Here is a 72,089-nt window from a genome sequence, read left to right as displayed (position 1 = left end):
CTCAAGGATTTGATATGTGAATGTAGTATAATATTAGGTTGTGGATTTACCAAAAATCTTCATAAAGAGAAACGGCTTTCGTCATTAGAAAATTTATGCCGCAATCGACTCATTTAGAGATCGGATTTTTATTTTTGATCAGTAATAAGATTTGAGATCAATTATAAAACATTATTCTATTAATAGCAGAAAGAAAAACATGCTTTAGAAATATATGTCCCTTGATTTACAACAACGTGTGTTGAAAACTTTAATGATTAGATTTCATTTGTTGTTCAAAAACGTGGGTGTGAAAACCATAATGATAGAGTTCAGTGGTTGTTCAACAACGTAGGTGTGAAAACTATAATGATTAGACTTTATTAGTTTTTCAACAACTTGTGCGAAAAGAGATTATAAATTTCAGCAGTTTTTTTTATCAAAGGATGTAAACGATATAGAGGAGAAGAAAATAAATGGACATTATTTTGCTTTAAAGACGTGAGCGCCCAAAAGTGTATAAAGTAGGAGGAAATAAAGTTACAATTTAAAAAAAAAAAAATATTTATATTTTGGGAAAATATGTAGAATTTTTTAGATTCAATATTATCAAGAGAAATTTAGATTTAAAGGACAACTACAAGCCAATGGTTATATGGGTGTACACTTTATTGAGGGTTGAGGGTAAAGAGGTTGTAGAATTTGACATAAATATATAATTATTTAGCATATTTTGAATATGTATTATAATTTTAAGATTTAATTTAGAGAAAAAAGTGAGCAATTATATTTCGAAGATTATGTAAGTAAGAATTAGATTAGAGGCGATAACCTTATACATTAAGACAAAGTGGACATATTATATATTTTATTGATATATTGGATTAGAGAATGAATGTAAGAAAAAGTGATAAGAAAGTGATAAAATATTTCAGAAGTTATAAAGGGTTAAATAGATTATTTTATGTATTAGATGCGAATACCCGATATCCTTAAGAAAAAGATCAATGAGAATAAAGATATCTTAAGACAAAGTCGATATCCTGGCAAGTGCAAACTGTCGTAGAAGACTCGGAAATCTAAAAGATCGATACAGTTATAAGAATTAGATGGAAGGGGCTAAACAATTACAAGAGAACGTTGGAAACAAGAGACTAGATAGAACAGATGTTCAAAAAGTTCACGTTGCAATCGTTAATCGCTGACCAATATAGCCAAGCGTTTACTGAAACTCTAGTCTAAGATACGAAAGTCGACGATCATAGAGACAAGAATTCGTGGAAACAATAGTATTCGCAGACAAATTATCGCCAGTCATTTACCGAGAAAAAGCGTTAATCAATTACAAGAGAACATTTGAAACAAGAAACTAGATAGAACAGATGTTCGAGACACTCATGCTGCAATTGTTAATCGCTTACTAATATCGCCAATTGTTGACGGAAACGATACGAAAGTTGACGATCATAGAAACCAGAATTCTTGGAAATAATCGTTAACAGCAGACAAACTATCGTCAATCGTTTACCAGATAATATGCTAATCATTAATTACCAGAAACCGTTAGAAACAAGCAAAAACTAGGATAATTTACCAAAAGAATCAAAACGGAATATAATTAAAAATAGACTAGAAGATTCATCGTGAATCGTGATAGCAGGCGTGAATCGAGTTCGTCAATTGCCTATAGAGACCAATAGATAATCGTTTACCAGGGGTTAAGAAACAGAATGATTCAAGAATTTCAGGTTGTAATCTGATAAAAACAGTCCTTAGAAGTGAAGAATACTAGATAATAGACAACCATCGTTAGAACTTAGATTTGGTGGATTTACAAGATCTGTAAAGTCAAGATTGAAAGAAAGGAGGTCATTCACAGAATGAGGGGATCTAACTTAAATGGAAGGGTGTGGACGCTGGCCGTGAAATTAGGCGTGACCCATCGTGTCACGGTGGGTCACGGTGTGAGTGTGAATAAATTTTGAATTCCAGGGCGTGACTGGGCGTGACGGGCCTTCCCAAAATTTTTCCCGGGCGTGATCGGGCGTAAACATAAATTTCCCGTGAATCACGGAAATTTTAATTTTTTAAATTGTTTTTTTATAAATATAAATTTGCAATTTTATAATTATATTATATATTTTCTTATTTAATTTAGTTCTTTTTAAAAAAGAATAATTTATGAAAACTAAAAATCTTCCGCATTTTATAAACAACATCCGGTATCATTTAGTTAGTTCTATTTTCTTTTTATGTTTAGGTGTTTTGTCACGAAACTTTATGCTAAATTTTGCGTAAACTTTTTACAGAAAAGTCAGATATATTTTATTTTTAAAGATCTTCAATCTTTAAATGCAACAGAAAGTGAAGGATTTTACACGCTAGGCCAAGAGATAAATGTTGGTGTTACATATGGATAACAAAATATAAAAGTTGTGAACCGGAAAACTCTCATGAATACTATAGGTCCAAAAATATACCATGAAATAATTAAAAGCATGATCAATAATAATTACTTGTCCATAATCACTGATATTTGGATGGATGACTATAAATTTTTAACCATTATAGGACATATTATCATTAAGGATTTTAAATTAAAAACATTTGTTTTGGCTACAAAAGCAATGGATGAAAAAAACGTCAAAATAAAAATGTAATCAATTCAATTTTAGGAGAATATACAGAAGTATAAAATACTTAAATAAATGTGTTGTGAGTGATAACGGAGCAAATCTTATAAGTGCATTCAAAGATCACGAAATGCTTGCATGTATATGCCATATACTAAATAATATTATGCATTATATTTTTGACAATTGTTTAACTGAAATAGCCATAAATATAAATGGTGTAAAAAAAATAGTACAATATTTCAAACAATCTACAGCTAATAGCAAACTAAGCCACACCCTTAAACAAGATGTAATAGCGAGAATAACTAGATGGAACTCTGTATATCATGAAAGTTTCTTAAAATCATATTCTGAAAAGGTGTACTTGTTTAGCAAGCAAGAATTAAATAGATTAGCCACAATAGATATCAGCATCATACGCGAGTTAGATAAATTTTTATCAATATTTAAAGAATGCTCGGATAATCTGAGAGCAGATTCTCGTCCCACAATAAATGAAGTTTGTCTATGGAAACAAAAATTAATAAAATTTTGTTAACCTTCTGAACGTGGTACAATAATAATCAAAACCTTAAAATATAGAACAAGATTTCTTTTAAAAGATTATTATGCAGCCACTACATAAGATAGGCTTAATTCTAGATCCGAATTTCATTAACTTAAGTTTTTAATAAAAGAAGAGGAAATGAATATATAAAACAATCTTAAAAATGAATTACATGATATGCATAAGTCAATGTCAACTATCATTTATAACTTTCTTAACTTATCCTAAACTCATAAAAAACCGTATATTTTAAATGGTCAATACCAGCTATCACTTTCCTAATTCATCCTACACTCATAAAGGACCGTATATTCTAAATAAAAAATTTAGAGAATTTCTAGATGATTCTGATGAAGCATCAACATCACCGATGAAAGCTGTGAGGATGCTTAAAAGATTCATATAAGATAAATATTTTGTCAGCTGCAAGTTCGGCTTCTAGTCAAAGGTTATTTTCTGTAGCCTATCTCTTATTAGAGGAAAGGCGTACACAATTGAAATAAAAAAAGATGGACATTCTTCTTTTTCTAAATAAATTTCGATTTATAGATTGTATTTATTTTTGTTATTAATATGGATTATGAAATTAGAGAAATAAATAGAATGAATTCAAAAAAGTGTAAAATCATAGCAATAGTTTTGAAAAATTTAAAAACACCGTGAATTTTCGGGCGTGACGGGCGTGAATCAAAATATTGCTTGTCGTGAGCGGGCGGGTCGGGTCAAAAATTTTTTAGTGGTAAGCGTGAATTTTTTTATTGCCACCGTGAGCAGGTGGGCCGTTAAAAAATTAGGCCAGCGCCCACCTCTAGTTGTGATTGCATTATTTTTTTGAACTTATTTAAAATCTTGTGTATATAAATTAGAATATTTACGTAAAATAGTTTTTTTTTAAATATAAAATTGAATATTTAGTGTTCATGTAAAATTTGAATAGGTATATTGTTAATTACGAGTATTATATTATAGAAAGAAAAGATATTTGGTTTATATAAATTTTTGAAAGTTGATTTTAATAAGAAGAAATTTATTATGTTATAATCGGATGATGTTAATTTTATATAAAAGACACAATTTTTATAATTTAATGGACTTTTTTAATTTTTTTTACTTTCACTTAATTTTTCGCATATAATTTTTAGTATTTTATACTTTTACTTTTTTCTTTTTTTTGGTTATGTTTTCCCTTTATATTAATTTATAATTAATTTTTGGTATTAGTATTTAATAAAGGATTCAAAACTATAATTTTAGTATATATCTTTATTTATATTTTATATTTAGGTTCCTAATCCCCCAATTCAAATGCCAAACTGTGACAAAGAACTGTAAATTTTTCTAAATCTGATCCGCATCTAATCCATATGACATAAAAATCAAATTAACATAATTGTTTTGATTGTAATCATAATATTGATATTTTTAAAGGAACTAATACACTAGTAAGGTCCTTTATTTGGCACCAATCATCTTTCAACAAAATGACTTCATATGCTCCTATAATAAAATCATTTCAGAAATCTTTCAAACTTAATAATCGTTCTAGCATCATACAAATTGAGGACCAACGTGTTGTGCATTATCATTTAAATAAAAATATTATTACACAATTCACTTTAAAAATAATCAACTATTTCTATAACATAGCATATTAAAAAATTCACATGATAAAATATTATTACCTACACTAATTATATCAATCTCTAAATAAAATGGAAGTCCAGGAAGAAAATTGAAAGAAAAACGCGTAGATAAAATAAATGATTCCACAAAAAAAGTTAATAAAATTTAAAAAAATTTAAATATTTTTATTTTAAAAAGTTTTTATGATACCTAGAACCCTTGGACCTTCCACTTTTAAAAAGGGTCCGGGTTCTAGTTCAGCTAAAATACGAGGGTCCATGATTTTTCAGGGTCCTGTTACGGGTTCGGATTCACATCCCTGCTAGATACGCCACTAATTATATTATATATTTGAATGATATTTAAGATATTAAACACTATTTATGGTATTAATTTAGCTTTAACCTTTTTTAACTGAGCACATTTTGCTTAATTTTTTTGTTTGACGCCAATATATAAAACTTTTAATTTTTCCACGCAATTTTTCTCGAGAAGCTTAATTTACTATAATATAATTATTAAAAACATGAAAACTTATTTACGGTTATTGATTATAAAATGTTTTATAATTATCGCGGTTATTTTAAAGAATGTAAGATTTCCAAGATCCGTTGAAAAGTCTAAATAAATTTTGTATTCGATTTGTGGCATAGATAGATCGATGCAGCCTCTATATAAACACTTGAAATAAATTATTCAGACATTAAAGTTAACTTATTTCTAGGTAAGGGGTCAAATTCTATAACTTTATCTGACTTATCAAGTATACGATATATTGGCGAATCTAGAAAAAATAAATTTATATAAATTAATTTTCAGCTCCTATTCTTTCCCTGCCAATCCTCTCAAAATTTTTATAAATTTATTTTTATATATACATATTCTTTGGCCATAAATTTCCATTTCGCATATCTTATAGTCAGATTTAGTATTCATCAACACTTTGATTATATTTCCTACACAGAATTTATTTTGGAAATCACTATAGTAAAATAATTAATAATAAGTTCGATATAATTTAACAATTATTTATTTATTTTAAACCTAAAGTGATAAATTGATTTTATTGATCTGGCAAAAAAATGTTTGCATATGCTTTCAAAATATTTGGGTACTTTGTCGAATCCAATTGTGAGTGAAAGATTATTGTATATAGCCATATCAATTTCTATCACTTTAAAATAAATATAATGATAAAAAATTAAATTAATAATTGAAGTTTTTTTTTATGTAAACCGAGAAATTAACAAAAATAACTATCGATATAAAATATGGTCTATATTAAGCTTATAGAAATTTGTTATCGGGTTTTTTCGGGCCAATCTGTATTTATTTTTATCTGGTCTGATCCGTGAATTTTATTTTATACAAGTTGTCCAGCTTGGCCCGGTTGGTAAAGGAAAACGATATAAATTTGCCTAATTATCAACTTTAAGAACATTTTTAAAACAAATATCTTGCTGTTGTCTGGCCCGCCTAGAAATTTTTTAGGTTCGGGTCGGGATGTGCTGACCTCTATATAATATTAAATGATGATAACCTGCATAATTATAAAAAAGCCTTCTTAGTATAAGTTCAATATTATTATAAAAATTATTTTCAAATTTAGAAGAGATTTTTTCAAATCGAAAAAACTCAATATTTTATTTTAAAATTGAGTTACTTGAAAATTAAAATTAATTAGAATTTTATTCTTTTTTGAAAATTTTGCCTAAAAAACCAAATATTATGAAAATTATGATTTATAATTATTATAAGTATTTTTGTTTCTTATATTTATGTTACCTGCTAGAAATGTTTAAAATCAAAAAATATCCGCTTAAGTTTTTTAGAAATAGTCGACATCTGTCCCATTGGGACCCGGGGCCTGAATTTTAAAAAAACATATAGGCAAGAAATTTTAATTTCAAACTCAAAATATTTGTTTTATTCTCTTCAGCAATAATTTAGATAGTTTAATAAAAACTATTTTATTCAATTTATTAGAAAATATGATATGAAAATGAATATAAATATTTCCTATCGCATAATTTTTTTAAATTTTATTAATTATAAAAACATTTATAAATTATAAAAACATTTATAATTATGATTTAAAGAGCAGAATAAGAAGGAAACAAACAAATATTTTTCGGACCACGAGTTGGACCTGTATTTTATTGATGTTGTCACCGTTTGATGGGCCTGACGGGTCACAGGACTCTATGTTAATGTGCATAATAAGGCAATAAATTTCTTTATTTAAAATGTATTTAAAACATTTGCTAACTTAAAAAATACTGCAATTTCTTCTTCTAATAATAATAAATTTCAGTATTGTAAACAAAATGATTGCCTAAATGCACTAAAATTGTTTTATATTAAATACAATAAATTTAATTTTTGTATATGGGCCTGGACTAGGCTTGGGGATTTTTTTAATATCAAATATGAGCCGAGCCAGGCCGGGCCTGAGCCTAAATTTTTTTCTGCAGCCTAAGCCGGGATTGATCAAAAAATTAAAGCCTATGAAGGTCTCTATATACGACTTCCTTTTCTGTAAAATCCTCAGGTATGATGTGTATGGTATAAGTTTCAGGGTATTTGCTTGAAGTGAGCAACGTCCACATGGCAGAACATTTGCCGGAGGCAAAGCCCTCTATAGCCTATACTTATCCCACTGAAAAATATTTTGCTATTGAAATTAGCAAATTTCAACGTTATTACTTACCGAGTTTTTAATTATAATAGCCTAATTAACCTTCTAAACTACACTAAATAATTGGCAAATACTATTTATTCAAAATTCATAGAAATTAATATAATTATTATACATTAGGCACAGGAATATTATAAGGTATAGTTGTTGGTCTTATAGTATAATTATTTTTGGAAGCATTATGACATAAATTTTAGTAAAAAATAAAAATCAATGTTTTGCGGGAAACTTCTTTGTCTTGAATGACTATGATTATATGCAATACTATGACTAAGCTAAAAAAAAGTGGGACATTTACAAAATCAATCAAGAAGTTTGATAAATTATAAAATCTGAGGGATCATCAAAAATAAGTTTTTAGTTTTATTATTTTTTAAGAGAGACACAACCTTGATTTTAATTAAGAAGTTTGGAGCACAGATAATACTTTTAAAACTAAAAAATTATCTAATTTTTTAGTGTCATATTCATGGATATGCTGATTAAATTTATGCATTTCAATATATTTTAACCTGTGTAAGAATGAAGTATTAGATGGTATATTAAAAATGTTTCAAGGTTAGGCAGGGTTTCCTTATCATCATCGACTAAAATAATGATCCAATACTCGTCATCTTATTATAATGTTTAATGTATAATTGTATTTATAGAGAAAAATATATAAACTTTTCTTATATTCTGGCCAACAATGGGGAACATTTTCAATTATACCATTTCCAGGAATATCATAACCTATTAAGCTCGAATTTTTGCCGATGCTAAATTTGTTATTCGTCATCAACATTAAATTGACTAAAGTTTCAAATAAAAAACATTGAATTTTAAAGAAATATATAAAATATACATTTTTTGGTTCCAAATATCTCGATTTTACAAATTGATAGCATTATATCATTTACATGAAAATATTTTATGATACCGTTCCTACCAAAAATATTATTCCTGCAATTTATTATTGTTTTCAAAGTGGATGTTTTGGTATATATCTTATTGCAAAAACTAATTAGTTCTTTTTGATGATCATATTTCGAATCCAAATATCCAATTAGTATTTCCATACGTGTATTTTCTTTTACTTATAATAATTAATGCATGAAAAATATTTATTGCAACACAGTGATTTAATAAATTTTTAAATTTTATCTGATTATATATTCACACTAACCATCCCATATTTTATTTTTACCACTTGATGCCCCCCATCTAATACCCGGGATGGAACGCGTCCCCAGTTCTGCCGGAGATGGGATATACTTCCATAAAGATGGTATGCATACCCATTCACCTCGCCTCCCTATCCTAACCTTTTCATTTATAAACTAAACAAATATAAAAGCTTTTCATGAGCGTTTAAAAAAAAAAATTTATATATAAAATTAATGAGCCTCGTAATACTTACATCTCTATTCATTTTACCTATTTACAAAGAGTTCAAACGTTTTTATCTGATTGAGATATCTAAGCATGAATTTTTCGTATAACCCACATAGTCACGAGAACTTTTCTAATCTTCAAATAATAAGAAGAAACTTCTAAGTCCAATATAAGTTATAATTAGCATTATAGTTATTTATTGAAACTATAATGTTATTGTCAATTAAAATTTATAACACTCTAGAAAAGATCATTAAATTAATTTTTAAAAATTATTTAAAATTTGATTCTCAATATAGTAGTACTTACAAATTGAGCAGAAACATTTGGCATTGTGTTTTTATATAAAACGCTTTGTTGTTTAAATTGGTGCGGTATTTTAAAATAGTAAAGCAAAAAAAACATAAAATATTTTGACTTGTTTAACGTAAAATAAAATGTTTATCAATGCAGGTCATAACATTTGAAATGCATCATTTGAAAAATATCCCAAAATTTTAATTTGTTTATACCATAAGACTTCATTTATAGTTATAGTAACCCCAATGATAGTTAAGAGATGCTATTTTCATGACTAAGCACTATAACTCTCAGAGGCGAACTGGTAGCTCAAGGGCATCGTGGAACGTGTTTACTTCATTCAAACCTTACTTATTCTTGTGGACCGATTCCGGGAATGATATATGTTATCTATTCATTCTATGGACTGTTCCATTTATAATTTATTATGAATACAGTCACACAAAATAGGCATTAATTCACATATAGAAATATAATTAAAGCCTTAATATTTCATTGAATTCAGAGATATAATAAAAAAATATATATAATAAATAATTAAAGTAGATATATATATAGAGAATTTAGCTAACAAATTTCGCATCGAATTCACAAACAAACATTTATAATATTAATTTGTAAAAAATAGGTATATTTTAACAAATTTTGAATGAAAAAGAAATATAACGATGTTAATGAAAAAAAATAGATAATAAGTTTCATGTTTGATCATGATCTCTGTAACCAATAGAAATCAAAATTTTAACTGAAAGGCTGAAAAATTTTTATTTCTAAAGGAATAGCTTTAAGGTCTCCAAAATAGTCATTTTAAGAAGTCCTTTATATGACCACTTCACCCAGATACTTAACATTAATTATTTTGTAATTTTATGATAAATATTATGCACAAATGGTTAATTTTAAAATGACTCACAATTTTCTCCATAATAAATGATTATTTTAAATACATCAACACTTTCTTTGATATCTGTCATTCTAAAAAATATCCAAGGATCTCGAAAAGCTTGATTTTCCGTACATATGTTAATATTATTATCGTATATAATTTTTGATATATTAGAAAAAATCAGCTCCTTTATATTGATTATAATAATTTTATTACTTTCAATAGTATCGTTATCTTGAGCAAAACAATGATGCTTATAGCTAAAAAATGAATGATTAATATTATTTAGTGTATATACCCCAATCGAAATAATAATAAATAAATAAAATAGTCAAAATTAGTGTATGGATATTTCATAAAAGTAATAAAAAATTGTAATTTTTCTAGAAGACAATATTATATTAATTTTTCGGTTTACATTTTCGTTTAAAACTCCTATTTATTTATAGTAACCGCGAAATATCGCAATATCGCTAGACGCATAATTATAATGAGACAATTCTTGAATTGTAAATATACTTTTGTTTTGATTATATTTATAAAATTATTAAAATACAGTATAATTTTACAATTAAATCGAAAAAGCATTATAAATAACTTTATATGCATTAGACAACTAATAATATGAAAAGTATTAGATAAGATTAAAAGAATTGGGAAATGGGTGGGGGATTAAGGATCTAGTAAGGAATAGTTATAGATGGGGGGTAAAGGAACAAATTATAGGAAAATCAAAGAAAGTTATGAGGGAATCCATAGCAATCATATGTTTTGGAAGTAGAAAAGGGGGAGAATATTTAAAGGTGTGCTTTTCAGATCTTAAGATAACATTTTAAATTAATATAGTGAATTATAGTTTTCTATGTGGAGTGTCTGATGATGAGAATAATTTGGATAAAAAGTTACCGATTTCAGGTGATTGTGATAACAGAGCAGGGAATTCTGATAAGAGACGTGAAGTTGAAAAAGAGGGATAGTAAATAATTAACGACCTCAACACGCTGTTGAAGGATGGAGGAAGTAACAGGCCTTATTATTAAATTATTCATAGAGAGGATTTTTGAAAACCTAGGTAAAATTTTGAGGGACTTTTAAATAAAAGTATAGGAAAGCTGTATATGTAATTATATGAAGGGGTAATTTCTGCTAATATAAAATCATTTAATATCTAGTAACTTATAAATTATATTTATTCTAAAATATATCATTAAAAAAGTGTAGGAAAGACCGGGGTAAAACGATTGATATTTTCTATTTTTAGCATAATATTTTGAAACATTAACAAAACTGAACAGATTATATAGTCAAATCCCCCATCTAGAAAATAAAAAAAGTGTAGCTCTCTATGTGTAATAATTTAGGAGCTGTGATTAATTATGTGAGGTGGGTCATTTTGGTCCCAGGGTAAAGTGACTATGCATCAGGGTAATGTGGTTAAAATAAAATTAAACATAACTATATTGTTTAATTGAACGTAATATTGCAATTTTGACATTTATTCATTACTTTTAAATATAAAGTAATAATTAAAATATCGGAATGTAAACAATTATATCCAAAATAACAGGGTTTGAGTGTGCTCATTTTAGGGGTTCTATGTCAATTCAGCGAAACTTTTATCGCGAAACACTTTTTCGCGAAACTTTTATCGCGAATGTCGTTTATCGCGAATGGATTTTATAGCGAAACTTTTATAGCGAATCCATAAAAGCGAATACTATTCCGCGAATGCAATATCGCGAAACAAATATCGCGAATTTTTTATAACGAAATCTTTATAGCGAAACCTTTATAGCGAATACATTATCGCGAATACAATATCGCGAAACAAATATCGCGAATTTTTTATAGCGAAACCTTTATTGCGAAACCTTTAATGCGAATACATTACCGCGAAACTTTTATCGCGAATCAATAATCGCGAAAATTTTATAGCGAAATCTTTATCGCGAAACCTTTAAAGCGAATACATTACCGCGAAACTTTAATCGTGAATCAATAATCGCGAAAATTTTATAGCGAAGTTATTGCTAATAATGACTAATTTATTTTGAATCACTTTTTTATAATTAAATTATTTGAATAATATTTTTTTAAAATAGGTTGAAGATTGATTCACAATGATAGTTTGTAATTTTCTTTTAACCTTAAAAAATTTATATAATGATTAATAAACTTAGATCTGGTTTATGAAATTTGTTATTGAAATACACTTTTTCGCTATCCTATCCTTTTCTTCGAACTTCTTATTTTATAATAATCGCGCACAAGGAACTCAGCTTTATCAATATATTAATCAGTTAAATCTTGATATTTACTGGCGAAATTGATATCTGGGTAGCATTCCTATTTAATGTCTGATGACCTAATTAGTGTTGTTAAACGGCTCTTTTTGAGCCGATTTTTAAAAACGACTAACTCAATATTTCATCCTGAATAATATTAAGCAAGACTGAAGATTTTGTTTGTAGAAGGAACAAAGGTTTGAACATCTATTAAAAAATCTCAAGGCTTAGGCAATATTTTTCTGGCTAAAATATTGAGTTAGCCGTTTTTAAAAATCGGCTCAAAATGAGCCGTTTAACAACACTAGACCTAATATTTATAAATTTATCAATCAATTTTGGCCAGGGTTAGCAGTCAGTCAATTAACCAGTCAAATGACTAGATTTTGACGGGTCAATTAAACGGGGGAATATTTGACCTGGTCATATAGTCAAATATTCTATAAGATCTGAATATAAAAATATGTTTGAAAAAGAAAAAACGATATAAATACATGTGATCACAATACTGCTATTTATTGAGTTCCTAATATTAAGGAGAGCATTTTACTCATAGTGAATTTAATGAAGTATGTAATATAATAAGAGAATTAGGCATACTACAGGTGGTGATCAAAATATTTCAAGTTATATTTTACGATCTTTATAGATATCTTTTTATCTTTTCTGTTTATTTGGGAAGGGGGGGGGGCGTGATTTAGTATAATATCTCGGCATGAATCTCATTTAATTTAAATATTATATTTTGATTTGGGTTCTTATTGAATAAATAATTTTAAAATATAATAAAAATATAGCCACACTTATAAAAATTAACAAATAATTAATGACATAATTGATAAATTATAACTATTAAAAAAAAGTATTGCCGAAATTTAAAAAAAAAAATTTTCTCGTCTGGCTGGTGCCATTCCCTTGGTTATAAATTATAAATATTTTTGCCATTCTTTCCTCTTTATTTCAGAGTCTTATAAAATACAATAATAAAAATTTTGTTTGTTTTTATATTATAGGCTCAAATTTTTTATATTTGCATTATTTTTTGTGACAAAAATATAGGAAGGTCTACTTTGGTATAAAATTTAGCAAGCTACATACCGACTCATTCGTCAAGATACAGATTTTATGAGGGTATTTAAAAATTCTTTTATATGTGATCTTTCTCTACCACATCAATCCTACGATTAATATTTCAAAAATAACTACCTTTCGTCATGCATTATAAAATTATTATAAATTTCATATTCCTAGCCCTTGAGTCATATAGTTGTTTTCTCTTACAAATATGATGACTTTTGATGAGCAACATTATTAGTAAAATATTATTATATACTCAAGTATTACACTAAGGGCAAAGGATTACATTTTCCTTTTATTCATTAAAGCATGTAAATTTTTTTATATTGGGATGTTTTTGTCCGATGTTTTTTTCCCATGGTTATTTTTAACCAGTCTTTGTCCAAATCAGTGATTCTTTTAAAATTTTACACTTCAGTTATATATTTAACAAACAAACTATTGGCTTAGACGATATGATATGACAATGCTCTACTTTTTCCTTCAATAAATAAAAAAATCATTTTTTAAAAAACTTTTTATAATTAAATTTATTTTGTAAGGATATTTATTCTAAATGTGAATAAGATATCAAAAAATATGGCCTAAAGGGATCTATTAAAATAAGATAATACGCTATACCATTTCCTATTTTAACTTAAGAAAAGGACTGTGGAGAATATAATCAGGGGCTTGTATACATATCTATAAATGATATCAACCCTCTCAAAACTTTTAACCACCTACCAAATAAAAATAATTAAAAAAAGAAAATACAATTCATCCCTTTCCAATTTTATTCAAATAATGATAATTATTTCATAACTAACTATCCCCCCTCTAATTTCAATGATGCCCCTCTAATGAGTTCGCACTTCAAGTTACGATGGAAAAAAAATTGCTTGAATTAATTTTGTTATATTATAGCTCTAAAATTCCTTAAGGTTCATAATTATTTAAATATTGGCATTTTGTTAACTTTTTTAAATATACTATATTCTCATTTGATTTGATAACAATGTAATTGAGCTTAGGTGGCTTCATGTGCATGTCATTGAATAATAAAACTAAAATTAAAATACATCATTTTTTTTGGTTATATTTTTTTAAAAAATATTTTTATTTACCCGCGAATAGTGGCATTAAAAATTAAAAAATCTCGCTGAATAATAATAAATCTAAATTTTTTTATGAAAACTAGATTTAAGAAATTTACGTAAGAAATGTATATGAGATGTCTTACCTTTTCACTTATTACAAAGAACTTATAGGAATTTTAAGTTATTTTCTCTAAAACATCCACCAATAATTTTAAAATCATTCTTCGCTAGGCTTTATTTTAATTGTATGCGGTTTTAGATGAAATAATTAAAATGCTAATGTAATTATAAACGATTTATTATTAATTATGGAGAATATGGTAAGAATAACTATTATCAGCTTGGATTTTACAGTTTATAAAATCGTTTTTAAATAAGTGTTCTGAACAGTGGCGTAGACAAAGGGGAAGAGCTAAACTTCCCTCATTGAATATGATTAATGATAACTTTCTTGTAAATTGATAAAACTCCTTCCATAGTCTAAAGAAAATTCTTATTTAAAAAACAACATAAAAAAATCTTACAAATCTAGGAATAAACAATACCATCATTTTATTTTATAATCCATTTTTACAATCTTTTTACAAATTATAATTATAAAACGGAACGCTTCTCAGAGAGGTTAAGCGCACTTAATATTACGTTATTAAACAATAGCTCAACCTATTCACTTGATGAAAATAATTAGCTATCCTAATTGTTTTAAATTTTACCATAACCAATCCTTCTCATTTTGATATAACATTTTCCAAAGTTGCCGCAAGTTATGTCATCTGTCGGAAAAGTTTCCAAGCTTAATTTTCTTTTGGCTAAAATATCGAGTAGCTTTAAATCCTCATATTTTGAAATAGGAAAAAAGTTGATTTTATAAATAAATATAGTAATATTTTTTTAAGATATTTCATTTAATTTTTTTTACTATAATTGCTTTCTTTAGATTCTTTGTTTAATCTTATAATGTTTCAAATTTTTGAAATTCTAATACTTTTTGGTTCATACTTAAAGGTTTGCTATTGTCTATTTCGCTTATTAAAACTAGTTTTTGTTTATTGACTGGAAAAACTGATTTATGTAATACTAAGTAATAATCTGGCATTTCATATAGTAGAGCTTACCCAAAAATATTTGTTTGTTTTCGCGTGTTGTTAATCTTGGCAATTTTATCTTATTTTGTCAGTAAAAACTATCTACCAAATGAATTGAAGAATCAATGCAATAATTATTGATTTAAGTTCCAGATTTATTGCTTCCAGAAATTTGGTTGATTTTACGCTTTAATGGATGATATAGATTTTATTTTTCTTATAGCACGGTTGCCTTTTTGGGTGTGAAAAAAATGACTGAAGAATTAATAAATATTAGCGCAAACCAGCTATTTTCCATTCTATCAATAATGCCTGAATTAGGCAATTTTTCTTATTTTGCTAATAAACTTTTTCTTTATACTGTCTAAATGAATTAAATTATAATTAATAAGGAACACCGATAAAATTTTCAGAATAAATTATTTCAGTCGCTTAAATCATAGATTTGCCAAAATTTTGTTACTAATAGTTTTTTTCCTTTTACTAGCTATTATACTCGTTTAAGTACTCAATTGGTACTAATAAAGCAAGAAATATTGATATATTTTACAATTAGTTCGTAGAACTATACAGTCGCCAATTTTAACGGCGATGATATTAAGTATATAAATCCTGTCTATGCCACTGTTCTGATACACAAGTTGAAGCGATAAAGAAATTGCTCAGAATTATCAAATTATTATGGTAATTATAGATATAAATATCTTAAACATGATATTTAAAGAAGTTCGAATATTATGAAAGAATTAAATAAAAATGTAAATATAAGCCTTCCTGGGAATATCTTTATTTTCTTGATTTGGAACATTTTCTATTTATTTTCAAAAAATCCTAATTTATTTTAATTCCATTTTATTAGAAAAAATGAGTAAAAGTGCTTACAAATTGAGAAGGAGCGTTTAGCGGTGTTTTCATAAAAACGCCTGATTTAAATTGAACTGGTATTATTTTATAAAATGATGAAAACTATTATACGTTTTTTTAATTTTTATATTGTTTAGTTAGACTTGTGAAATCAGCAAAAATAAAAAACTAAAATAACTGAAGATCTAATGATTTATTTCCAAATTTATTCTTCATAAATATTACAATGCAATCCAATAGAATATTTTGAATTTTTTTTTGATAATCATAACTTTGCAGTTATTTCTATTTATTAAAATGCGAAAAGAAGAAAAAGGAGAGGTCAAAATATTCAAATAAATTAGTTACTATTATATCAGAAATTTTTCTATAAATGACATAAAGCACAAGGGGGGGGGTTTAACTTATTCTGGTAAAAACTTAACCCAAAATGTCCCCTCCATACTTACAACCATGAGTGAGTGAGACCAGAAAGAGTAATGTATTTTGTATCCCATCAGATAAATGTTACATTACATGCTTATTAAATAAACAATACGTAATAAAATATTCTTAAAACATTCGCGTTTATGATTTAAGAAACTTCGGTTGGTAAATTGATATTGAATATATCAATTTCACTTAAAATGAATTCGTAATTTTAGAAGTCATGCGCTCGCTATAATAATTTCGCGCACATACATTCGCGATAGAAAATTCGCTATAAAGAGTTGGCGATTAAAGTTTTGCTATAAGTTTCGCTAAAATTTATTCGCTCTAAAGTATTCGCGGTTTAGGTTTCGCGGAAATAAATTCGCGATAATGAGTTCGCGATCAAAGTTTCGCTATAATGTATTCGCTATAAAGAATTCGCGGTTAAAGTTTCGCGGAAATAAATTCGCTATAACGAGTTCGCGATCAAAGTTTCGCTAAAATTTATTCGCTATAAAGTATTCGCGGTCAAGGTTTCGCGGAAATAAATTCGCGATAATAAGTTCGCGATATTGTCTTCGCTATAAAAGTTTTGCGGAAAAAATTTCGCGGAATTGGTTTAGCGATATTGCCTTCGCTATAAAATTCCTTCGCGATAAACGACATTCGCGATAAAAGTTTCGCTGAATTGACCTGATACGCATTTTAGGTACATCGTACATTTTAATTATTCTTCCTCTTTCGACTATTCTTAAAGTTTTATTCCAAATATTGCAGATATTTATTAATGTTCCTTTTTGCTCAAAAATATCTTTTTATATGGTGTAGAAGTTAATATTTCAAACTTATCCTTTTACACCTTAAATCAGATAGACATTTTAACCGTTTTACCCATAACAACTTTACCCCAAGGTGATATATTTATTTTGCGTGACTTCTAGTTAAACTATAAACATCAGATAAATTTTATTTTATAGTAATGGCCTTAAAGAACATGTATTCAAAATTTTAAATTCTGAGCCTTAATATATCTTGCTAAAAGCAAAAAAAGAAAATGAGACGGTGATTTTATAATTTATGTGTTAAAATTGGTTTTTTGGCAAAAATGTCAACCCGAGAATGTTTGTCAAAAGTTGAAGATAGATAAGAAATTAAATATCAAATACATAAAGTCCTTATCCTCAAGGTTAAGAAATTATTCGTCTTAACATTATTACCCAGTCAATCGCTTTACCCCGGTCCCCCATACATTTTTGTTCATTCATTGCCAAATGTCTTTTATTTTGTAATATTGTATGTTTGATTGACTAAAAATAAAAATTATAATGGTTAGTCTCTAAATGAATGAATATTTTCAGTTGTTAAAAGATACTTTTTAAATGGATCTAAATATAGATGCATATACAGCTTCTAAAAATGAATCTATATACAGAGATATCGTCTAAAAACGTGGTATATGTCTTACTTATATACAGGGTCTGCGTTTTTCTCATAAAGAATGATGAGAGTAGAGCACAAAATACGTAAATAAAATTTAAATATTTTTGTTCTCATTTAATTCGTGCACCATATAAAAAAATAATAGAAAATGTCAATACCTCTATTTTTATCCTCCTTCTAGTAAATTCTTATTTAAAACGAGCATTTATTTTTAAGAAAATTTTTACATTCAACTTATAATTTATTCATTAAAAGTTAACGGAATATCTATAGAATTATTTTAAAAAATTCTAAATAAATTTATTTGCTTTATATAATTTTGTGCATCAATAGCATTGTTTTTAATAAATGATGGGCATCATAGCTAAGCAAGAATTTATAAATTATTACATGATAAAAATATCCTTCACAATCTAAAAATGATATCTATAGATTTAAATAGGAAAAAAATAATATTTAATGAAAATTTATATATTTTTTTTATATAAATATATATATTTTTTTATTATATTAGTTTAATTTATTAATATATAATATTTATTTAAATTATGAGAAAAAATGTTTGCATTCAAACATTTTTATTTTTAAGATAAAAACGCGTTAGATAAAAGTATATCAAAATGTATGTATAAAAGTATTTAAAAACAGATATAGATACCCTTAAAAGTATATAGAAACAGATACTTTTTCATAAAAGTGTACAGGTATGCCATTATATTTAGACATTTTAACAACTCTGAATATTTTATTTAACTTTAATAAGAACAAATTAAAATAATGTGGTTGGTTATATTATAATTGTATAGTGACAGGTACGTACCCAGGAATTTGCTATATAAGGGATGGGAGGTGGGCGGGGATAATTACATTTTTCTTCTAGTTATTTGTGAATATCTTAAGTTTCATAACCATACAAAAAACTATAAAATAATGTGAATTAAAAAATATCAAACGGATATAACTGGCGGTATATGAAAAACTATAAAATAAATTTGGATTATAAAATATAAAGTGAATATAACCACTATAAGAATCCCTTAAATGACCCAAAATAGAAATTTGAATTTTTCGAACCTTTTTAAAATTTATATATAAAGTTTAAAAAATTTAATTGTTGGAAATATAAATTAATACACAAAAAGTTTCTTAGGAATAATTGTATTTTGTATGTTATATATTTACAATGTAAAATCCAATCTTTGTTGGGATTTAGCTAATTTTTCACTTATCTCATCCTTGCTTGTCATGAATATTCAAAATATCCAAACCTTTCAATCTACTTTCAGAAGTTGTACCTCTTGGTATATTTTTCAGAGACCTTCAGGCCCGGCCCCCGGGCCGGACCGTATTTTAATTTTTTTAATTATACCCGAGCCGGGCCCAAATTTTTTTTTAAAAAAACACCCGATGCAACGTGATATTTTAACTTAAATTTAAATTAACTCCCTTTATTAATACTGACATTTATGATTGATGTATGAATATCATTATAAAATTTAGTGTGATATTTTAACTTAAATTTAAATTAACTCCCTTTAGTAATACTGACATTTATGACTGACATGTAATTTGAAAAGTTTCTATTATTTAGTAATGCTGACATTAATGACTGACATGTAATGTTAAAGAGTTTCTATTACTTAGTAATACTGACATTAATGACTGACATGTAATGTTAAAAAGTTTCTATTCTTTAGTAATACTGAGATTTATGACTGACGTGCAATGTTAAAAGTATGTATATTGCAATATTAACACTTATGACTGGCAGGTGATGCTTAAAGTTCATATGTTTAGCATATTGACGCTTATGAGTGTTAAATAATTAAAATTTTCTAATATTGAAATTTATGAGATAGATAATATTTTAATGATATTTAGTTATATTAACATCTATGTTTTATTTTCAACCTTTTTAAAATTTTTATACCTATAAATAATTTAAAAAACCTCATAGCTTAATTTTAAAAAAGTTTGATCGAAATCTATATACACATGATAGGTTAAATTTATTCATATTTAAACAAAATTACATATCATTCATCAAATTATTCAATATCGTACTTTTTATAAAAATATCTATTAATAAAAAATATAAAAAGCTATATAATATAAATTAGAATTGAATAGGACTTAACTCATCGAAAAGATGGCTAACTATTGTTGTTTTTTCTATAAAAATAACTATTAATAAAATATATAAAATGCAATGAATATAATTTAAATTTGCAATAGAATTCAACTTATAAAAAGGATGTCAAACTATTGAGGTCCATGAAGTTGGCCCCACACTTTTGGATTTTTAATAGTTTATCAGTTGGACTGATTTGTACCGTTTTCAGTTCGATTTGTACCATCACCGTTTTTGAGAGATTCAAAGAACCAAATGGGGGGGGGGCAACTTCACGTCAGCCCCCCAACTTTTGAACTTAAAAATTAAAAATAAAAAGTGCATAGGTCGATAGAGAATGATTTGTACCGATTTGTACCGTTTTCAGTTCGATTTGTACTATTACCGTTTTCCAGCTATTGACCGTTAAAAATATAGCGCCAAAAATAAAAAACACTCAAATTTTATTTTTTTTAAATTTCTTAACGTACAACGATAGAGAATTTTTTTCTCTTCCTAATGATGCCTCAAATTAAGCTTTATTTTATTATTTATTTCGGAAATCAAATTTTAAACCTTATATCATAACGTGAAGTTAGCCCCCCCCCCCCGATATTCAAAATTTGAGATTTTTCAAATTTATAAAATGGGATTGATTTGTACCTGATTTGTACCGTTTCAAACTCGATTTGTACTATTACCGTTTTCCAGCTGACCGTTAAAAATATGCCGCCAAAAATAAAAAACACTCAAAATTTATTTTAAAAAATTTTTTTTTTTAATGTACAACGATAATGATGCCTCAAATTATGCTTTATCTTTATTATTTATTTTGAAAATCAAATTTTAAACCTTATATTATAGCGTGAAGTTAGCCCCCCCCCCGATATTCAAAATTTGAGATTTTTCAAATTTTTAAAACGGGATTTGTACCCGATTTATACCGTTTCAAACTCGATTTGTACTATCACCGTTTTCCAGCTATTGACCGTTAAAATGATTAATATTTAGGAATTATGCTAAGAAATCATAATTTTATGTTAAGAAATCCTAATTTTTCCTTTAGATCCTTATTTTTCTATGTCCATAATGTTTATTAAATTAACCAAAATTAAGTTTCAATTTTTTATATTTAGCTTCAATTTACAAGTATGATATTTTGAACATTTAAATTATTATATACTTATCTTTATTAATAAATAAATATGTTGTCCAATTTATTTTGGCCTAAACCAATGATTTAGGAAACCTCTTGAAGTATATTGTTTCAACCCGCTATTTGGGGCATGTAGGACAAAGTTTTCACTTTTACAAAAAATAAAATTTTGATAAAACTTTCAAAAGATTTTTACGTTATAGATTTTAAAATTTTCTTAAAATATATAATCATTTTTATGTAAATTAAATTTTATAGCAAAGTTTAAAAACTCTTTTATAATTTCGGAAAGTTTTATGAGTATTATAATATCTAAATTTATTAAAAATTGGTCTTTTATACTGGCTTACAAATAAAATTTATTCATAAAAATATTACGATGATTCCGTTCCTAAAACTTGTTCTTATTTTTATTAATTCCTTATTACCTGAGCCCAATTAATATAGACCTAAATTTCCTTTAAAATTATTAAGATATATTACTGAAATTATAATTTAATCCTGCGCTGTAAAGAAGATACATATAATTTTAACCGGTTTACATTTTATTGGATCGGTAGACCACCTATAAAAATTTTTTAAAATATATATAATTTTTTTAAGACATGGCACCTATTAAAAAAAATATTAACTCGGAATTACTTATTCTCAAACAATATGTTAACGATTTATATCAAGAAAATGGAGAACCGCACCCATCCGCAAACATATGGTGTCAATTAAGTGCAGGTTTATCATACTCCAAGACTCCAAAATATCTTTATATGCTTATTAAAACTGATAGATATAATATTAGAACACAAGTTGACCCATCATACTGTGAAAAATATTCAAAATATCTCCTTGATAATAGCACTTCTTATCATGAAATAGACAAAAATATACCAAGCCAAAATACAGAATCATATACTAAAAAATTCATTATGACCCTATCTTCTGATGAATGGAATAAAATTAAACCTATTAAAAGAATCTATAACAATAATACCACAAAAAAAGGAAGGCCATACTCTGTTTTGCAGCCCGGAATATGGGCTGATATTATACAATCTCATTTTTGGGATGTTACAAGATTACCATGTTCGATACAGTTTATTAGGGCAAAGGTGTCTGATATTGGCCCATATTATGTCGCGATAAAAGGAATATGTTCCAATTGTTTTAAAAGCGATTATTCTTGTACGTCCGGAGTTGGAACAGAGAGTTATAGTGAAATGCGTTTATAAAGACCATTTTAGAGAAGGTCATGAGCTGAATAAAAAAAAAAGGTTAGCCGGCGAGACACGGGAAAATTTTGTAAATGAAATTATTAAAACCAACTCACCTTGCAGCGTCTTTCGTACCGAGTTAGCAAGTAAATTTATGAAATTCGGTGATAGAGAACCCGCTCATCTACCCTCAACCGAGGTTATTAGAAAAGCCAAATCTATGGCGGTTATGGCAAATCGCTACGACGAAAATCCCATTTTCGCATTAGCATTGGCAAAAAACACGATGCCATATATTAACTCTATTCGAGATATAGGTTTAGACAGATTTTATGTCCATTATTGGAGTAGGGAGCAAATACAAGTTTATAAAGCTTATTGTGTAAAAAAATATTCAAAAATATCTCTAGATGCCACTGGTGGTGTGGTACGCAATATTGATAGACCGTTTGGGAAAAAATCCGGTCCTATATTCTTATATGATATTGCTGTAAGAGATCCTCAAACAACATATCAATAGTCGGTGTGCAACATGCTTTCTGAAAGGCATGATATAAAAAGTATAGCCATTTGGCTAAAATTTTGGTTACGAGATGGAGCCACAGTGCCCAATAAAATAATAACTGACATGTCGCTTGCCTTGTTATCGGCTGTTTGCATTGCCTTCACAGAATATTCATCCCTAAATAATTATATAATGGCCTGCCATTACTTTATTTTTAATCCCTCATTAATAAAAAAACCACGTTGTTATATCCTATGTGATGAGGCTCACACAATAAAATTAGTAACTACGTGGAAATGTCTTAAAGGAAAATCACGTCGTATAAGGGAATTTTATATAAGGGCCGTAGGCCAAATGATATGAGCAGAGGATATTGAAAATCTTCGAAAAACTTTATATTCAATATTTGTTATAGCAAGTGAGACAGAAGGAAATAATATTCACAATCCTAAAGAAATTACTCAATGTGAAATCGCAAAAAGTTGGCTTAAAGAAAAATTTGCCTTTGGAAATCTTAATATAGACTTTTTAAAAAATCAACCAGAAAAGGAGAATGATAAAATTGAGGAGCCCTTATATGATATCGATTGTTTCATTGATTCCCAATCAGGTAATAATAAATTCGCGTAATGGGGTTCTGATCTTCTAAAAGAGGCTAAAAATACATTAGAAGATCAAGGAGATCATGACAATATTCAATATCTACCTGATATAATTACCCCAATTTTACACCTTCTAAAACTATTACCCTTGTGGACTGCGATATTGGTCAGATATTATAAAAATGCAAACATCACAGCGTCAAGTGCTTTATCAGAGAGCAACTTTAATAATATTAAAAATAGAATATTTGCTAATAAAAGTCTTTCAATAAGAATAGATGATTTTGTATTACATCATATAACCTCCCTCGATGCTACGATGAAATTAACAGCAGCTGGAGCTAAAGATATCCTAAACCTACCTCATCCAACAATAGATGGAAATTAATCTCTTGACGTTGTAAGTATCTTTTTTTATAAAAAAAACATTTTTAATATATGACGCTTATCTAAAAATTTTAAAAATATTTGCTTTAAAAAATTAAAATGTAGGATTGCAAAGTTTTTCCTTCATCAGTTATTGCATCTATGACCTCTAAGAATCCACAAATAGTCCCAGAGGTAGAAAATATTTATTATATAGATTAGAATTATAATATTGTTTTTTATAGAAATTATCGTCAACTCTTTCCTAATTTTCTATAAGACATGTAGTTTCAAATCCTTTTAATAACGGTACCATTATCATTTTTACAAATCTAATCATTTTATCAATAACTTAGATGCCAATTTGAAATTCTCTCTACCGACTGATAATATTTTGGAATCTGAACCATTTATAAACAAAAAATCTACAGAGGTAGATGTAAGTTTAATAGTTATTTTATTTTTTAAATTTAAAAAATATTTAAGCATTATTTTGATAACGATCGTGATGATTTATCAATAGTTTCCTGCCAAACAGAAAATTCTAACTCGGTAATATAGTAAATCTTATTAAGGTATAATATTTAAATATTTAGAAATTAACTACCAATCAAATATCAAGCCCCTTTCAAATAGCCTCACTTATTGGACCTGATAAGAGTGTAAGTACTATAATTATTTAGATTAATATTAAATATATGATTTTATATTTTCTAAAATCAGAATGGGATGTATAAGGAAAAATTTTTTTTTATTTCATAATTAAAATAATCCATTTTTATTAATCATTATAAAATAATATTTAATTTATAAATATAACAAATAAATATAACAAATAAATATAACAAATAAATATAACAAATAAATATAACAAATAAATATAACAAATAAATATAACAAATAAATATATCAATGATTAATTTTAATATGAACAATTACTTAAAATTTTTTTATTAAGCCGCACAATTAATATATTTTCAAAATTCGTCTCACTCAAATATCTATAAGGAGATAATATAAATTTAATTGTTGAAAAACATCTTCGCGTACTTGGGTAGCTGGCATTGCCAGTATGATATCAGATTTGATGTGTCATTTATAATACTATATGTAAATAATTTATATATTAGATTTAATTTTTTTCTAGGCATTATAATTTATAAGTTTAAATTATTTAAAAAATGTTGTAAAATGGCAATATACTAAAGTTTATAAAAATTATGACTGACGTTTATCAATCAAATGTAATTGATAATAATTTTAAAACAATTTGAATATAATTAAAATTTTTGTATACTACTAGTAATAACTTACACATTATTTTATAAGCATAAAATTAAGAGACTCGAACCGGTTCAGAGGCATTTTAGCGGTTCAGTTTAGGTTCGGCTATAAATTTTTTTTAGGTTTAGGTTCGATAAAAGATATCGGTTTTTAGCGGTTTAACGGTTCGGTTCAGGTTCGATTTGAATCCCTGGTTTAAAATTTGATTTCCGAAATAAATAATAAAGATAAAGCTTAATTTGAGGTATCATTAGGAAGAGGAAAAAAATTTCTATCGGTGTAAGTTAAAAAAATTTTTAAAAAATAAATTTTGAGTGTTTTATATTTTTGGCGCCATATTTTTAACGGTCAATAGCTGGAAAACGGTAATGGTACAAATCGAGTTTGAAACGGTACAAATCGGGTACAAATCAATCTCGTTTTAAAAATTTGAAAAATCTCAAATTTTGAATAGGGGGGTGGGGGGGGGGGCTAACTTCACGCTATGATATAAGGTTTAAAATATGATTTCCGAAATAAATAATAAAGATAAAGCTTAATTTGAGGCATCATTAGGGAGAGAAAAAAAATCTCTATCGTTGTAAGTTAAAAAAAAAATTTTTTTTAAATTTTGAGTGTTTTTTATTTTTGGTGTCATATTTTTAACGGTCAATAGCTGGAAAACGGTAATGGTACAAATCGAGTTTGAAACGGTACAAATCAATCCCGTTTTAAAAATTTGGAAAATCTCAAATTTTGTATATCGGAGGAGGGGGGGGGCTAACTTCACGCTATGATATGAAGTTTAAAGTTTGATTTCCGAAATAAATAATGAAGATAAAGCTTAATTTGAGGCATCATTATAAAGAAGAAAAATATTCGCTATCGTTGTAAGTTAAAAATTATTTTTTAAAAAAATTTTTTTGAGTGTTTTTATTTTTGGCGCCATATTTTTAACGGTCAATAGCTGGAAACAAATCGAGTTTGAAACGGTACAAATCGAGTATTGAGGCATGAAGAGAAAAAAATTCTCTATCGTTGTACGTTAAAAAATCTAAAAAATAAAAATTTGAGTGTTTTTTATTTTAGACGCCATATTTTTAACGGTCAATAGCTGGAAAACGGTAATAGTACAAATCGAGTTTGAAACGGTACAAATCAATCCCGTTTTAAAAATTTGAAAAATCTCAAATTTTGAATATCTGGGGGGGGGGGGGGGGGGCTAACTTCACGCGATGATATAAGGTTTAAAATTTGATTTCCGAAATAAATAATAAAGATAAAGCTTAATTTGAGGCATCATCGAGAGAAAAAAATTCTCTATCGTTGTACGTTAATTAAAAATAAATAAATTTTGAATGTTTTTTATTTTTGGCGCCATATTTTTAACGGTCAATAGCTGGAAAACGGTAATAGTACAAATCAAACTGAAAGCCGTACAAATCATTCGCTATCGACATATGCACTTTTATTTTTAAGTTCAAAATTTGCAAGGCTCTCGTGAAGTTGCCCCCCCCCCCATTTTGTTCTTTGAATATCTCAAAAACGGTGATGGTACAAATTGAACTGAAAATGGTACAAATCGGTTTCAAATCAGTCAAACTGATAAACCATTGAAAATCAAAAAGTGTAGGGCCAACTTCACGGACCTAAACTATTGTACTTTTTTATAAAAATAACTATTAATAAAAATATAAACTACAATAACATTTAACAAAAAGATGCTTACCGATTATCATCTTTCAACTAAATTGCAATAAATATAATTTAAATTTGCTGAATAGAATTCAACTTATAAAAAGGATGTCAAGTAACTATTAATAAAAATATAGAGTACAATAACATTTAACAAAAAGATACTTACCGATTATCATCTTTCAACTAAATTGCAATAAATATAATGGAAGAAAAATATTAGAATAGATCACATTGATATAATTCTAACAAAATGATTGTTATTTACATTGCATAAAAATAAATAAATATTTTCTTTATTAAAAAAAGTTATATTCATATATTTTTAAAAAATTACCTTTGTTCCCCTTTATATAGTGCTTTAAATTACTTATATTAGTCTTAATATGTAAAATTTTTCCTGTTGAAGAGGATAATTCTACATTGCCTAAATATGTATAAATATTTTGTTAAAAAATAATAAATTTACTATTAACAATTTTAACAATTGTATAAGGACCTACCCAAGGCTGCAACATTTTCCCTCCTTTCCTGTCAGCCCGAAGATAATTCCACATAAGCACTTTATCATTTATGTGATAAAGTGCATTCTTAGCAGCATTACGAGTTTTATAATCTCGTTGATGCTTAAGCTGAGCCTTTATAATATTTTTTGCTGCAGTCTTGAATATGCCTTACATATTGTCTGCCCTTCTTTGGAAATTGCAGATCTGTTTCAGGTTCTCTATCATCCTTAAATAATAAATATTTATTATGTATAATAATTTTATACAAATAATGATATATATATCATATCCCACAGGGCAGTAAAGCTTTCCTGCCATACATCATCTCATATGGCGTAAATTTTGAGGATTCGTGCCTTGATGTATTGTAGGCAAATACAATACCAGGGAGAACCAGGCCAATCTTTCTGATTCCCTTTTGTACACTTCAAAAGGGAATTTTGAAGAGTACAATTGGCTCTCTCTACCATGCCATTAGCCTGAGGATGGTAGGCACTTGTCACTCTCTGCTGGGTTCCCACGAGTTTGTGATAGACATAATTGAAATGCTATTGTTTTTTAAAGTTTTAAGCATGTTAGAAAAAATTTGTTAAAATTTAATTTAAAAATATTTTCCTATCAATTGAAAGAGATGAGTATATTGGTACTGCTTGATGTATAAGTTTTTAAAGTTATAAATTCTTTCTAAAAGTGGTGCAAGCTTTTTGGCTTGTATCAGGTTAAAACTGGGCAATATTTACTTCCTGATTATGTTTTTAAAGTACATTTTAGAAGTGTTGCAAGCTTTTTGGGTGATATCAGGCTAAATTTAAACAATATTTTAAAACAATATTCTATTAATTGAAAGAGATTTTTATATTGAGTACTGTATCCTAGCTTATAAATTGTGGAATTTATCAGTAATATTCATAAATGTTTAGAAACAATACTTAAACCAAAAAAACCAGCTTATAAAATTATGTTATAAATAATATAAATATACCTTTCAACTAGTTTATCTTATGTCTTGTTGATTCCAAAGTGACCTGATAATGACATTTCTGTGAGATTTGTCCAGCGTCTACATGAGCGGGAGGGGTAGGAACAGTTTGCATCCTATTTTTTTGAGGAGAGTAGAGGGTAGTTGGCTTTAATGGGGGTAGGATAAATTTTTTTGGGAGCTATCTATTAAATTTGAGATGAAATAGGAAAGTAATACTTTTATTATAGAACTATTATAATACAATTCATCGACCAAATCTATTAATTGCAAACAATCTTATACATTGTTTCCCAAATTCAACTATCCTTTTAAATGTAATTTAAAAGGTTTAGATATTTTATCAAGCTCATAATGCTATAATAATGAATTCATTGTAAATAATCGAGGTTTTAATTGAATTTATCTAAAAAATAAATCCTTTATATTTACAAAATAAATCCTTTGTATTTACAAAATAAATCCTTTGTATTTACAAAATAAATCCTTTGTATTTACAAAATAAATCCTTTATATTTACAAAATATTAATATTTGGCAGATGGGAAATTTTTTAGGGGGGTGGGCAACTGTTTTTGAAGGGAGTTTGCATCCAGTTAAAATTCTGTCATGTAGACGCTGGATTTGTCTCACATCACATCCTCCATGGAATGAGACTAAAAGTTTTTGTTGTTGGCTAAAGAGTGAGATAACTTCAGCATTATGTAGGTAATGGTATAATTTATCATTCTCTAAGAAAAACTTGGAACATTTGACTCTAAGGTTTCTTTTTAACCCATGATCGCCGATATAGGAGGTTGGGTAGGTTTTGCATTTAAGGTAATTATAAATATCATTGATAACATTGAGATTCACTATTTAATATTTTTATATTAAAATAATAAAATTTGTTACTTTTTGAATTAGGATGTATGTTTTCACAAATTAGATAAATAAAATTAAAATTCGATTCAAAATTTAAATTTGAAAATCATATTAAATATCAAAAATTAAATTTACAAGAATTTCAGTAATATTAAAAAAAACTGCATGATCATATAACTCTCCCTATCAATTTACATTGTAACTAAGATCTTAGTTATTAATCAACTCCCTCCTTAACACTATTCATCAAAGGGGGAGTTAATCTATCATAGTGATTTCTTAACTTAGAGGTATGTAATAAGGGGAGTTAATGAATCACGCTACAGTTTACTAATGGGAGGAGTTGCTAATATATAAACCCTTTTAATACATTGGGAATATAATCGAGAAGGTGTTTGAAATAATGCAGAGCATCCATAGCATTTTTTGGGACTATATCAACCATAGTTAATCTTATAAACATAGTTATTCAGCTAATAGGGCATCATAAGATACTTTAACATCTTCACTATAAAAATCTAACAAAATTTTTTTTCTATCACCATCTGAAAAAGATTGGATAGGCTTTTGTGGAGGTAATATTTGCATATGGCAAGTGCTGCATGATGAATTAAAAACCATTCATTTATTTGGGTTATAAATGTATCTGTATTTAAGATATACTCTTCTACTGATCCTATATTAATGTTTTGAAAAGCTTGCCTTATTGCAAGTGGAGGGAGACAAATATTAAACACGTATAACTTTGCTTTTTACTCAACAATAACATAAAATATGAAATTCTTCATCAACATAGCCCTCATTTCCTTGAGTTCTAATAAATGCTCTCCGCTATACTCATCTTCTTAATCAAGTCAATGTCATGTTTTTGAAAAATACATAAATTAGTTGTATAATTAAATAATACATTCTAATGAGAAAAAATTTTGGAATAAGCATTTAATCGAATAATTATTTTGCTTCTGAGGAATTTCTTTCAGGCCATTGTGATATTTCAATAATAGCAAATAATTGGTTCTTCTAACTCCATAAAACTGTTACTGCTTTATGGCGGAGACTTTATCTCGTTGGAGAAGGTTGCAATTTTTTTCTCCCTGTTGGATAAGAAGTTTCAGAAATAATTATTATTTGACTAGAAATTGAAAAAGGTAGATAAATATTACGCCACTAAAAATTTGAAAATAATCAGTAAATATTACGCTGGAAAACTTGTAATCAAAATTGATTGATAAAATAACTTAGTAGATAAATGTGATAATAAATGTAATTAAATATAGTAAATATTGACAAATATAAAAAATAATATTTTTGAAAAATATAGCATCTGAATTTTTTGGCTTTGGGGAGGGGGGATTTATCCCCCTTCCCCTTCCCCCTGCGTTCGCGCCTGCTAATAAACAATGCTAGGTAATTTATAAATACACTTTTTAAAAAATCATATGAAAATAACTGACATTAAGACATGATTATTGATATGATTACTGACATGATCAATCGACCTATTTTTTATAGTCAGCTACAAATTTTTAGAAACATATGTTTTTAATGTAGGGATTTCTTTATAATTTGATATGAAACTACATTTAGTTTTTAAGTCTTCCAATTAACTTTCAATGAATGAATCTGTTACCGAAGAGGTTATATATAAGTAACATACTTGTATAATAATTTTTTGTAGGAATTTTATGATGCCTCTGAAATATTTACAAAGTTTTTCATTTATTATTTTTTAATCTAAAAAATTATATAGTTATCATATGTCTTTACAAGAATCAATATATGAAACATGTTTGGCACTTCAACTATTTCTTAATAATAAATACAATCTTGCAAAGCAAATTTTGAAACCACAGTACTTATCAATCAACTAATAATATTATATAATATATTAGCATTCTTAACAGTATCTACCATTCCTTAGGCTATAGCACATTATTATATCTTCAAGCATTTATGACATTTGACACTGTAATTAATCATTTTTACATACTAACTTTTGACTTAATTTTATTAGTTATTAATAAAGATTAGGAATGACTTAGTTATAGCCAATAAAAATATGTATAAGATAAACCATAATAAAAAATGACTATAATTAAGAAGTGGTTCCACTAGCCTTATCTCAGGGGACTCCAAAACTATTTTTTTTTGCATTTCTGAATTTTTTAAGCTAACAGTTTCAAAATGACATTTTTAAGCTCTTTTAATGTGAGCTCACCACCCCCCCCCCCCTCATCCTAGTGACAATACTGTGATTAATAGCCATAGTCAATTTAAATAGCTTTGGCTAATAGTTTTTTTTTATTTAAAAATCTATAAGCCATTACTTAATCACTTTTATTTTATATAAAATAAATCTCTTTGTTTTCATTTTTTAGTAGTCATTAGGGATATTCTATTTAAAATTAATCTGGCTATTAGACAGTTATTTTTATAACTTCAACAATACTTAAATTTATTGTTTGGGCTCAGTTTTGCTAGTTGGTTAATATTAGTTGTTTTCCATCTATAGTTATGGGTAATAATAAACCTTTTTATAATTTAGAAAGCTTATTCACATAACATTTACTTATATTACCCCAATTTTCCAATAAAAATACAATATTTATAATTGTTTAAATTATAATTAACAAGCTGGATCCAATTTTTTAAAAAACCTGGTTGATTCTTTACCATAGCTTAAAAATAATTTAATAATAGAATGCTCAATAGCAAGGATTTTAAAATTTATATTTTCCACCCTGAGCCAGCCCTGCTTTTTGAAATATTTTTCTGGTTTGGGCTTTTAAAACACATTTTGCCCAGTCTAGATTTTAAAAATTTTGTCACTATAATTTTGTCTCTATTTTGAAAATTGTTTCAAAAGGAGATTGAAAGTATGAGCTCTATGAATGTAAATGATACATTATATTATCAGACTTATTAATTGATATAATTTATATTTTTTTAAAAAAAATTGGCCATTTTAGGCCTAACTTTTTTTGGGATTTGTGATTGTATTTAGGCATGACCCAGATTGAATTTTTAAAATTGTACTATGTTAGAGGCAAACCACCTACATTCCGTACTATGAGACATAGGACAAAAAAACCCACAGACAAAAAAAAACATTATACTAAAATACCTCAATTTGAAATTTGTTCAAATGCTAAAAAAAGGAACATTTATTCAGTGTATTTTGGTTTGGGTTATGTTTATCCAGGACATTTCTATTCATTATTTGTTTCAGGCTTGCAGGTCTTTAATTATTCTTCTTCAAATAAATATAAATAAGACTTGACAGTATAGTAAATTAGTATTCATTATTATATATATATAAAATATATATTAAAGTCCTATAAGGCCAACCCATCAGTCCAGCTCATTGACCAGTGATAACATTAATATGAACCCTGCCAGTGGCCCAAAATAATATTTTTGTTATATTTCCTTCCTATTCTTCTTTTTTTTTGAAAATGAATTTAAAAAATAAGAAAAATTTTTAAAAAATCAGGTGGAAAATATTTCAATGTTATGCATTAAAATTTAAATATTCCAATAACTTTGACAATTTAATGATACTTATCAATTTTATTCTATTTAATACCAAATAATATGATATGAAAATGAATAGTAAATAATAAATATTTCCAATTTGAGAATTCTTTCCTATAAGCTTTTAAAAAAATTCTGACCACCACGGGCTGGCCTTGATCTAAAAAATACTTTGTTGCCATCCTGTCGGTAGGCTCTCACCAAAAAACTTCGATTTCGTAGGTCCATAATTTATATGGAGCACGAATATAATTAGTTAATTTAATAAAAAATATAACAAGTTGCTAAAAAGATATTTTCGAATTCTTACTTTTGGCAACGATAGCATGGAGTGACAAAATAAATTAAATTAAAGTAAATATAAAAATTTTGGAAAATAAATTAATAAATAATGTGGGGGAAACTTGTAACTATGAAAATCTAGAAATTGTAAAAGACAGGATTTAATATTTTAATGACTGCTTTATTATTAATCTAGGGATTATTTATTATTATATAATGGATAACTTTATGACTAAATAATTAGAGCCATACATGGACTAAACTACACCCGATCTCATCAAACTTTGAGTAGTCAGACTTGGATAGATATTCTTTCGCTCAATCAAATTTCGACCTTTATTTTAAAATTTATTGAACCAGTCGTAGATCTTATTTTTTGTTTCTTTGCTGGTTTTATTTTATGAATATTATTTTCAATTATAACACTATTATTATCCTTCAGTGCTTAAAATTTTCCATTTTCGTTAAAATATCTCGTCTGTTCAAGTCCCTAAAAAGTTGAATTGTATCGAATTCGGTATTGTTTATAAAATTACCCCCCCCCCTCCGCATACCCACAGATAAATTTAATCTGTATGGCCTGCAAGCGGATCGTCTGGAATTTTAACAAGAAAGTTATTTTTTCATTTATAAATGCGTTATTTGAGGCTATTTTAACAGAACTGTTCCGCCAGGATTGGTTACATCCAGGGTTTCCAGATATTTTTCACTCTAAAACTTGAGTATTTCTTTTATAATAATTTTTTGAGGGTTTCGTTCCCATACCCCCTAATTTGCGGGACTTTGGTCCTTTTTCTTTATTTTAAATATATTTTTACTTAATATTTATAATCAAAATTTTATCTTATTGTAAGTTTTTTTGAATAATTTAAAAATTATCCAAAAAAAATTTTTAAAACTTTATATTTGTTTTTAAAAATATTTTGAAAAAATTTAAAAACGTGAGAAAAAGTGTGATTATGTTAATTTGCTCAAAAAATGTGATTGAGTAAATTAAATGTTCAAGAATATAGATATTAATAATAAACAACAATGAAATTAATTGTGAATTACCATGCCATAATTAGGCCAAAATCAACTGGGGAAGGGGGGGGGAGATTGAAAATTTTTAATAAACCCTGGAAAATTCCCCCAAATTAAATAAGAATATTTAAATGCAGAGCGGGTGAAAGATTTCATGAAGGAAGAGACCCTCACTCCCTCCGTATTAACACCACAGTTCCAATAAATTTCTATCTATCCCATAATTTGTATCTGTATTGCTCCTTTAAATATTTTGTAGTTCACTTTACCCTTATATTTTTAGAAGACCAATATTTTTGATTTAGTCCTTTTTTAAAAAATTCGGTTAAGTAGAGGTTTTTAACAACACTACATCGGATAGCTTTAGTATTATTTTATTTAAGCGCCATGCGCTTATCTCCAACTATGCTCAAAAACCTTTTACGTATGGATCCACGACGTTCCTGCCTTCTCCCCCCTCCCTTCAAATATCTAATTTTATTTAAATTAAAAGAAGAAAATGAATATTTATAATTATGTAATATATTAATTTAAAATTTTGATATTATTTTTCGGAACATTCTGGAGAAGTTCTGATTATATTTTATTATTAGAAAAATGAGTAACTAAAGGTATGGCAAGTTATAAGTTGAGTCCATATTTATCTTCATACCTATTAATAATTTGTACAAAAGAGAATAAATTAAAAAAAATATCAACCTCTTAAAAGTTAAAAATAATGAAAATAAAATGTATATTTTAATAATTGATTTATATAAATCACGGCATATTTTGAATAGGGACAAAGGGTTTCACCCTCCCAAAAATTTTTTAACCTTCCCCTTACCCCCCAAGTCGAAATATTTATATTTATACACTTTATTATATTATATTATATAGTTCAAACGGTCAATAGAGATATTTATATATAAAACATTATTTTGGATGGAGTTAATTAATTTTCAAACTACAAAAAATTAGAAAGATTGATTAATAGTATAAATTTTTATTTAAAATAAAGTAAAAAATTTTGACATATTATGCTAAAAACAAAGAATACATTCATAACGAGGGAATTTTCTTATTGGACACGAGAAATTTTGGAATAACTTAATACATATGATATCTAAATATCATCACGTGATCGTAACGCTTAACTATAATTTTTGAACCAGTCCTTTCTCATTTCTTCCTTTTTACAATTATATATGATCTATTATGCTTCCTCTTTTGAATTCTCAACTTATGTATTATACCACATTATCTATAAACTTCTTTTTTTTTTATCGATTTTTTTAAAAAAAATTTTAAAAAATTTTCAAACTCAAACAACAAGTAAGGTTATATTTATAAATCATTATCAGTATTAGCTTGCATTTTAAAATTGTTTGATATAAATTAGTTGTATAAAGGAAATTTAATTGATATAAACTTTTAAGTTGTTTATATGAACTATTATTGCAATTCTCTCTTTTATAAGTAGAAATATAAAAAAATCTCTTATGTCCTAAAAACGGTATATCTTGGATTGGACACATCCCTAGGGCGCAATTTGGATGTCACGCCCGTCCGGTCTTAACTTTCTCGTCTCAATAATGTTTTTTAATAGAAATTTAATTTTTTAATACTTTATAGTTTTATATCCATACTAATATAAGTTATTAAAAAAAATATATACAATTAAATTCAAAGGAAAAAAAGATATTAATCAATAACAATGTTATATTTCATAAAAAATAGATAGTCAGTGAACAAAACACTTGTATTTTTTAAAATTAGATTTATAAAAGGCCCATTTTTAAATATGTATGAGCTTGTAGACTTAATTAAAGGGGAGAGATGTTGTAATTAAAGTTTTATTTTGTTTTAAATTTTAATATAATGTCAAGAATATGTCAATAAATGGAATTTTCGGATTTTGATGAAGATGCAATAAAAGAGATTCTTTTGTTCATTAAGTTACAAAATATATAATATTATAATAACCTCTCTTTGTCTCTGTTTATATTTGTTACCTATGTCCATTAATAAGCGCGCAAGAGATTATGAAGAAATATATAAATATTTTAAAAACATATATATAGATTTCATTTTTTTTAAATTCAGTTTTTTAAAATATAACTACTATAATTTTTTTTTATAATTTCAGTTTTTAAAAAAATATTCCTTTCTTTTTAGTTTTTTTTTTGAAAGATGAGATGCATCCCAATTACGCTAACCTTGTATTGGACGCGTCGCAGCTAATTTTGGATGGGATCGGGATACATCTATATTTAATATCATAAGATTTAAAATAATTTTTTATAATGACTAGACGATGGCTTACACGAATATCATTATAAATAAGTAATATTTTTAAGATTTTAAACATTTTTTTCTAAAGCCTCGTTTATAGTAAGCGCGCATCGCTGGGTATTTTTCAAAAGCAATAAATAATAGATAAAATTTATGATGAATGCGCGATGCGATGAAATACATCGTTTTATGGATTATAAATTTTACCTATTATTTGCTTGCTTTTAAAAAATACTTAGCGACGCGCATAAGGCTTTAGATACAGGGGACAAGCCCCCCTTCCTTCCAAAAATTTTTTTGGCCCCCAAACCTGGTCCCTCGAGAAATTTCTGGTTTCGAAATTTAAAAAAAAAATTATTTAGTTATTAAATTTTAATTCACCATTAACGATTAAATTTAAATGAAAATACGACAAAATTTTTAGAAAAACATTATTTATTTAATTTATACAAATTAATAAACAAGTTGTGCAAACAGCATGATTATTCTTTATAAGTGGAGATAGGAATCATTAATTTACAATATCTTTTTGCTGAAGCATTACTAATTGTATTTTAAAGCAACTTAATGAATTAATTATTAATTTATCGAATAGGGATATGATGTGCAAACGTCATGTCTAGCCGAATTGGAGGAGTAATAAAAAAAGTGCCATATATACAATGCTATAACCACAGGTTGCATCTTGTGGTTGAAAATTGGTATAATAATATTGTTATCAGTTCTAATTTTTTAATATCAAATGCATTATATAATTTTTTTCAGTCATTTTAACTTATCCTGATATACAGGCTATACTCTTAAGAGAGTTTTAGACCAGAGGTGGACTGGTCATATCTCATATCATTTGGAGGAATTTTGAGGCTATTAGTGAAGTATTATTTTACTTTTCTAATAGAACTTTTAAGAGGTTTCCAATCGATTCAGTCGAAGCCTCTGGTCTTTTATTTCAATGCGTATATAAAAATAATATTATATTGATCATTTCAATTTTAATAACAATATATCTACTAAATAAGTATCTACAGTCAGTAGTTACTAATATAGTGGGTGCTAAAAATTTATATTCCACAATTAATATATTAAAAAATAAAAGAAGTGATAATTTTTTTGGTTTGATTAGAATTAAGGCTGAGTAACTTTTATCAAAATTTAATCTCAGTCCTCAAAAATCATCAAAGGGCGTAAAAGGCTTATAAATATCTAAGGTTTTTTAGCCGATACCAAATCCCATTTCAATTGTGAAAAGGATTTCAATTGGATTCCTTTAAAATAGAATTATTATAAAATTATTGATTACTTTGTGATCGTTTTTAGATATATTTACACAAGATGGTCTATTATGTAATACATCGTCCCCCCTTTATTTTATATCAGATAAAATGGCCCCATTAGAATCATTATCAAACTTAAATATGGAAACGTTACATCATGAAATGAAAATAGTTAAAGGATTATTAGCTGCAGAAGTTAAAGAAAGATAATTTTGAAAATATCGTAAATATTATGAAAAAAATATCAATCTTGCATAAAGAATTACTCAGCAGCTATCATCATGTAACAACGGCTTTTTTTGTGAGGCTTCATTCTCTACACTAAAGAGAGTTCTATCGAGCACTAGAGAATCTATGCAAATAAAATTTAATATTAATGACAAAATAATACAGAATTTAGCTTTTAATTCATTTGTGTTAAAATTACAAAAATCGTTGTTTACAAATTTTTAATAGAAATATCAAAAAAATTGTATGAGTGCCTAACTTTTTTTTTATTTCAAAAAATATTGGCCCCCTGTAAACGGTTGCCCCCTCCCTGGAAATTCCTGGCTACGGATTTGGACGCCCATTGCCCAGAAACGAGACCTAACTTAGGCTAAACATATAGTTAGTGCGATATCGTCTCAAAATATAAGTTTTAGTGCTTACAAATTTAGTAGAAGCTCGCTATGTTTAAAAAAAACGCTTTTTTATTAAAATTATATTTTTAAAAATTTAGTTGAAAAATATAAAAAAAACAATTTCCCTTTTTTTAACGCAACCGTTTACCAATCATGTTGCCATTTGGAATGAATTATTTGAAATTTACCTTACGCAAGCACTTTACTTTGTAAGTAATATTAGATATAAAAATCCAAGTTAACTATGGCGATAGGAAAATAGATATCGCTCTCCATCACAATGAATGCTTGATTCATTGTCTGATATCTATTTGATAGCGATGTGGCGCTATCATCCCGCTTATTCAGCTTTATTCAAGGTCTACAACCATGATTTATAATTGTATGGAATGTCGATTCGATAATTTCATAATGAAATTACATCATTTTAATATGCATATAAATTATTTTTTAAATTGATTTTATTCTTTTCGATATGCCATTAGGTTGACCTAGACAACGCAAATGAATCATTGAGGATATCTTTAGAGGTATGCCAGAAATTTAGGCATAAAAAATCTTTCACAACTTCTTGGGGCATCCGCAAAAATGACTTTAATAAATATAGCATCGGTAAAATTATACACGCATATTATTTTTAATCTCATTATTCTAACTTAAAATTTGTAGCTTTTTAGAATCTGAACCGAGATAACCTTTATTAACCGATCTTAATAATTTTAGACTTAACATGTGAAATATGCATAGATAGAAGGAATGAGATTAAACCAAAAAGATATTATAGAATAGATTTTAAATAATTTTTTTAACAATCGTTTTGATAATATCTGGTCAATTTAAAATATCTACTTATACCCGATATTTTAAAAAAAATCTGGTTTATCCCATCCGATATTAAAAGGTAATTACGAGTTCACCTATACACCGAAGTCTCAATTGACAGCGGCGGTTTTTAAAAATAAATTTATCGGCATTCGGCACGCTATTTATTTAAAATTAATTAAATTTATGATTAATGTATTACATTTTTTTTATAAATTAGCTGTGTTATTAGTTCCAACATTGTTAATATTGTTTCAGTTCTCAAATTATTTCCTGTCCTAAATTTATGTATTTTCTCTTTCTCAGAAATAGACTAAGGAATTTCATTTTTACTCAGGTCAGAGTCATACAATACAAATGAGTAATATTAGGTTTATTTTTATTAAAACAAATTATACAAATTTGGAATGCAAATAAAATATAAAGCAAGAAACATAATAAATAAGAAATCAGATTTTGTAAAATTATAATTGTCATGAATAAATAGTATTTTATTAAGATTCGTTGGACATAAAGAACTCATTTTTGCATTGAGTATTAATCCAGGGATGAAAAAAAATCTTTTGCAGGGTGTACTAGTTGCATGTATACAAAAAACCCTCCTAGCTAAATTAGCAAGACTAGGAAGTTGCAGTCGCTTTTTTCCCAAAATGTTGTGCATTCTTCTGATATACTATGTTACCTGATTAAAATATGGCATTCTTGCTCTGGATTGCTAATGTTATTCTAATCGTTGCTTGGAAGGGAATGTTTATATGAGCTATTTTAGCTATCTATTAACTCCATATTTGCCCATTATCTTCAACTTGAATCTCACTCTGTGCATTTCTATCGCTCTCTAAAAGTTTTAAATGTCTAATTAAAAATGATGTCGTAGAATTCGAATTTATTGAAACAATTTTAAGATTTTGAAATCTCGGATCAAGTAGTGTCGCTATCGAATGTTTAAAATTAATCAAATTATTTGAAGTTCGGTAATTGGAAACCTATGGACAAGTATTTTTGCATATTTTCTTTTAGACAAATTATATATGAGCAATCAGAGTTATTGATTTGTATATGTGTTTCTATTTCACTGCGAAAGGATAATCCTAATTTATTTTCCCTTTGGGAGGAAAGAAATTCCTCAGACTCTCTGAGTGGATTTAATAATATGTAAAGTTCGCCAACTAGATCCCATTTCTTATTGAAAGTTTTGAAAATTGTTTTCCATACGGATACTTTCTACATAATTAATATGCTCTTCTAGGTAGGACAATTTAATTTTAAGGTTTTCGTCGTATTAATTAGATCTGTTGGTGCAATGCAATTTATATTATCAGCCTCACCAGAGATATCAAAAATATCCAAAATATGGCCTGTCACATAAATTGATTGCAGGCATTTACGATGCTTAACCTAAATTTCACATTCCAAATCAAATACTCGATACCCGAGGGCTGAAATGACTTCTCTAATTTTTTTTAATCAGAGTATTCTTGCAACTTCTTTTTATGCCATCAACTGTAATTAAATTATGAAGACCATGCCATAAGCATAAATGTTGCTCATGGTCCCCCAATCAGACGCTTCTTTATACATTTGCCCCAGCATCAGTTACTATCTGTATTATTTTGTTTTTTAAGTAGAATTCCTCTTCTATACTATCGATATCAGATAATATGGTTTCACCAGTTTGCTTTTGCGTCACATTTCTAGTTGCCAGGTTAAAATAGATGAAGACTAAATATATAATTCTAAAAATTTTATACCCCACGCCACCGGCATAAAAAAATCGGCGGTGACCCTGGCACTGCCGCTCATCTCAATCGCGCCGGCAGCTCAGAGTCCTAATTACGAGACCTGCAAAATTAATATTTTTCGGCTCGCCACCCACACTCCATTGGTTTTTTTAGATCTAGACCCATGATCTTTTGCGCCCCACAGCTTAAATTGTAATATCTTGTACGGATGTAATCTCAAAAGTATTTTAGATTCTATTAATGTTGTGTATTAAATTTAAATATTCGGCAATAATTTAGATAATTTAATGATATTTATCTATTTATAACAAAATATTATCTAAAAATGAATTGTAAAAATTTTTCACCTCATGTTTTTTTAAAATTCATTTTATAATTATGATACACAAACTTGGCCTATATTTTATTGATGATGACCGCCGGGGGCGGGCTGGCTCTACAGGACATCTGGTACTACATCATAGTTTGAACGTTATTTTAATATGCATTTCTTTCATTTAAAAATTTGAAGATTTTGGGTGAATTAAGGAATCTATTTTTTTAATGTTATTTTTATGTTAATTTACGATAAAACAATTTATGACATAATTTTTTTTAATATTGGGATTAAGTTGATTAAAATTTATTAAATAATTTAAAATTTATATGCCAAGGTTTTATCATGTAACAATATTAATAATATTATACCTGTTCTATATTCCTGCACAAATCTCCTAACTCCACTTTTGGTTAGTTAATATCAAAATATTATCTTCGAGGGCAACATTTTTTTAAAAATTGAATTTACAATATGTTTTTATATAATAAAATCAGTCAAAGTCTCCTTAAGTTTATATGAACCAAAACCTGAAACCCTTTTTAAATTCAGGTTCCAGACTCAATAAAATATAGTTTTTTTAATAAAATATAATGTTTTTTGAAGTCGCCATCAAACCAAGTAGAAGGAACCATATCGATTAATGGAATGCTGATTTGTCATCCCTGACTTTATTTTTTATGACCTTTGACAATCGTGCTTATTTTAGCATTAAAATCATAAAATGAGATAGTTTAAATAATAAATTGAGATTCAGGTAAAAAAAAACAATATTTTTTGTTTTTTTAAAAAAAATCTTTCTTACAATCTGTATAAAAATTATATAATAATACCTATATTTGATTGCGAATAATTTTTAAACTTAGAAAAATTTTTTTTTAAACTTTGATGAAAATAAAGAAATTTTTTTTCTATCGGAAAGTAAAAAAAAAAATTTGAAAATCTAGAAAATTTTTAGTTAAATTTGTTAAATCCATGATTTTGTCAAATTTTGGATTCAGCCTCCTTTTACACATTTTCTATAATAAAATGGGAAAAAATTTGCATATAATTTAAAATCAAAGCAAAATAAGCCTCGTTTTTGCCATTTAATATAATTATTTATATAATACATTATTTATGTCGATTAATACTTATTATCATTGCATACGATCTATTTTTTCGTGTCCAACTCGTTCTAAGAAAAGATTTTCAAAAAATATTGTTCGACTTATCCGACTATTTTCGAATACGATCTGAAACCCTATTTTTTAAAATGGCTCTCTGATCCTATTCGAAACAAAAAATATACTATTTTTTGAGGAAAGCCCAAAAATTATAAGCAACGGCACTAGAGGTATATAAAAATTTTTGTTCTTAAAAAAATTATGCCCTGCATTCAAGCGAATTCGCGGCTAGGTATACAAAAATACAGATAAATACAACATATTTTGTATACTTCGACGCGAATTTCTGCTAACTGTGAATGCAGGGTTAGGGGGAAAAATCTTTACGAAATCTAAATACCATCCGGCCCCGTATAAAGTTCTCTACTGAATCCGAGAGAATTTTTATCCAATCGATCCAAGTTCGTATTAATTAGACAGGTCAGTTTAGGGCTCTAACTAATGCATATTACCTTTATTTGACAAATAATTTACAAACATCAATTTCTAAAAATAACTAATTAGAATGAATATTGAATATTATAATTTTTAAAAAAAATTCATAATGCTATGATGTAGGATCGGCAAATTTGAAACTATCGGCCGATGTCTAATTTAAAAAATAAATTATCTTATCGGACCTATCCAATATTTAAATACCCCTACTTTCAGAATAATGTCATTCATACCTTATGTTTTTTAAAAAGGCTTTCCTTTTAAAATTGATGAAAATTCCTTATAAATTTGTTGTCCTTTGAAAATTATAGCCATCAAGAAATTAAAACAATAGTTTTTTAAAAAAATGTTTATATACAAATATTATAAGTAGTAAAAAGTACGGAATTTGTTTTTATAAAAAAATTCGTAAGTTACAAAAGTTGAATTTATTTTTCTTTAAGTTCAAAACAGGCGCTTAGCCAGGAATTTCTTAAGGGAAGGGGGGGGGGATTTTTTTTGGAGCATTAAAGATTTATTAGAAGAACTAATCATATAAAATTTATTAGAACCAATCATATTTGAAAATATTATAATTTCGAACAATAAATAATAAAATATTGGAAAATTCAAAATATTAAGAGCGAATATAAAACGGTTAAAAAATATTATAGCTAGTGATCTGCATCGGGCCTAATTTTACAAGCCCGGCCCGGCCCGAAATTCTTTAAAAAAATCTTTGCCGGCCCGGCCCGAACCCGAATTTTTTTAAAAAGTTCTGCCGGCCCGAACCCTAAAATTTTTTTTAAAAAATTTACCGACCCGACTCGGCCAGAATTTATTTAAATATAGAAATTAATTTTTTTAATTACTCAAAATAAAAGACATATGTTATATGTCGTTTAATTTCGATAAATAAAATCAAATATTTTTATTTTACATAAAATATTCAATATAAAATTGATAAATTTAGATATATTTAAAAAAATTTCTAAAGTCCGGCCCGACCCTGCCCGAATTTTTTAAAAAAATATTAGGCCCGACCCGAACCCAATTATTTTAAATAGATTTAGGCCCGAGCCCGGCCGGGTACGGGCCGGGCCTAACTTTGCAGATCTCTAATTATAGCTATATTAACCTGTATGTAAATCACAATAAAATATAAAATTAAACATTTTAAAATGATTAAAAAATATAATCAAAATATCATTCAAAAATGAAAATTTAATCTTTATTGAGCCACTTTTTTAAATAATTTGTTTTGTGTTTGGGATAAATTCTCGATAAGTAAAGTTAGTCTGTTTAATCAATTTTAATATATCGTACTTTTGATATAGTCTCATTTGTCCTTGTAATAATTGGTATCATTAATATACAATAATTGAATGTATTTGGAACATATAAGCTTATAAAGTATTCAATGCTTACACTGTATTTCTTTGAGGATAACTACAAAAATGAATCTTTCATTCATACCATTTAAGTTCTTGAAATTAATTGGCCTTCAGATACATTTATCTCCTATGAATAAAATTTAGCTATCTAAATATTTAATTTTCAATATCAAGATTTGATATATCCTGGAGTTATAAAATATAGTATTTGTAAACTGGATAGAGCCATTTGATAAGTCACAAAACGTTCATTGATTTGAGTCAAAATTAAATTCAAAAGTTAAATAAAAACGGTTATTTTATAATAATCCTCAATTGAATCTAAGTTAATATTGGAACGATTTATTTGTCGGTGAAAGTCGAGGCTTATGAATTTTAAAATCATAAAATTTCACTTTCACTTCAACAATCACATAAATCTCGAGAAATTCCTGGTCGATATTTCTTTTGGTTTTCTACGTTGTAATATAATAATATTCGCGATTCTCATAACTTCAACCAAATTCATTTTTTTGAAAATATTGCATAAATTATTGTGTAATAAATAATTTATTAATACATTCCAATGGAAAAATCTACAATCATATCCGCTTCAGACCTATTTGAAATAAAATACTTTGTAATTAAAATTTTAATCCCCCCCCCCCCATTTGCTACACGCAAGCCCTTTTATATTTTTTCAAAAATTTGATACAGGGGGATTTCTCCACCCCACCGCTGGCTACGCGCCTTGCTCAACAAATTGTAAATATCTTAAAAACGATTAAATCAATAATCAATAGATTTGGAAGAAATATTAAATTACTGTAAATATTTCGTTTTTGTGTCCCAGGATTATAAAATTCGTGGGATCATATATATCCCACTTTTGTTCTAACTGGTTTAAAAAATATATACCGTTGCGTAAAAAAAGTAGAAAAATGCGTCTTTCTCAAACCTACCACTATCTTTGCTTTGAAAAATTATATTAATTTTCTCTAAGAGCAAAAAATTGAATTAAATTAATTTTTTCTAAGAGCAAAAATTGAATTATATTAAATTTTTTCCTAAGAGCAAATAAATAAAATAAGCAGCCTTATTTAATTCCAATATACATATATTTTTTATAATGGTAAATAGAATATTTTTTAAAATATAAATATAATACAATTCTGCACATGGTTTTCTTAAGACTACGTCTAGAACTACGATTTTTTTCAAAAGTTTTGAAACTCGCAAATTTTAAAATGTGTAACAATGAAATCATGATTTTAAAATTGATTAAAATGCTTATTTAGTTATTTTCATTAAAGTTTACCAAATTTATGAATTTTTTCAATTTCTATTCAAAATTTTTATCTTCCTAAAAAAACGCCCATAAAGTTTATTTATATATTAATACAATTCAACCCTAGTCATCTCATATTGACTAAGTCTAGCACATATCTGGCTTTAGTCCATGCTAAGCACCTGTTTAATTTTACTACGAGGAACCGCTAAATATTATTTAAACTCTAATCGTAGCCAAAACAAGCTATCACATAATTAATCCTAACCCAAATCAGTATCCCGCCCCTCGTTTAGGTAAAATTAAGCACATGGTTAGTGCGCCTATGGAGTGATGCAGCAATACAATGATGCTGCGATACCAGATTTTTGTTTGATACTTATAAATTTTTATCGATACCTGGAACCGACACCAAATTATTCAACTCTACTTTTCAATGCAATTTTGCACTAAAAAATTATGTAAGGCTAACACTTTAAACTAATCATAATCCGGAGGGATATAAGAATCTTATATTCATAATAAGCAAAAAAATAATTAAAATAATAAATGAACTTCAATAAAATATGGTAAAGTATCTTTTTTTCACTAATTTTTATATGAATATCGGTGCCAGGTATCGGCCTAATGTATGTATAGGGTATCGGTAAAAAAAGTGATATCAGTGCATTTCTTCTCAAAACTTAAAAAACTATCATATTTAATGGGTTTTTTAATGATTGATTTTTTTATATTGAAATTCTTTTTATATTTCAAATTAAAATTATTTATGACATTTGAAAAAATATATATACCCCAAAAGGAACTAAAAAAAATATATAATTTATATCTTGTTTTAAATTTAAAAAAATCCATTCTAGAGCGACATTTATGTTTCCCTGATATAATATTTTTCATTAGGATCCCTCCTTTCTTAGAATTTCTTTTTTCTTTCTAAATTGTATTTAATAAACTTCAGTTCTAAATTGAGAGATAATATTGTAAATGTAATATAGATTAGGCCAGTGTCATTATTGATTTTTTGAAAGGATATACTTATTTTTAAAAAAAATTATATGTCAATTCAAAATGAATTTTACCCTAAATTGATTATTTATTTTTATATATTATAATATAAATATAAAATAAACTTTGCGATAGCATTGACTAGACTAATATGTTAAAATTTATACGTAATGTAAATCTAATGCATGATTGCCTTGTTATACTTTTTGCGCGTACCAATTATGATTTGATTATATTAAAAAAATGGATGGCTTTTCTTTTTATATTGTTTTTCATTTATAAATTATAGGCTATTTCATATGCAATACAATATGCACTGGAAGTCAAGCAATATAATTTTAATTGTTAGACACCATTTTTTTTAAGAGCTATTGATGTTTTATTTGTTAGACACCATTTTTTTAAGAGCTTTTGATGTTTCATCAATTGAATTCTAGAGTTTGGAACCAGAACCTGACTGGAAACGGAACCGGGGCAATTCTAGGAACCAAAAGCTAGAACCCTCTTTTAAAATTTATAATAACCAAAACAAAGTGACGAAGATAGGGGGGTTGGAATTAAACCTCCCACCATAGTAAATATGATTAGGTAAAAAAAAATTAATGTTACTTTGCAAATATTTGCTTTTATTTCTTTAAAAATTGATAAAACAATTTCCAATAAATATGGGACTCTTCCTAAAGGCGCTATAAGGATCGAAGGTTTGCCTTTTTTTATATCCAATTGTAAAAGAGGACTTAGTATACTTTAACTAATCAATTGCTCAACCTTAACGCTTGAGGATAAAAAATTATTTATTGTAATCTTTTTATTTCACCATAACCATAACCATTCTATTTTATTTTGTTTTATCACATTTTTTAAAAGTTACCACGAGTCTATTTGACCACTATCCGCTACTAAATTTTAAATGGATCAAAAATATAGCCAGATATAGTGTTGTTAAAACGCCGCGAGTCGCGACCCCGACCCAAAGCTCGGGTCGTTTTATTCGACTCCGACTCAATGTTTGGGTCGTTTTTTTCGACTTCGACCCGAGTTCAAGCCGAAAAAAACGACTTCGACCCAAAATATGGGTCGTTTTTTTCGACTCCGACCCAAGTCCAAGCCGAAAAAAACGACCTCGACTCAAAATATGGGTCGTTTTTTACGACTCCGACTCAAAATTTGGGTCGTATTTTTCGACTCAAACTTGAAATTTGGGTCGTATTTTTCGACTTAAACTTGAAGTTTGGGTCATATTTTTCGACTCAAACTTGAAGTTTGGGTCGTATTTTTCGACTCAAACTTGAAGTTTGGGTCGTATTTTTCGACTAAAACTTGAAGTTTGGGTCGTATTTTTCGACTCCAACTCAAAGTTTGGGTCGTTTTTCTGACTCAGACTCAAACATCGGGTCGTTTTATTCAATCCGACCCAAAATATGGATCTTTCTTTTTAAAGACGACTTAAAGTTAGGGTTGCTTTTTTTCACCCCTAACCCAATATCTAGATCATTTTTTTCGACCAAAAGTCAAATAACATTTAGTATATATTAATATTATAGGCGGGAAAGTTACTTAAAGCTTCTTTAAATTATAATGCTCTGATTAACTATTCATCATAGTTATATTTTAAAATTTTTAAGTGATGTACCATAGAAAAGTGCCATTTGTCATGATAATTATTTTTGAACTTTTTTAAATGAAATAGATAAAAATATATATTGTAGACATGTTAAATCAAAATTTCAGTGATGATGTACCATAGATAAGTGGTAATTGTCATAATCGCTATTTTTGAACTTTTTTGAGTTTTTTTAAAGCAAATTGCTAAAAATATATATTCTAAACATGTTAAATTAAAAATTCAGTGAGGATGTATCATAGATAGGTGACAATTGTCATAATCGCTATTTTTGAACTTTTTTCAATTTTTTTAAAGGAAATAGCAAAAAATATATATTCTAACCATGTTAAATTAAAAATTCAGTGAGGATGTATCATAGATATGTGACAATTGTCATAATCGCTATTTTTGAACTTTTTCAAATTTTTTTAAAGGAAACATCTTAAAATATATATTCTAAACATGTTAAATTTAAAATTCAGTGAGGATGTATCATATATAGGTGACAATTGTCATAATCGCTATTTTTGAAGTTTCTCAAATTTTTTTAAAGGAAATATCTAAAAATATATATTCTAAACATGTTAAATTAAAAATTCAGTGAGGATGTATCATAGATAGGTGACAATTGTCATAATCGCTATTTTTGAACTTTTTCAAATTTTTTTAAAGGAAATAGCTAAAAATATATATTCTAAACATGTTAAATTAAAATTTCAGTGAGGATGTATCATAAGATAGGTGACAATTGTCATAATCGCTATTTTAAAACTTTTTCAAATTTTTTTAAAGGAAATATCTAAAAATATATATTCTAAACATGTTAAATTAAAAATTCAGTGAGGATGTATCATAGATAGGTGACAATTGTCATAATCGCTATTTTTGAACTTTTTCAAATTTTTTTAAAGGAAATATCTAAAAATATATATTCTAAACATGTTAAATTAAAAATTCAGTGAGGATGTATCATAGATATGTGACAATTGTCATAATCGCTATTTTTGAATTTTTTTTATAGGAAACATCTTAAAATATATATTCTAAACATATTAAATTTAAAATTCAGTGAGGATGTATCATATATAGATGACAATTGTCATAATCGCTATTTTTGAACTTTTTTCAATTTTTTTAAAGGAAATAGCAAAAAATATATATTCTAACCATGTTAAATTAAAAATTCAGTGAGGATGTATCATAGATATATGACAATTGTCATAATCGCTATTTTTGAACTTTTTCAAATTTTTTAAAGGAAACATCTTAAAATATATATTCTAAACATGTTAAATTTAAAATTCAGTGAGGATGTATCATATATAGGTGACAATTGTCATAATCGCTATTTTTGAACTTTTTCAAATTTTTTTAAAGGAAATAGCTAAAAATATATATTCTAAACATGTTAAATTAAAATTTCAGTGAGGATGTATCATAAGATAGGTGACAATTGTCATAATCGCTATTTTAAAACTTTTTCAAATTTTTTTAAAGGAAATAGCTAAAAATATATATTGTAAAGATGTTAAAATAAAATTTCAGTGAAGATGTACCATAGAAAAGTGACAATTGTCATAATCGCTATTTTTGAACCTTTTTCAATTATTTTAAAGGAAATAGCAAAAAATATATATTCTAAAAATGTTAAATTAAAAATTCAGTGAGGATGTATCATAGATATGTGACAATTGTCATAATCGCTATTTTTGAACTTTTTTTATAGGAAACATCTTAAAATATATATTCTAAACATATTAAATTTAAAATTCAGTGAGGATGTATCATATATAGATGACAATTGTCATAATCGCTATTTTTGAACTTTTTCAAATTTTTTTAAAGGAAATATCTAAAAATATATATTCTAAACATGTTAAATTAAAAATTCAGTGAGGATGTATCATAGATAGGTGACTTTAACATGTTTAGAATATATATTTTTAGCTATCTCCTTTAAAAAAATTTAAAAAAGTTCAAAAATAGCGATTATGACAATTGTCACCTATCTATGATACATCCTCACTGAATTTTAAATTTAACATGTTTAGAATATATATTTTTAGATATTTCCTTTAAAAAAAGTTCAAAAATAGCGATTATGACAATTGTCACCTATCTATGAAACATCCTCACTGAAATTTTAATTTAACATGCTTAGAATATATATTTTTAGCTATTTCTTTTAAAAAAATTTGAAAAAGTTCAAAAATAGCGATTTTGACAATTGTCACCTATCTATGATACATCCTCACTGAATTTTTAATTTAACATGTTTAGAATATATATTTTTAGATATTTCCTTTAAAAAAATTTCAAAAATAGCGATTATGACAATTGTCACCTATATATGATACATCCTCATTGAATTTTAAATTTAACATGTTTAGAATATATATTTTTAGATATTTCCTTTAAAAAAATTTGAAAAAGTTCAAAAATAGCGATTATGACAATTGTCACCTATATATGATACATCCTCACTGAATCTTTAATTTAACATGTTTAGAATATATATTTTTAGATATTTCCTTTAAAAAAGTTCAAAAATAGCGATTATGACAATTGTCACCTATCTATGATACATCCTCACTGAATTTTAAATTTAACATGTTTAGAATATATATTTTTAGATATTTCCTTTAAAAAAAGTTCAAAAATAGCGATTATGACAATTGTCACCTATCTATGAAACATCCTCACTGAAATTTTAATTTAACATGTTTAGAATATATATTTTTAGCTATTTCCTTTAAAAAAATTTGAAAAAGTTCAAAAATAGCGATTTTGACAATTGTCACCTATCTATGATACATCCTCACTGAATTTTTAATTTAACATGTTTAGAATATATATTTTTAGATATTTCCTTTAAAAAAATTTCAAAAATAGCGATTATGACAATTGTCACCTATATATGATACATCCTCACTGAATTTTAAATTTAACATGTTTAGAATATATATTTTTAGATATTTCCTTTAAAAAAATTTGAAAAAGTTCAAAAATAGCGATTATGACAATTGTCACCTATATATGATACATCCTCACTGAATTTTTAATTTAACATGTTTAGAATATATATTTTTAGCAATTTGCTTTAAAAAACTCAAAAAAGTTCAAAAATAGCGATTATGACAATTACCACTTATCTATGGTACATCACTGAAATTTTGATTTAACATGTCTACAATATATATTTTTATCTATTTCATTTAAAAAAGTTCAAAAATAATTATCATGACAAATGGCACTTTTCTATGGTACATCACTTAAAAATTTTAAAATATAACTATGATGAATAGTTAATCAGAGCATTATAATTTAAAGAAGCTTTAAGTAACTTTCCCGCCTATAATATTAATATATACTAAATGTTATTTGACTTTTGGTCGAAAAAAATGATCTAGATATTGGGTTAGGGGTGAAAAAAAGCAACCCTAACTTTAAGTCGTCTTTAAAAAAAAGATCCATATTTTGGGTCGGATTGAATAAAACGACCCGATGTTTGAGTCTGAGTCAGAAAAACGACCCAAACTTTGAGTTGGAGTCGAAAAATACGACCCAAACTTCAAGTTTGAGTCAAAAAATACGACCCAAACTTCAAGTTTTAGTCGAAAAATACGACCCAAACTTCAAGTTTGAGTCGAAAATTATGACCCAAACTTCAAGTTTAAGTCGAAAAATACGACCCAAATTTCAAGTTTGAGTCGAAAAATACGACCCAAATTTTGAGTCGGAGTCGTAAAAAACGACCCATATTTTGGGTCGAGGTCGTTTTTTTCGGCTTGGACTTGGGTCGGAGTCGAAAAAAACGACCCATATTTTGGGTCGAAGTCGTTTTTTTCGGCTTGAATTCTGGTCGAAGTCGTAAAAAACGACCAAAACTTTGAGTTGGAGTCGAAAAAAACGACCCAAAATTTGTGTGAGCTCTGTTCGAGCCGACTCGGCTAAGCCGATTAACAACACTAGCCAGATATATCGAGTTTATGTTTTTATAATGATGTTTGTAATTTTTTTTATTATAATTGCGTTAATGCTTATATTTTTCATTCTATCTTGATTATGATACCAATTTTATAAATTTTCTTATTTTGCTAGTGACTTATTCATTTGTACTGTTCAAAAATCCTGGTTAGGCCATTGTACAAGGGAAAGATAAAAGTGTCCTCAGCGCGCCTAAATTGAATTTGAAAATGTCTATATAACTAAAAAAAAATAGATTTTAGCACCCCTAAATAATAATCACATGACGCCACCACTGTCATTTGACTGGATTGATAATAAAAAGTTTACAAATGAAACAGAATAATTATATTTTAATAGTATTGAAAGAAAAATAAATTTTCTTAAAATTATGATTAATTAAATTTTTATTCGAAGATATTTCGGAATTGTATTGTCTAAAACAATCATCCTCAAGCAATCAAATAATAAACAAATATATTTTTCAAATTTCGTAAAACATACTTTTTGAGGTAATAAACCTTTGAAATGATGATGACACGTTATGGCAATGACAAAAATATAATGTCAGAAGTTCGCGTGAAACGAAAGATTCTTCATCTTCTCGCTTGATTTCGGGAGCCAATTTTTAATTGATGAAAATACCTTTAAAAGCCTCTAGCAAAATAAATGATTATAAATTAGACTAAATATATATACTATAAAAATTATATGCACGGGTTCTCATGCTAAAAAATTTATGTCTATTAAAATTACAGGTATCAGTTCAATTTATGAATCCCAAAATCAATAACTTTTGATACGGCTAATTAATAATAATTAGGCATCCCCATTATATAAAAATTTCACATAATTTTTTAATTTGTTATTTTTCACTTATATTTTGAACAATATCAAAACACTAAATTTAGAAAAAAACGATTATTTGATAAATAAATAACAGCCTACCCCTAACTTACAATGTAATTACCTATTAAAAAAAGTTATTATATCGCTAAAAATGTTTTCAAACCGGCAAAATATCATTTTAAAACTTATGTTATTTTTCTAAAAATGACAAGGTTTAAAATGATTCAATTTAAGTTTGAAATTTTATTTTATGCAGGGACGAGAACCCTCCTTCTAAATAATAGGTTCAGGTTTGGATTTGGGTTCAATGAAAAATCTCTGAACCAAGTTCGGGTTTAGGTGGGTTCAGGGTTCGGGGACCAAAAAATAATGACTTATTAAAATTAGTTAAAATAACAGAAACATCATTTTTTTAATAAAATTTATTTTTATTAGTATTACCATAAAAATAATTTATCATCATAATTATAATACTACAATACAATTTAAAAAATTACTAAATATAACAAAAATAATTACACGAAAAAATGATCAAAAAATGTTTTTAAATTAATATATAAATTTTTTAAAATTAAAAAAAAAGCTTAAACCCTGAACCTTAAATTTTAAAAAAGGGTTTGGGTTCAGCAAAATATTGAGGGTTTGGGTTCGGGTTCTCGTCCCTAATTTTATGAGGCAAACTGCTATATTGGTTTGGGTTCAGCAAAATATTGAGGGTTTGGGTTCGGGTTCTCGTCCCTAATTTTATGAGGCAAACTGCTATATTTTATTAAATTTGGTCTAAGTCCTCGGCAGACGCATAGACAGGAATTTGTTATAGGGAAAGCAATTTTTTTAAAATATCATAAAAATTTTTATAAAATTCCTCTTGGAGTTATTGAACATCTAAAATTTTATATATTTAGTAGGACTAGTGACTATAAAAAGGGACAATTTCTATTACCCAAACTAAATAATCTTTAAAATTATCAAATATATAACCAGCATATATACCCAAGGCTGAGAATAGTTTTCCATAGAAAACTAGGTTTTTCTCTTATTTGAAAGCTGTTAAAAAGGGAGCTATTATTCAACATATGGAAATATATGCTTATAATAAATTTATACAAAAAATAATAACTTTTTTGAACATTTAAAATGTATATAAATTTATAAAAATTATATTAATTGTAAAAAAAATCTATATTTAAAAAATTGATATAATGGGAATATAGATTAATGCACAAAAAAGTTCTTAAGAATTATATACATCTATACAGGGATCTAAACCGAAACGAATATCGGTTCAGGTTCGGATAAAAATGACGGTTCAAGGTCAGGTTCGGTTCACCTCTAAAACCCTGTTTGAATACTTTTGTGTTCAAACCTACATTAGGATTATGTATAAGGAATTTTTTTTTTTTATTTAATAATTAAAATAAAAACCTTCATTTTTATTAATTGCACATTATAAAATAATATTTATTTATAAATATAACAAATAAATATATCAATGATTAATTTTAATATGAACAATTACTTAAAATTTTTTTATTAAGCCGCACAATTAATATATTTTCAAAATTCGTCTCACTCAAATATCTATAAGGAGATAATATAAATTTAATTGTTGAAAAACATCTTTCCACACGTACTTTGGTAGCTGGCATTGCCAGTATGATATCAGATTTGATGTGTCATTTATAATACTATATGTAAATAATTTATATATTAGATTAATTTTTTTCTAGGCATTATAATTTACGCTTAAAATATTAAAAAATGTTGTAAAATGGCAATATACTTAAGTTTATAAAAATTATGACTGACGTTTATCAATCAAATGTGATTGATAATAATTTTTAAAACAATTTGAATATAATTAAAATTTTTGCAATTACTAGTAATAACTTACACATTATTTTATAAGCATAAAATTATGAGACTCGAACCGGTTCAGAGGCATTTTAGCGGTTCGGTTCAGGTTCGGCTAGAATTTTTTTAGAGGTTTAGGCTCGATAAAAAATACCGGGTTTTAGCGGTTTAACAGTTTGGTTCAGGTTCGGTTTAAATCGCTACATCTATATATATTATTACCTGAAATTTACTAATACAAATAACAAAATTAATCGAATACTAATAAGCAAAATATATTATCTGTCGAATGATTTAATCTATTATTCGATCTAATTATTCGTATAATTTAAAATTATTCGAAAGTTCAGAAATCGGACTTATTAAAAATTCGGGCCGGGTTTGGCTTAAATTTTTAAATATTAAATTTTATGAAATAAATTGTTATATTTTAAAATTCGTGCAAGTCAAGTAACAAGACCAGGCGGACAAATCATTTTTTTTTTCGTGACAAATAAAAAAAATTTTGTTTGAAATCGGGTAGTGTTGGATTTATTTTTAAAAAATTGGGCCGAGCTGAGTAATATTTGACTTAATTTTCGAATCGAATATTTGACGAATCAAATAGAATAATGTCCATATATTCGAAAAATAAGCTACATCCTAAAATAGGTATATTTTACAGTTACTTCAAAAGTAACTAATTACATTGAAAGTTTCTTTTATATTAACCATTTTTTAATGTAAAGATTCCCAAATTTTAATTATAATTTATTTTTTTAAATAAAAATATGGGATATTTGGTTTTAACAATAACTTTTTCAAAGTTTGTATCTAAAAGGCATGCTCGTTTTCCCCCAAAAAGCCTCCCACTAATAAAACCTTCTAGGAGAGCGTAACTATTTACTTATATTGTTATATTCCAAAAAAGGTAATTGGTTAACGGTAACAGGTTACTTTAAAAACACTAATTCTAAATCTATTTTATCAGGTCTAATAAGAAGTCTTCTTCAAGGAAAGTGTTTTTTCAGACCATTCTGTAATTTCACTAAAATTACTAGCTCTACTGCTTTATGGCGAAGACTTTTATAAAAAAATACTAAATAAAATTCGCTAATTTTTGGCTTTGGAAAGGGGGAGGGGGTGCTATTCTCTCAACACGCTTATTATTTGCCAAATCCTTGGACAATCATTTATATTTTAAATTGAAATCCTGCGACATATTTGAATATTATTTATTTATTTTGTTAATAATAATTTTTTTTTTAAATAATAACAAACCTAATATTATTTTAGAGGAAGTACACGCAGAATTGTGTTACGCTGAATGCATTTTAGAAAAAGCGATGCTCACATTTATACAAGATGAATCGTTGTTGAGTTTCGTTAAAGGTGGAATGAAGATAAGGACTTCCTATTATTGTTACAAGTTTATTATCTAAATTTTATATTAAAACTTACAATACTATTTAAAATTTATAGCTTAAAAAAATATTATAAGTTTAGATATCCCCTTGAAACACAGCTTAAAGAATATTATTTTTATTTTAGGCTCATGTTTACCAGCTGGATTTATCCAGGGGGAAGGGGTACGGGAATTATTTTGGAGGCTTCGCCCCAAACTCCCATTTGGCCAGATACCGTCTATGAAAATTTATGAAAGTATTTTTAATTTTTCCCTGGTTATTTTTAGTTCCCATTTTTAAAATATTAATATCCTTTTTATATCCTTTTCGTTAAACATGTTTGAGCAATTTCATGCTTTATTAGTACCTATGAGTGCTTTATCTATAAAAGAGAGTGCTTTATCTATAAAAGACAGTATAAAGGAAAAAATTATTAGCAACAAAATTCTGGCTAACCTTACAAGTGACTGAAACCATTTATTTTGAAAATTTTATCAATGTTTAGTGCTTGATTGTATATTATTATAATCCGTTTGGCAGACAGCATAAAGAAGATAAAAGTTATTGGCAAAATAAATAAATAATTAAATGCCATAATGTAAAATAGAGAAAAACTAAATATTTGGTTTGGCGTGACTTATTAATTCCATAATCAATTTTTTGAATTAAAAAAAGAAACCAAGTTAAAAACAGAATACTATGATGATATAATTTAAGCGTGAAGTGCCAAGTTTTTAGAAACGCTAATCCGTAAACTTATACCAAACCATATAGTAGTGCATTTTATTTTTTTAATCTTTTTGGTAGATGAGTTAATGGGGGCAAAATTAGATCATGCCAGAACGGATAATATAGAAGTTCTAAATATATATCTATCCTTAATATTTTGTTCCTTACCTATTAGTTCTTCAATCATTTTCGCAAACCAAATAAAGTAACCGTACTATAAGCCAAATAAAAACCAAGATATCAAGCTTTGAGCTTGGAGTCAGCCAAACATTTGGGAGCATTAACTCTGAAACTTATATCAATAATTAATGCTTATTTAGTACATTTTAATACTTCAGCAAATTAAATACAGCATGCTTTTTAGTTTTTGTCAGAATATTAAAAATTTTCAAATAAGCTTAGATAAATTGTGGTTTTTTTTTCAAAAATATTAGTCTTAATTATTATAAATTATATGGTATTAATTTATGTTAAAATTTAATTAGAATTTGATTTTTATAATTGAGTTTTAAATATTGTCACCTAGTACATAGATACCCTTCCGCTAAGATCACCAAAATGTTCATAATTTATCTATCCTTTTTTTTGAAAATTAACTACCATCTGCCTATTTTTATAAAAGTTACATTATAATTTTATCAATTTATAACTATTTTATATTTTTTTTCTAATGGTTAGAGATAAGATCTCAAATATCCAAATTCGTGAGATCATTATTAATTCATCAAAGAGAGAAATTTCTGGAAGTTAGCAAACCAATTAGCTCTATGTCGTTTTACCATGTTCAAAAATTTGAGCATATAAACATTTTTCTTTATATCTTTAAGAATTGAAAGTTGATGTTCAAAAAATTGAACATTGGTAAGTAGTTCATGTTTTTTTTGAGTTCTTCAAATTAGAAGTGCCTGGATCAGAAAAAATAATTTTGTATGAGACCATATGTATAGAAAAATAAGAAGTATATACTATTTTATTTTAAGTAACGATCAACGCATTTGTTTAAAGTCATAATAACGCAGATAAAATGGTTACTTTTAATCAAGATAGTATTTTATTATAGGTATTAAATCAAATCGCATTCACTCATGCGCTCAACTTGATCAATTTCACTTCTCTTTTTTATTTCTCTGCACGAAGAAATTATTGAAGAAAAAAACAAGAAACGTTTACAGAATTGCTTAATTTTAATTTAAGATCATTTTTTTGAAAATCGATTGAGTAATATTGTGTGAGAGACATGAGTTATTTTCTTAATCAATCAATATTTATTATTTTAAGGGAATGCCAAGATATGTTAATATGTTACCCTTGGAACGAAGCAGATAATTTTTATACAAAATCTCACTTTGAAAGCGGAACGAGAATGGGGATAGGAGGCTTTAATTTGGTATTTAATTACATCATTATTATATTTAATGGCATTAATCATTTTCCTAAAAAGATATTAGCCAATTTGCCCTCAAGAATATTGAAACTTTTAGAATTTATCGGATTTTCTGGAAACAAGGTTTCTTATAATGCATTATAATATAATATTCATTATTTTATAATTAACATTTTAAAAATTTAAATTAAAAACAGCAGTGGAGATCTTATCATCCAAATGTTCCCCAAAAAATGTTTTGCTAAAATAGATAATATTTTGGGCGCGTGGATTTAGCTCTCCCTAGAAACTACTGTTAAAACAATTATGATAATGTCTTTCTAAAAAAATGCCAATACTTAAAATATATCCTTTTATTAAAAGGAATTTGGTATTAGAGAACTGGAATTGGCGACATTTCAAGATGCTTATAGTCTAAGAAGTCCGCTAAGTGCAATTACACTTCTAGTTTATCATTTATTCACCACATATATCCTCGGTTTGATCTACTTCTTTTTTTTAAAGTTGGAAGCGGACAAGGGACCGGACTGAAGACCGATTTAAAAAATCGAAGAATACAAAACCCGATTTTAAAAAAGAAGTTAAATTGACAGTCTAGCTTTCATTTTATTCATAGACTTATTAAGTCTACGATTTTATGTTATTAAAAATTATTTCACATTTTTTATATTTTCTTAGTAAAAGAATTAATTCTATAAATTATTATTATCAATATTATGTTCATTTTATCATTACTTTCAATGTTAAAAATATAAATAAAAATAAAACACAAGGTTCTGGTGACGGTGATACAGATATATGTCAACAAATATTAAATCTAATGCTTAAATATCATCCAAACGTATTAATTTTTAGTCCATTTTTTGTTTTTTAAAAAATTATTAATTTTAGGGTGCAATATTTTTATATTTTCAAGCTCGATTGTATGAAGTTATTGGAAATTTCCTTAAAGTAAATTAATTATTTATATAGATCAGCAATTCTATCTTCTTCATTATTGAAATCTATATTATGAAGCAAATATCCCATTGCACGCAAATTAAAATTGCTTTAAACATATACATACATATGTTAGAGGGCCTGGGAAAATTTTCGAAAAAGACCTTCCAGCCCGTCCCATAGTTTTCTTTTACCCGGCCCATAAAATAATTTTATACATTTATCCGGCCCTGTGCATATTAAAAAAAGTCATAAATTTGTCTAATTTGTAAGCTTTAAGTTTGCGGGCTCGTAACATAATTTTGCACAGTTGTCAGGCCTCACCCGAAAATATTTTCTCCCAGCCTCGTGATTTGCCGACCTCTCATATTAATGTAATAGGCGTTAGCAAATTCAGGGTCATGTTTCATTGGCACGGGTTCAATACGCGTGCTATAAATGATTTAGGTTTTAAAAAATTTATAAAAACCCAGATTTATTTAACACTTACCACATATACAGATGTTTGATATTAAAGATAACCTTCTGATGGTAGGGTACATAATAAGGGTATTTTCATTAGTGATCTGCATCGGGCCTAATTTTTCAAGCCCGGCCCGAAATTTTTTTAGAAAAGTTTTGCCGGCCCGGCCCAAACCCGAAATTTTTTTAGAAAAGTTTTGCCGGCCCGGCCCAAACCCGAAATTTTTTTAGAAAAGTTTTGCCGGCCCGGCCCGAATTCGAATTTTTTTTAAAAAAATTTACCGACCCAGCCCGGCCCGAATTTATTTAAATATAGAAATCAATCTTTATAATTACTCAAAATAAAAGACATATGTTATATGTCGTTTAGTTTCAATAAATAAAATCAAATATTTTTATTTTACATAAAAAATTGATAAATTTAGATATATTTTCCAATATCCGACCCGGCCCGAATTTTTTTTAAAATATAAGGCCCGGCCCGAACCCGATTATTTTAAATAGAATTAAAGATTGTTTTATCTTTATTTACCCGCATCAATTCAAATTAAATAAATAAAAATGGCACTAGAATTAGTGTCATTCAAAATCACAACAATTCATACTTTTTAATTTCTTAAAAGTTATCAGATTATAAAATAGGGTTAAAACTTTCCTAAAATTCTCATACTGATATATCATGATAAATCTAAACAAAATGTTTGAATTTATTTTTAAGTAGGCTAGTTAAAAACTTCTTTTGTAAAAATTAGCTATATTAGGTTTAAATTTCCAATATGATGATAGCTTGAAAATAAATTGCAATTAACTAATATGTAAATTTAAGTCTTAATACAAGTATAAAAATATAAGATTTAATAGAACAAAGGATTGATCTTGAAACCTTCTAAAACAATCTTTTTTATTCTCCCGAAAACATGCTTTTAGCAATTTTAGTAAAAGGTTAACTACACATGAGAGTTTAACATTGCTTAAAATTAAAATTTATTTGTAAGATCATGAGAGATTTTTTACACATAATCGCAAAATATTTTTTTCGAAAAAAAAATTAGAATTTTGAGCAAATTTGATCAAAATTTCAAATGAGCATTCTCAAAAAAATTTTGGGCGAAAAAAATATTTAGATCAGAGACCTGCAGGCCCGGCCCGGGTACCAGGGCCGGGCTGTATTTTAAATTTTTAAAATATATCCGGGCCGTGCCGGGCCTGAAAATTTTTTTTTAAATACCCGGGCCGGGCCGTATTTTAAAAAATTTATACAACATGAGTTATATTATATTCGTCAATTAGATATGGTTATAATGATTATATATAGTTATGATTAATATAATGTTGGGTGTAAGTTAACACTAGCTAACACTCATAGTATCTATTACATAATATAATTATAGTTTTCCTGTCATGGAATAAATACGCAAAGGATTAAATACATTATTATATAATATACTAGTAGAAAGCCCGTCAAAAATGACGGGGTATGAGAATTTTCTCCTTACTTTTATGATAGTTGTTACCTGATATTTAAAAATAATATCCAATTTTTATTATTTATACCCCCCCCTCTTCAGGCCAGGTTCAATCCATTAAAACTAAGTGTAAATACTATGGTTTTAGTCAAAATATATTTAAAGTTTTTACTTAATAATATCAATATCATTTGTTACATATTACTGATCACCTATGCCTAATATTTAATATTAAAAAAAATTCTCAAGCAATGTACGCCATAAATAATTTTGAAAAATTGTTCCAAGCCAATGAAAGATCATAATAATTTTGTTACTTGAGAACTGAAAAAAAATATTTAAAAAATCATAATGAATTTATAAATACATTCAAAATCAGATTTTCATGGGCCTTGATTTTTTGATCAGACCGAGCCCAGGCCTGCAAATAAATTTGTTTTAGGCCACTGTCTGACCCATAGATGTAGTGTTGTTAGAGTAAGGTCTAAAACATATAGTATCGAAATTTCGAGCCATTTTTAAAAATCCGCTCAAAACGAGCCGTTTAACAACATTAGCTAATATGCTTGCTTATTAAATGATAATACTCCCTGAAAAATATGATAATATACCAAATAGGTGAATTTTTTGTATATACCAGGTCGAATATAATTTTTAAAAAATCCGGGCCGGGCCATGCAAATGGTACCTCTGCAGGTCTCTGATTTAGATAATCAAAGAAGATTTTTTAACTCTGCTACCTATTCATCAAATGTTTTTATAAACTTATTTTAGGCAATCGAATCTTTTAACAATACCATATCTTGTCAAAACGAATTTAAACAAATACAATATTTGTGCTATTGGGAATTGATGTGGTGCTTTGCGTAAATATATTATATTTTATTATTGCTTTATACCTAGTTAAAATATTCTAAGTAACCTTGTGTTTTTATAAATACCATATAAGAAACTTAAAAAAATAGTATGGGAAACTTGTGGAGCATATCATGTGGATTTTACATTATTATTTTGGACTTTTACAAACATCATTTAACATTTGCCATTAGGGCTGCAACTACAAGGAGGCATTTGGAGTCCTATTTCAAATAATTACACCTTGTTTCTTGCAAAATTTTTAAAAAATATTAATTTATTTTACAAAATTGAATGGTATTATATATAAAAATTTAACTCTTGCCCGAATCTTTTAAAAAATTATTAAGCCCGACCCAGTGACCGATAAAGATGATTAACCTTAATAAATTAAAAAAAGAATTAAATATTTCTTTCCATTTCATAAGTTAATTATAATTGAAATCTTTGTTTTTTTAAATTAAATACTACTTATAATAATAAAATATTTTTTTTAGTATCGATGATCTGCTGATACCGTGTTATAGGTATTGGTGAATCTTTGATATATTCATTATAAAATTTGCTTTATTATATAATTTATCCTTAGATATTATTATAGGATTAAGATAATTTAAAGCGTTTAAAATATATATTTTGTCAAAATCACTCATCAATCTGATTAGAGATTTAATATCCATAATTCAAACTTATATATATTTTTCATTTATTTGGGATTATTTTTCGTTGCTTGTTCATGGTATTATCAGTGTTTTTACCTTTTTCCACCCAAAATTATGTAAAACAGGATTGAAGATATTTATGAATAATTTCATGTAATTAAATTTTTAGCTTATATCCCCAATCATTTATTCCCTTAAGCCATGCATCATATAAAATACTAACAATGTTCGCAATGGGCAACATTTAATTTAATGGAATAGTCTTTTAGATTCTCCAGTTTTAATTAAAAATAATAACACTTATTTGAAAATTTTATGTGTTTTAATTAGTGTTGTTAAATTGCCTATCTTTGACCATCTCTATTGTGGCTTAGTCAAGCTTTTAGCCTAAAAAATTGAATTAAGCTTCTAAGTTGAGTCTCAACTTGAAGATTGATTCGAATATATTTGGATAAATACATAGCTACGCTGTTTTATAGTTGTATAAAGTTAGGCAATTTAACAACACTAGTTTTAATGATTCAGAATATTGTTTAATTGATTGACATGGTTTTATCTTAAATTCTTTATTTTTTGCAATACCCATTATAATAGGTAGTGTTTAAAAAAGAAATAGTTTAGTCTGTCATGCATATAATTATAAGTATTTTTTTTAAAGCAATCGATAATTTATCTTTTGGGGCCCCTAATTTTTCTAACATTGTATAGATCTTTTTTACGCTTCTAAAAAAACTAAATATACTAATTTTAACCTTTTTCCCCCAAAGGCTCCTAAATTAAAATTTTTGCATACTTTCTAATTTTTTCCGGTTTTTTTTAAAGTTACTAAGGATATTTTACTAGTTATATTATTATAAAATTATATTATTTTTTATAGAGAGCAGAAGTTATTATATAAATCTACTATAAACATATTAATTATATAGATGGTTTGAATTAAATTGATTTATATATTTTTTAAACGGTTATAAAGGTACGATTCTAACTGGACTAAAGCGGCCCATTATAGTCAGTTGTTATCTGAAGGCAGTAAATGGTCCAAATCGACGTACATCTACCAAAGAGCCTGTTTTATGATGATGCTTGATAATACATGTCATCAAGACAAAGAAATAGCTGATCTCATTGAGTCTATATATTAATATTTATATACCTCTTTTTAAATTCGTCACTTGAATATTATAGGGTTCTACCCCGATCGATTCTACATGAGGGAAAATTCATGCTTTCTGGTTAATATTACAAGAAATTTACATAAAAACATATTCAAAATTTATTTTTGACTTGAAGGATTAGATTTTAACTCAATTCCTATTAAAAATAAAATTAGAATCCTATAATAATCAAACCCCCATTTGCTTAAATAATTACCATTATACAAATACTATACACTATATTATAAGTATATTGAATGTACTCCTCATTATCTATAAATAGTCAAGTCCCATTATTTAAGCAAAGATTGGCTGGAAAATCCGTTCCCGTGGAAAAATTTGTCATCAAAAAATGTCAGAGATACAAAGAACAAAATAATCATTTAGTAGCACCCGCCATCGTAAATCAAATCTTTATTTTATTTTATATTTTAAATATGCCCATAATCATTTAAATATATTTTAATTTTTTAGAAACCTACTGGTCCGATTAAAGGCCTGAGCCTTGAAATAATTTTTTTTGAACCCAGGCCGGACCGGAAAATAAAAATATAAACCCAATTAGGTAACTCTACATGCCTTTAATTTTATTCTTATTACAAATAGGAAATAATGTATATATGGAATGGGTTTTCGATTTTGGGTAAAAGAAAAGATTATTTAGAAGTCATACTCAAAAGATTAGATAAAGAAATGGATCAACTGTCCGATCGTAAAGGTATTTGAGATGAGATTTGTTATTAAATTATTATATATTATTCTATTTATCCCTCTTTATGATATTTTATATATTTTACTCTAATGCATTTCTAGCGCTTATATCAACTATTCCTAATATTTTGTTTAATAAAATCCTTTCTTTTTTGCTAAAAATAGAAACAGACCCATTTTATCATGATAATTATTGCCTGATTCAATTGTTAAAGGGAATATGTTGGAAATTTTTAGACAACTACACAATAGCTTCAAATTTGTTTTTATCCATACTAAAATAGTATATTTATTATATATTTATCTACATGAGCATACGAAAAATACTAATGGCAACCCAGCCTGTTTATCCCATCAAACTATGCTATAGTTTTGTTTATGTATTTAACATTAATTGTTTTTATAGAAAGAACCTAATACATAAAACCGCTAAAGCATTTTACATCATCCTTTTTTAAAACTATTTAATAGATTTACCACTTTGAGGATCAATGTTTTACTATATTAAAAATATTAAAGTAACATATCGTAAAATATTAAATGAATTTATTAATGAAATATTTGAAGTTATTGAAAACACACAATAATTAATATAAATCGGAATCATATTATCCATAATTATCGTTTGCCTATTTAGGCAAGTATATTTGGTTTTTGAAAATTGAGATTTTGAATTTGAATATAGCTGAAAAAATATTTATATAATAAATGCTATATTTTTCAAGAATAAATTATTTTAATCATCAGATAGAGGTAAAGAAAGTTAATAATAACCTTATACTATTTGAAATAATTTGTTATTCCGAAAAAAATAACAATTTAATTTTTTTTAGTTAAGTAAAGCGAATTATAAAATATATGGTTTGATCACTTTATTCTATATTTTTAAATATTGTTTGCAATAGAGGGATAATTACTATAATACATTACAAGGGTTTATCATAAAAAAAATTTTAATAAATTTTTATATTTAACATTTACGACTGAAAATGATTTGATTTTTAATAATAAGAAGAAAATGTTATAGGGGCCAGAATCAATATTAGATAAATAAAAAAGAAAAAAGCTTTTCCAATTTTTTAAAATAAACCCATATTTTTAAAAAGAAATTTTATTATCGAATATTAAACATTGTCTCATAAATAATTTCTTATCCCAATTTTTATATATCTGATCGGCCAATAATGTTTAATATCATTAAAAAATAAATGATCAATCGATATTTGCAAATATTCTTTATATTTTTTGGTAAATTGATAGCATAAGAGATGTATTTTCTTATCCTTTTCTAGTGTTGTTAAATAGTCGAGTTTTGAGTCGATTAGTCGATTCATTTTTACAACTCGAGTTATGAACTTGAGTCGTTAACTCAGGTTAACTTAAATTTTATGAAACTCGATTACTTATATTAGTGTTGTTAATTGTTGGTTGTTTAATACCCAGACCTTTGGCTCTAAAATCGACTAAATCAGCTATGGCATGAACCCCGAGCACAGACACATATATTTTAATATTTCTTATTGAATTTATTAAAGTATATAAATATATGGTTATTAGAGGTATCAATCGATAGATAATTTAAAAAACCTATTAAGTCGTTATACGAGTTATATACTTTAGTCGACTAGAAGACGAATAGTTGGGTCCTTTTTTCGACTCAGACTCAAACATCGGGTCGTTTTTTACGACTTCAACCCAAAGTTGTAGTCATTTTATTCTATCCGATCTAAAATATGGGTCGTTTTTTAAAGGACTATCTAAGGTTTGGGTTGCCTTTTTTCATCTGACCCAATATCCAGATCATTTTTTCGATCAAAAGGCTTTTAGGGTTGACTCATGTACCGTATTTCCGCGCTTTAAACGGCCATATCTTAGCGGGTAAACAGTGTTGGAAGGTAAAATTTCATTTTTTTCTTAGTTATAGTATATACTACCAGTATACAAAATTTAAGAAAAATTGAAGGGATATGGAATTCACCATATATTTACAATATGATCGGTGCCTGATTTCATAAGTGCAGAAATTTTATTTTCTTTGCAATTTTAATAATTATATCTGTAATTAATTTTATATATTGATATTGAGTATGTATATTTTTATATTTAACAAAATCATATTGTACTTATTTAAAAAAATTTTCTAAAGAAATAATGGTAAAAAAAACAAAAATTTTTTACTTTTTTATAACTTTTTAAAATAGCATAGCCCAATATTTAAAAAAGATAGATTTATTTTGGGAGAAAGAAATAAGGGGAGGGATTAAAAAATAAAATTCCCCCCCAATTGTTTATAAAAAAATTTTTAAACAGCTCTTGATCTTATTTATTTTAAAAGTATCGTGAAAACAAATAAAAATAAGGTCCGTGAAGTTGGCCCCACAATTTTTGATTTTCAATGGTTTATCAGTTGGTGTGATTAGTACCCGATTTGTACCGTTTTCAGTTCGATTTGTACCATCACCGTTTTTGAGATATTCAAAGAACAAAATGGGGGGCCAACTTCACGACAGCCCCCCAACTTTTGAACTTAAAAATAAAAGGTGAATAGGTCGATAGAAATGATTTGTACCGTTTTCAGTTCGATTTGTACCTTTTCGATGTTATATTATATTTTTTTAAAGTTTAGAATTGGGGTCCTTTAAATTGGCTTAAAATGACCCGTTTTCCAGCTATTGACCGTTGAAAATATGGCGCCAAAAATAAAAAACACTCAAAATTTATTTTTTTAACGTACAACGGTAGAGAATTTTTTCTCTTCCTCATGATTCCTCAAATTAAGCTTTATCTTCATTATTTATTTCGGAAATCAAATTTTAAACCTTATATTATAACGTGAAGTTAGCCCCCCCCCGATATTCAAAATTTGAGATTTTTCAAATTTTTAAAACGGAATTGATTTGTACCGTTTCAAACTCTATTTGTACTATTACCGTTTTCCAGCTATTGACCGTTAAAGATATGGCGCCAAGGTTTAAAATTTGATTTCCGAAATAAATAATAAAGATAAAGCATAATTTGAGGCATCATTAGGAAGAGAAAAAATTCTCTACCGTTGTACGTTAAAAAAATTTTTAAAAAAAATAAATTTTGAGTGTTTTTTATTTTTGGCGCCATATCTTTAACGGTCAATAGCTGGAAAACGGTAATAGTACAAATCGAGTTTGAAACGGTACAAATCAATCCCGTTTTAAAAATCTCAAATTTTGAATATCGGGGGGGGGGGGCAAACTTCACGCTATAATATAAGGTTTAAAATTTGATTTTCGAAATAAATAATGAAGATAAAGCTTAATTTGAGGCATTTTGAATATCGGGGGGGGGGGGCTAACTTCACGCTATAATATAAGGTTTAAAATTTGATTTTTGAAATAAATAATGAAGATAAAGCTTAATTTGAGGCATCATTAGGAAGAGAGAAAAATTCTCTACTGTTGTACGTTAAAAAAACTTTAAAAAAAAATAAATTTTGAGTGTTTTTTATTTTTGGCGCCTAATTTTCAACGGTCAATAGCTGGAAAACGGTGATGGTGCAAATCGAACTGAAATCGGTACAAATCATTCTCTATCGACCTATTCATCTTTTATTTTTAAGTTCAAAAGTTGGGGGGCTGTCGTGAAGTTGGCCCCCCATTTTGTTCTTTGAATATCTCAAAAAAACGGTGATGGTACAGATCGAACTGAAAACGGTACAAATCGGGTACTAATCGAAAATCAAAAATTGTGGGGCCAACTTCACGGACCTATAAAAATAATATATTATTAAAAAGAGGAAAGGAAAAAGGAGTGATTATTTTCGTTATTAAAAAAAAATAATTAAATAAAAAAAACTATTCTATTAATTTTATATACCAAAAAATAAAATTATTCCCCCCACTCCCTTAATTCGGTGCCAGCTAGGCGTTAACAAATTATAAGAAATAAGAATTTATTATTTCAGAGATTTAGTATAAAATTATTATTATTTTTATTTGAATGAAATTAAAATTTTAAATCCATATTTTTTAATAAAATTTTTAAATTATAAATCCTTTTTTTTAATAAAAGTTTTTATATGAAAATGATATTATTTTTTAAAATAATATATATTATAATCGATTATGTCTAACCATTATTCTTGAGGATTATAATTTTCCATTAAATCAATAAAGAGTTCAAGCAATAATAAATAAGATAATTTACATACATAACGTTTTTTTCAAACGGTTTCTGGGTAATGTTAGGAATCCTTTATTTCCAAACGAAGGATATTAATTTTTGGAATTTCGATTAAGTTCATGTTAACAAAATTTCCGTTAAATAGAGTTTAAAATTCCTGAACCCGAATTAAACCCTAATTTGGCAATCTAGCAGATATTTTTCTCTTAATATTGTACAAAAGTTAAAAATAAAATGTTAAGATTTAAACATGCCCATTAAGAGAAATACGATGGTCAAAAATTTTATACGAGTAACCATATTTATTTTTACCCCCCCCCCCCCCAATCAAACTTATATACACCATATTTAGGTAGAACTAGGCTTATTTGATACAATCCATCACATCAATATTTGGTGCCGATGATAATCCTAACCTACGTAGTAATTGCCATAGAGAGGTGGCGCTTGGTTTGCTAATTATTCAATAGTTCTAATTAACTATCGATTGATGTCTCTAATAATCATATATTTATATACCTTAATAAGGTCAAGAAAAAACAACTTAAAATATATTGGTTGTGCTTGTGGTTTGTGCTCATTGCTAGTTTAGTCGATTTTTAGACTTAAGTCACGATCTGGGTTTTACACAATTAACCAATTATAATCAATTGAGTTTCATAAAATTTAATAACTATTTATTGAGTTCACGACTCAAGTTCAAAACTTGAGTCACGACTTGAGTTCACGAATCAAGTTCATAACTCATGTCGCCACTTGAGTTCACGACTCAAGTTCATAACTCGAGTCGTAAAAATCAGTCGATTTTTTTGACTAAAAACTCAACTTGAGTCGTAGTTAAGCCGACTCGGCTGAGTCGTTTAACAATACTATCCTTTTCAATTAACTACTATAGAATATAATTACATTTTATAAAAAAAATGATGAAAAACCAACATTCATACCTATACTATTTCGTAAATTTCATTAATTATTCTAATTTAGTTAAATCTATAAAACGTTTGTTTAAAATAATTGATGTTAAAAATTATTTTAATAAGTTTTATAATTTATTTAAAAATACATCAACGGTGAATTCCTATATATATATTTTATAATTATGACTTAATGCTTTCTCTAATTTTTAGGCCATAATAACATACATGCTTTATACAGAATATATCTTTTTATGCAATGGAGTTATAAATAACCAAAATTATTTGCTACCTTATTTATTAATAATTGTTTTATATACATTATTATTTTAATTTTGGCAGCGAAGCAGATATCAAAGATGATTTTTATATAATTCCTTATTCCTTAGTCGAATTGGCATTTATATCAATCGAAGAACGTGATAGTCAAAATGCCATCCAATATTTGGAAGCAGCTAAGTAATATTTTATAATAAATGGATTAAAAATTGAAATAATTACTTAAAATGATTATTATAAAATAGAACCTTCAATGGCTATTCCTTACAAAGCAGATTACATTTCAAGATTCATTCGGCTTTCAATTCAATCGAAGTTAACCAAGAGACTTGGAACCAAGAGCCGTCCCCCGATAAAAGCCAAATAATCTCAGCACAACCCTCATCCTTAATCGCCTCTCAGCCCATTCTTCCTTATCCACCGGAATCCTTAGTAGATGCTGTGAATGATGAATATCATAACGAGTTGCCCGTCTTATTCGAACCCATGTTTTTTTCATCGAAATGTGTCGAGGTTTCAGATTCACCTCCGCGTTTACCACATGATGCTTGTATAAGCACTAACCACTTGCAAGTATCGAATAATAAAAAACATAAAAAGAAAAAGATAGTCAACTTATTGAAAATGAAACCCTACCACTCTAAAGTTTCCTCGTCCAAACAATCCCATCTCAAAATATCTCTCTCCTCACAGGATTTGAGGGGTCGAGGAGACGATAAAACCAAAAAGAACCAAGACAATATCTTTGCAACATCATTATCATTTCTCAATTTAAGCTCGTTCCTTCATCATTTGCCATCTCATCATCACAACGATGACTCTTGCACACTATCCCCGTCACCCAAATCTCTACCTCCTGAATCCAAGCTCAATAAAATCTCTCAATTTAAATTCCTCAATAACTCTTCTAATTCAGGTAATCTACTCAAGACGTCTATCTTAGGAGCTATATATCCTACTCTCACAACCACCAAACTCAAAAATACTATTCAGAACTTGATTGTTGATAAGAAACAACAACTCTCTGATAATAAACGACTTCAATAAAGTTGTTTATTTGTATCACGCGTAATAATTATCTAAGAAGATTTATATTTTATGTTTAAAAAGTGCAAATTTACCCTATTTTATTCCCCGTAAGTTATACAGAGATCCTAGAAAAATTTACCATATTCCCTATTTACATTTATTTTTCCTAAAGCTTTATTAATAATATAAATCATAATATTAACTTATAAATAATGTATATTATACCTTTTGGTAAGTATTAAATATTCTATCTAATAAAGATGTTTAAACATTTCAAATTATTATTATTAGTTTAGAAAAGTTGTTAGTGTCTATAGATTCTGTCTTTAAGATGGAAAAATGCTGTAGATGTATTTTAATATTATTCTATTTTACCTTTTTATTATATTAAAATATTTTAAATTTATTCTTATTTTCGTATTAAAATTTTTTAAATGATGCTATTTTTTCTATTGACATTATTAAATATCTATTCGAGTTTATTTCTATCCAATTCAAGTCAAGTTTTATTTTAAACTATAGATGACGAAAATATGACATTAATAATAATCTTCATAATTATAAATTCCTAAATAGTTAACCCTTGAGTGGTATACTGGGACATAGCAACACCCTAGATATTTTTAAATTGTTACTAAAACGCATTTATTTTGACCTCTTTTTTCAGTACTTTCCTATTTTACTCTAAACGATGTCTGCAATGTTTCATCTTTTCGAGATTTGAACGCTTTATTTTCGCTGGGGTATTTGTTAATAAACCCTACACCCGTACTAGCATTAGTCTAAAAAAACAAATATAATGCTAAAAATAACATTTTTTTATATTTCAATATTTTTATTCGGAATTTAAAAAAATTATATATAATAATTTTGTAATTTTTATACGTGTTTTCATATAGAAATATGCCATACATTATTTATTCCGGCTATCTATTCATATATAAAAAGTTATAAAATTTATATTAACATAATTTTCAAATTTTATATTAATAATTATTTTTAATAAATCTTTAGCAT

At 26.9% G+C, this 72,089-nt stretch overlaps 1 protein-coding gene across 2 annotated transcripts; it reads left to right on the top strand.

The window, feature by feature from the left end:
* Positions 1-31,056: 31,056 nt before the first annotated feature.
* LOC135923266 (tetratricopeptide repeat protein 39B-like) lies at positions 31,057-71,337 on the top strand. Of its 2 annotated transcripts, none has more exons than XM_065457922.1 (18): positions 31,057-31,174; positions 31,216-31,247; positions 31,288-31,389; positions 31,430-31,505; positions 39,033-39,159; positions 56,224-56,356; positions 58,341-58,449; positions 58,504-58,569; positions 58,810-58,924; positions 59,220-59,287; positions 59,338-59,397; positions 62,088-62,179; positions 63,804-63,959; positions 64,268-64,385; positions 64,591-64,702; positions 64,861-64,978; positions 70,107-70,223; positions 70,319-71,337. In XM_065457922.1, exons 1-18 carry the CDS (start codon positions 31,151-31,153, stop codon positions 71,088-71,090), a joined length of 2,397 nt encoding a protein of 798 aa, XP_065313994.1. In that variant the 5' UTR covers positions 31,057-31,150; the 3' UTR covers positions 71,091-71,337. The 2 variants fall into 2 exon arrangements, with proteins under 2 accessions (XP_065313994.1, XP_065313993.1); XM_065457921.1 differs by having other exon boundaries at positions 31,065-31,174; positions 70,289-71,334.
* The last annotated feature ends 752 nt before the right edge of the window (positions 71,338-72,089 follow it).

Source organism: Gordionus sp. m RMFG-2023, chromosome 2 (genome assembly GCF_954871325.1).
Source record: "Gordionus sp. m RMFG-2023 chromosome 2, tfGorSpeb1-WG-v2, whole genome shotgun sequence".
Taxonomy (NCBI): Eukaryota; Metazoa; Nematomorpha; class Gordioida; order Chordodea; family Parachordodidae; genus Gordionus; species Gordionus sp. m RMFG-2023.
This window is presented reverse-complemented; position numbering and strand designations above follow the sequence as displayed.

Excerpts from the sequence above, each read along its gene's own strand:
- LOC135923266 (XM_065457921.1), top strand. The coding sequence starts at position 31,151 with ATGAATGAATCTGTTACCGAAGAG. Across the intron at positions 31,248-31,287 it reads GCCTCTGAAATATTTACAAA|TTATCATATGTCTTTACAAG; the intron begins GTTTTTCATTTA and ends AAAATTATATAG. Across the intron at positions 31,390-31,429 it reads AAGCAAATTTTGAAACCACA|CATTCTTAACAGTATCTACC; the intron begins GTACTTATCAAT and ends ATAATATATTAG.